General features: G+C 38.9%; 2 protein-coding genes and 2 non-coding genes across 4 annotated transcripts; 3 read left to right on the plus strand and 1 right to left on the minus strand.

Moving 5' to 3' along the window:
• The first annotated feature begins 6,831 nt into the window (after window positions 1-6,831).
• Window positions 6,832-7,937, plus strand: LOC107607576 (uncharacterized). Its single transcript, XM_016309511.1, has 2 exons — window positions 6,832-6,953; window positions 7,055-7,937. Exons 1-2 carry the CDS (start codon window positions 6,832-6,834, stop codon window positions 7,935-7,937), a joined length of 1,005 nt encoding a protein of 334 aa, XP_016164997.1.
• A 9,655-nt stretch (window positions 7,938-17,592) lies between these two features.
• Window positions 17,593-21,785, plus strand: LOC107610091 (uncharacterized). Its single transcript, XM_088492696.1, has 4 exons — window positions 17,593-18,226; window positions 20,513-20,549; window positions 21,243-21,410; window positions 21,508-21,785. Exon 1 carries the CDS (start codon window positions 17,734-17,736, stop codon window positions 17,965-17,967), a length of 234 nt encoding a protein of 77 aa, XP_088348822.1. The 5' UTR covers window positions 17,593-17,733; the 3' UTR covers window positions 17,968-18,226; window positions 20,513-20,549; window positions 21,243-21,410; window positions 21,508-21,785.
• A 16,900-nt stretch (window positions 21,786-38,685) lies between these two features.
• LOC148553957 (small nucleolar RNA R71) lies at window positions 38,686-38,792 on the minus strand. The gene has a single exon (XR_015893361.1). It is a non-coding gene; the product is annotated as a small nucleolar RNA R71 (small nucleolar RNA).
• Window positions 38,793-58,354: 19,562 nt separating this feature from the next.
• LOC148553958 (small nucleolar RNA R71) lies at window positions 58,355-58,458 on the plus strand. Its single transcript, XR_015893871.1, has one exon. It is a non-coding gene; the product is annotated as a small nucleolar RNA R71 (small nucleolar RNA).
• The last annotated feature ends 13,631 nt before the right edge of the window (window positions 58,459-72,089 follow it).

Raw genomic sequence — 72,089 nt, forward strand, 5'->3', positions numbered from 1 at the left:
CGATCTTCACATGCATCGAATTTTACCATGAAGTACCCAAACCCCACATCAAGCAGATCAAAGCCACCTTTGATGCGCCAAACCATCCGAAGCTTGTGTGAAAGAGCTGTGTAACTATAATTTTTATCAAGAACCTTAATCACTAAAGCTTCTCGATAAGGCTCTGCCAAACAAAGGTTGGCTTCTTCAGTGAAGTTTACACATGGAGGTTGGAAATCGCCCTGCTTGCCCACCACCGTGGCTATACTATCCCCAGATAGAGATCCTGCAAGTGCAAACGCCTTCGATTTCTCTGGCCCAATGACTTTATCTCTAAAGGAGATCTTTGTAGGATTTGAAAAACCCCCTCGTGAAAAACCCTCCTTGGCACCGAATGCACCCCCACCCACACTCTCCCCCTTATCTCTTCTGACGGCATGGCCACCATTTCGCCCTCAAACACTCGTTCCCGCTCTCTCCTTCTCTCATTCTCTCTGAGTACGGAGTTATTGCCTTTGATATTTAATTGCCTTTGATATTTAGTTATTGTTTATTCTTGTTATTTAAATTCTTGTTTATTATAATCAAATTTTCGATCTCTTATAATCAATAATTGAACACCCAATTATAATTCCTAGAAAAAATGACCTAGGATTATAACTTCCAATATTTATTTTGAATTTGTGATATCTTTTACCAAATTTTGAAGAACATTAAATTCTAGTTTAAAGCTATGAGCCTATAACAGACTTGAGCTTTTAAACTTGTGGATTTGCTAAACTGAAGTTTAGCGCTCATCAAGGAGATATGATGGTATATAATTTTGGGATTTGGATTCTCTAAAGTTTGAATTTCACTTTAGAGAGTAAAGTGTGATCTCTCACCATTGATTTCATAGGTAGGACCAATAATAAATATGAAAGAGAAATTATTCAAGAGTAGAAGATCACACTTTACTCTCTAAAGTGAAATTCAAACTTTAGAGGATCCAAATCCATAATTTTGGACTTTAAATCTTGCATGCATATTTTATTTTATTTTTTTATATATTTTTATTTGTATTTTCATGTTATTTAATAAATTTAGAAATATTAAAAAGTTGCCGTTACTTCATCCTTATTTAACTCGTTGGCAATCAAAGGAAATGGACGACTTAGGTCATTCTTAAGAAGAAATCAAGGAGGAAAATAATCAAATAAAGAAATAAATAGAAAAAATTTTAGAATCACTGTAAGCACTAAGTACAAGTGATATCCCTACAGCAATGAAAGAAGAACGAACAAATGTGTTGTCGTATCCACCCAATTTTGTATCCCAATGGCTTATTACTCCTATTATTATCAACCAAGATTATCTAACTTCAATGCCAATTTACAATCTCCCTTTAGGGTACACATCCTTTGTAGTTACTACATATTCCGTAAGACTGCGAGAATTGGATTGGTCAATAAGTCAGTAAAGTGATTAGTTCATTAGTTCAATAGTTTGATTGGAGTTTTATCGAAATTCAACCGATTTAATTAAATATTAAATAAAATTATTAAATATATAATTTCAAATATTTAAGAAACATCATCAATCATCAATATAATTATTTCAAAAAATTTAACAAAATATTATCAACTATCATCCATCAAAATTTATCAAAATTCAAGAGATCAGTAAAACACCATGACAAAATTATCCCAGATTCATTAAAATCAACAATCAATAATTATTCCAATATCATAACAATTATAGAAACCAAAAACTTAATACAGTTAACACAGAGGTAGCAACAACACTATTCTTCCCTAAGTTCTCCCAAGTAATCAGCAACTTTCATCAATCAACAACAAAAGTATAAAACATGAAAATCTTCAAAAATAATTTCTTATAATTCAAAAATAGAAAAAATTAGAGAAACCAAAAACAAAAAAAATTAAATAATTAATCCAAACTCAGCAATCATATCACCACCAACTCTAACTCAGAAATCAGAACACAACAAACAGTAACTCACCCCAACTCAGAACGCAACAAATAGAAAAAGAAATAACAACTCAAGAATTAGATTTTAGATTTCAGTAACTCAGTAAAATTAACAAAATAAGCAACCATAAATTAAAACAAACATAGAGTTGAATCATTAAAAAATAGAAACTCAAAATCATTGAAATTAACAAAGAAAAAAACTGAAGCAGAGCTACCGACGACAGAAAAACCAAACTGACGCCGATGGAGGAATGAAACAGGCGGCAAGGAAGGAACGAAACTCAACTACCGGCAAGAGAGAAACGGCGAGACAAAGATGAGGATTGAGCAAACTGACCAGCGATGGAGGAATCCAACTGACCATGCTTCGATCTGCAAGTCCACGATGATGAAGACGAAGACGATATAGAAAAGATGGCCACGAGCTTCGATCTGTAAGTCCAAAGGCGACGACGTGGAGGAGAAGATGATGGATGGCCAAGAACTTCGAGCTGACCCTCTGTCTGTCACTACCGGCGGCGAGCCACCCTCTGGCTGACGAGAAGAGTTCGACGATGGCAGAGGCGGTGGCTGTTGTTGCTGCTAGTTGAGAGAGAGAGGGGATGCTGGGTGAGAGATAGGGGTAGTGCCATAGTGGGTTAGGGTTTTTTGTGGGTTAAGGCTACAAGTACTATTTATATGATCCATTTTCTTTTTTTTTTAATTATAATTATGAAAACTATTAAAAAAATTGGCCCATTCTACCACTTTTTCGGTTTACTACCGGTTTGACCGAGTTTTTTGTTGATTTTTTTATGAGGAAGTATAGGGAGCCAATGGAATATCTGTACAATGTGTACAATGGATGTTTAGGGATGTCCGATTCAGTATTAGAGATATAACCATTAGTGTTACCTTTTCCTATTAGCTTAAACTTTTGGGATGAGTGGTTTCATGACATGGTGTCAGAGCTCTAGATTCGAAAGGTCAAGAGTTTGATCCTTGGTGAACCCCAAAATCAGCTTTAAGTTTTTGGGATGAGTGGTTTCATTCATGACATGAGATGTTTATTATCCCTGGTACTCGGATGGTTATTCTGGATAGTATGAATGATGTTCATTTTTTAACTCATAACCCATTGTACACATTGTACAAATATTCTATTGGCTCCTTAACAGAATTTTTTTATAGAAAATTTTTTACGTTAACTAGACCGACTAGATGACCGATTTCTAGTTAACTCGGTCAAACCAGCCAGTCCAGTTTGATTTTCAGAATACTGATATTCTAGTAATATTACAATGACTCACAATATTGTTCAACCCAATGTTTAACATTTCTCAGACTTTCCCAAATTATCCTATTGAAGGAGGCATGATAATAGGGATTCATCTTTCAGTACTCAATTCTAGCAATATGCTAACTTTTTCTACACAAATTTATTCTATCGTGGCATCATCTTTACAATCAGAATAGTTTGACCCAATTCCTATTACTTGGGATGCGATTTAGTGCTCCACAGTTGTTTGGAGTATTAAAACTCCTCTTAAAAAGTTAGGATTAAGTTACAATTTTGTAGTTTAAATAATATTTTTTTGGGTAACAGTTTAAATAATGTTTGGGCTAACGTTATTTTTTGGTTTTTACTTGGCCTGTTTTAGGCTTCTTTTATTTTTAAATTTCTATTGGATCTTTATAAAATTATAATAGAAACAAAAATTAAAAACTTCTTAACAAAAAAAATTAAAAACTTTAAAAAGTAAAAAAGACAAAAATACTTCTTTATAGTAAATTTTTAAAAAAAGTATAATATGTTTTAATTAATTGAAAAAAGATAAAATATTTTTTTAGGAATTAGAGTTGTTTCTTTTTTTTTCCAAAGATAGGGAGATTCGAACTCGCAACCTCTTGTATGAGTATAGGGAGACTATACTATTTGAGCTATAACTCATTGACAAGATTATGGTTGTTTGATTTTTAAAAAATAAAATAAATTATGTATGAATGTAAAAAAGATAAAATTATTCCTGTTGAAGATTTAGTTTAAACTTTTAAAATATCAATTTAAAGTTTAATTAAAAAGACAAAAATATATTTTTAATATTAATGTTGTTTAAATATATTTAAATTTAAAAATTTGAATTTAATATTAAAAAAATTAAAATATCATATTTAACATAAATTTTAAAAAGACCAAATTTTTTTTAGTATTAATGTTATTTAATAAAAATTAAAATGTTAAATTTTTTTTTGTCAAGGCCAGTCACCCAATCCAACACAAACAGAGAGACCCGAAAACCCCACTCCACTCAACGCCTAATACCATCTTCTTCGTCACTGCAGTTCGTGCACCCTTGAAGCAAGATTAGGATTGGTAGAAAAAGTTTTGATGTGGTTTGTTCCCCAACACTCTGGTTCCACAGTCATCTCTGCTCCTCCTTGGTCACATGTAATCTTTCCTCTGTACTGGATTCAACCCTTCCAGTGATGGCGATGCTTGCTCCACCTTGGTTTCAAGAGGTTCATTCAGGCGTATGGGTCTTGCCTTCGGCCGACGCCGCTGCTTGTCTTCTGTGGTTCCGTATTGATTCCCTGATGCTACTTGATCTCCATCTGCAACGGCTTTAAGTCCCTGACGTTTTAAAATTGCCTCAATGTTGTCTTGCCGTTAGGAATCTGTTAACAGAATTGACGACGAGACAAAATTGAAACGATTTTGAAACGTTAGGGACGTAAATAGGACGAAAACGTTGGGGACAAAAATAATACATAGAAATAAATTTTAATTTTGTCCTTCAATAATATCAATTTTTTACGGTACATAGTTATTCAATTATTTTTTAATCACATCTAAGTAAATTACACTTAATTACATTACTTTCATTCTAAATAAATTTATCTTTTTTTATAATTTTACTCTTAAAGATTTTTACTCTTAAACTTTAAAGAATTTTGACACGTTAGAGACAAAAGATACATATTAATTATTTAATTTTTTGTTCAACTAGATGGGACGCATAAATGATATTTACTTATCAAGAAAACAAAAAAAATGGAAACACCTACATTTTTGCATTCATCCGGTATACAACAAAGGGTGGAGCTATAAAGGCCATAGCGGAAATGAATAGAATAAGGCTACGAGGTAAAGTGGTCTCGGTAGGAGAAGCTCGGTATCGACGTACAAAGGAAGCGACGACTACTCAGAGACACCAGGTGGCGCCTGCCGTTCAAAATATGGCTAAGGTTCTAACGCAACAAGAGGTTAGCCAAAGGGATCTAGGGACTGAGGTGAAAGAGCTGAGGAAAGAGGGGAAACAAGGGGACCGTCACGGCAATGGGTGGACGAAGAAGATGGAAGTTCCTGTGGCAAAAGAGAACCTGGTCTGGTTGCAGAGGAGTCTAACAGGCGGTACGACTAAGGCTGTTGACTATAAGTCTCTGAGGGCCATGATAGGCAAGAATTTACCGTAAGTCATGGAGGTACGAGAACTCGGAGCTTACAAAGCTATCCTGACGTTTGATAGCATTTTAAGTGCGGAAGAAGCCCTTACATTTAAAATGAACAATATCCTGAAGTTCTTCCATAGCGTCTGGAGATGGGATGAGGAGGAGTGTAGTGAAACCCGAAGGGTATGGCTAGAGTGTTTTGGTGTCCCGCTACACACGTGGTCTGTGGAGACGTTTAAGATGATTGGTAGTCAATGGGGCGAAGTTGTTGGGTGCGACGAAGCCACAAAATCATGTCTGTCCTTCAGTGTGGGGCGGATACAAACTGACACTTGTATTATGGATATTATCAATGAGTGGATTCACATCACTGTTGGTACTAGTGGGTTTGACGTCCTAGTTAAGGAGGTTGGGCAGGAGAGTTATGGATCGAAGTGTCAGCTCGAGGATGTTAGCACTCCTGGTCTCCCCAAAGCATTCGAGATTTTGGGTACGAGTAGGTTAAATTCGATAACACTGGTAGCAAGCAGAGATCCGGTGGTCGAGGGGCTGATAGCGACGCCAAGAGAGGAAGAAGCTGAAAAGGCTAGTTTGGTAATTCCCATTAACATTTTGAATGAGTGGAGTTATTGTAATTTAATTGAAATTAATACGGGGAAGGTAACAGAGGATTCAGCTAAGGAGGGAATAGCAGATTTCAAGGGATGTCATGATTTACTCATTGATGCAGAATCTGAAAAAACGGTTAGTTGGGATTATGGGTTTGATGGGCTGAATTTTGGTGGATTTGGGAGAAAAAAACAAAATCATAACGGACTAAATGGCTGGCCCAATAATCCATCAGGTGGCACAAATGGTAAGGGAATGAGATTGGGCCGCTCTTCATCAACAGGAGGCCCAGCGACTGATGTGGAGGGCACGGAAGGATGAACTAGGCGCCTGGGTCGGGTCGGGCTGCCTCCAGACGGGTGCTCTCCATCTCCTAGATCGAGCGCCGCAGCACACGCCTGCCTTGGAGGAGAGAACCTGGAAGTTACGGACGAGACTGGGCCACGAGGGAAGAGAGGCGGACGAGCTGATGAGCAAGATTGCCGACGAGCTGAGCGTGAGGCGACTGACGTCGTGACGGGGAACTGTGAGACTGAGCTGGAATCAACGGACTGTCTCCCCAAGCCTTCAAAGAACTTTGCGATGGTGATGGTAGGAGTTGGCTTCTCCAGGGTAGATGGGGATGAGAGACAGACCCAGAAAACGATGCCAGCGCCAGGGAAGGATAATGCAGCCGACGGGGAAGAGATCCTAGAGGTCGGTAACGAAGCTTTAGCAGACGTTATGCCCCTGGCTACTGCCAGACTTGAGAAAGGCGGTGGCGATAATGGGCCTGGGATGGATGCCAGCAACGGGAACAAGGGACTCAGTGATATGAAAACTCTGGAAAGAGAAGAGTAGATGATTGAAAACAAAAGGGCATGGGATCTAGCAGTAGAGTCCGGAGCAGTGCAGTGCGATGAAGATGACGACATAATGGCGATTCTACAAGAACAGAATGAAGCACTTGCTCAAAAGAGGAGGTTGGCTAAGCAGAAAGAAAAGGCGTGAAGATGCAGACCGAGAAAGCTAAAAAAGGTGTGTACTAAAGATTTAAAATGATTTTTAGCTCTTTGATTGTTAGGGGGTTAGGGGGGATTGGTAAGCTGAGTATGGTTAAAGAGCTCAAAACAAAACAGAAGCTGAATATGTTAGGGTTGGTTGAGTCTAAAATGTTAGTTGTGACTAAGTTTAATGTAGTACGTATTTGGTGGAACGATGCTGTAGGGTGGGAGTATGTAGGCTCGGAAGGCACGTCAGGGGGGCTGGTGTTAATGTGGGATATTATGCTGTTTAGAATGAATAATTGCTATAAAGGAGAGAGATGGTTATGTATTGAAGGAGTCCTATTGAAAAATGATTTTCCTTGTGCTTTCTGTTTGGTATATGGTGCTCATAATAGAGCAGAAAAACTTGTTGTGTGGGAGGAATTGAGCTTCATAGCTGGTGTATGTCAAGTACCGATATGCTACATGGATGACTTCAATGAGGTTATACAGGTTGAAGAGAGGAAAGGACAGGATAGGTTAATAGTGTCTGCAGAAGATTTCAAGTGTTGGGTACAAGATATGCAGCTAGTGGACCTACCGTTGCATGATCGTAAGTTTACCTGGTTTAGAGGTTGCTCCTGCAGTCGCATTAATAGAGTCCTAGTGAGTGTAGAATGGACGGAGGAGTTTCCAAAGATTCTACTAAAAGGGGGACCAAGAGGCATGTCAGATCACTGCCCAATTATAGTGGAAGATACCATATCTAGAGGTGGATCACGACCCTTTTGTAGCTTAGATTCCTGGTTTACACATGATGGTTTCCTAAGGATGGTCAGGGAAGAATGGAGGAATCTTGGTGAGGCACGATTCACAGATAAGTTAAAGACTTTAACAGTACCTCTGGAAAGATGGCATAAGGACAATTTTGGAAACATGGATAAGAAAATTCAGCGTTTTAAGGATGAAATCAGGAAGTAAGACGAGTTGGCAGGAAATGGAGTTTATGATGATACAGTGGAGGCTAGAAGGAAGGCACTAGTGAGCTGTTGCAAGCAGTGGTATGTCAGAAAAGAAGTACACTGGAAGCAGATGTCGCGATCTAGGCATGCAAAAGATATGGATAAGAATGCTAGGTACTCCCATAATTTGGCATCGGCAAGAAGGAAGAACAATAGACTTGATGCTCTGGTAATTCATGGTAGGCTAATAAGAAATCAAGCTCGGATCAAAATTGCTATCAGAGATTTCTATAAAGATCTATATCACCAGGAGAGATCACCGGTAGTGGATTTTAGGGACAGTCTGGTAAATCGGATTGATGAAGAAGACTCGATAGCTCTGGAGAGAATACCAACAATGGAGGAGATTAGAGAAGCCGTCTGGGATTGTGAATCTTCCAAGGCTCCAGGGAGTGATGGGTATAACATGAATTTCATTAAGAAGTGCTGGGATGAGATTGGTGTGGAATTCATGACAACTGTTTTGGACTTCTTTCGATCGTCACGGTTACCTTCTGAGGCCAATATTACTTGGGTGGCCCTAGCACCTAAGTTTACCGGAGCTAAGGAGATCAAGGACCTTCGGCCGATCAGCATGGTTGGTTGTGTATACAAAGTAATTTCCAAAGTGCTGGTTAAGAGGATGAGATCAGTCATGCCAGGTCTAGTAGGGGAGACCCAAAGCACATTTGTGAAAGGGCAGAAAATTCATGATGGAGCTCTTATTGCATGCGAAACAGTGCACTGGCTAAAGAGTAGAAAGAAGAAAGCGGTAATTATCAAATCAGATTTCCAAAAGGCTTATGATCGGGTAAAATAGAGTTTTGTGGATATTGTGCTACAAAAGATGGGCTTTGGTTGGAAATGGAGGACATGGGTGAAGGAGTGTATTAGCACAGCTTCTATGTCGATCTTGGTAAATGGCTCACCATCTAAACCTTTTAAGATAGAGAGAGGTTTGAGACAAGGTGATCCACTATCTCCATTCCTATTTGTTCTGGTTGTTGATGTGCTGCATAGGATGGTAGGGGAGGCAGTCAAAAACAAACGTATTTTGCCGCTGCTGATTTGAAAGGACAATATAGAGTTATCACATTTACAATTCGCAGATGACATTATATTATTCTGTCCACCAGAGGAGGAGACCATCAGAAACTATGCCAGGCTGCTAAGGTGCTTTGAGATGATGTCAGGGTTGACTATTAACTTTGATAAATCAAGTCTAATTCCAATCAATTGTGAACAACAGTGTACCTCCAACATGTGCAGCTACTTGGGATGTAAGGAGGCCAGTCTTCCAGTAAGATATCTTGGCATTTCTCTAGGAGCAAATCCAAGACTAGTCAGGACTTGAAAACCGATTATTGACAAGGTTGAGGAGAAGCTCAGCTTGTGGAAGGCAAAACTACTCAATAAGGCGGGTAAGCTTGTCCTTATTAAATCTGTGCTAAACAGCTTGCCGGTGTACTACTTGAGTCTGTATAAGATGCCGAAGGCAGTGTCAGACAAGTTGATCTCGTTGCAGAGGAGATTCCTGTGGAGCAAGGAGGAAGGTAGGAATGGTTTGGCGTTAGTTAAGTGGGAGTTAGTTCAAGCCCCTGAAAAGGTGGGTGGGTTGGGGGTGGGTGATGCAGTAATTAGAAACACTGCACTTCTTTTCAAGTGGTGGTGGCGATTCTCAAAAGAGGAGTGCCCATTATGGAAGAAGGTCGTGTGTTTTTGCTATGACTTGAACCCCAATGTGATGTTAACGGCTCAGACATTACCGGGTAGAGGGGGTCCATGGAAGGATATCTGTCAGCTGCAGATTAGGGATACTGATGTGAGAGATAAGATGATTGCGGGATTATCTATGGAGGTGGGTGACGGAAGGAGGACTCGATTCTGGGAGGATGTCTGGCTACAAAGTGGTTCGCTAAAGATGAGTTTTCCGAGGCTTTTCTCTATTTCAAACCAAAAAGGATCTGTTATAGGGGATTGTGGATTTTGGGATGGGTTAGAGTGGATCTGGAACTTCCAGTGGAGGCAAGAGTTATACCAATGAAAGTTAAAACTAGTGGATCAATTATATGAAACTTTACGGCCTATTAAGCTAGCATATGATAAGCAAGATAGAGTTGTGTGGAAATTTGACAAGGAAGGTATTTTTTCAACTAACTCATTTGTGCAGGTAATGCAGTTGGAGTCCCTCCCGGAGAAAATTACCAGCTACAGTTTTACCAGAAACATTTGGAAAGGTTTGGTTTCACCACGAGTGGAGTTATTTATTTGGTTTACTTTGATAGGGAGAGTGAACACCAAAGAAAGATTGCATAGACTGGGAATTGTTGAACATGGTGATAATATATGTGTTCTATGTAAAAAAGACGTTGAATATATACATCACTTGTTTCTGGGCTGTGAGTTTACTTGGCATGTGTGGTGTCTATTGCTATCTGACTTTGGGAGATTGTGATCTATTCCGGGCTCACTAAAGGAACACTTTGAGAGCTGGACAGGTGTTGCTAGAAGGAAAGGAGACCACAACAAGTAGCTCATATGTTTCTTTTTGGTTATTTGGAACATTTGGCTAGAGAGGAACAGGCGAATTTTCAAGAACATGGAAGGAGGTGCAGAGGAGGTGTTCCATAAATCTGTACTCTGTTATAGAGAATGGTGTAGTTTGGATCCCTTTTGTTGTTGATGACAATGCCGGAGATAACATTAGGGACAGATTTCTATTCTTTTTTTTACAGGTTCCTTGTTTGTTAGTTTTTTCTCGCTCCACTGAGTGTGTTGAGCTTCCTTGTTAAAAAAATAGAATACCTTTTAGAATACTGTGCTAATGAACATTACAATATTGATAATGTCTAAACATTAGGGGAGTATTGTATCATCCACCCTATTACTTATACTAAATTACTCCCACATCTCATTCAAAATTCCTTGGTAGTTTCGGTCCCAATAAAACTAGTTGAACTAACTTATCTCAATAGATTTTATACCCCCAAAATATGACAACCATGTAGGAGCTATGGGACACTCCACAAAAAATTGTGGAGCCTTAAAATATAAATTGCAAGAGATAATTAATGCTAAATAGTTAAATTTTAAAGAAAATAACCCTAATATGAATCAAAATCCTCTACCTAATCATGGAGGTCAAACAATGCCATTGAAGATTCAAGAGAAGAGTTGGTTATTACAGCAACTGAAGTCAAAACCCCGATGAAGTTCACTCTCCAAAAATTTTGTGAATTTGAGTTAATGCCAATTTCCACTACATCTACTTCAATAGAGGTGGAGGGAACAACTTGATTCATTTATGAAAAACTTCAACATTCATTGAAGAAAACAATAAATTTAGACAAATCTACCAACTTTAATTGACAGAAAGTTGATACAAGTCAGTTATATTGAAAATGATGTAAACACGATTAATGGGTCAACTAATGATGGAATAATTCAAAGTACCCTCGTGAGGAAAATTGCTTTTCCACCAAAACCTCTAGGCTATGTTTGGTTGGAAGGAAAGAAATAAAGAGGAAAAAAATAGAAAAGAAAGAAAGGAAAGGAAAGAAATTGAGCGGATTTTTATTTTCCTTAGATGTATTTGGATGAAAGGAAAATAAGAAGGAAAAAATGTTATAAAAAGATAATTTTACCCTTATATTATAAAATATATTGAAAAAAGTAAAGGGATAATATTGGAAGTAGAGAGAGAGAATTAGTTTTCTCTCCATTTTCTTTCCATTGTTGGAGGAAAAAAAATTGGTGGATCCCACCAATATTTTTCCATCTATTTTCCTTCTTCTCCTATTTATCTCCTCAACCAAACAAGGAAAAATAACTATTTTCCTTCCAATTTCTTTCCTTCCCTTTTCTTTCCTCCCATTTTCACATCAAACAAACACACCCCTAGTGATCTACGATACCAAGGGTGATCCCCACCTGCCCGAAAATATTCCAAAGGCTATCACAATACAAGTGCCAAATCCTTTCCCATACAAGGACTCTAGAGAAATTTTATAGAAATACAATGTCAAAGTAATTAAGATGATTCTCTTAATGCCACACAGAGTGATAATGGAACTCATACAATTATCAACATTGGTGGGGTAGGTGAAATAACTTATAGTGGTTATATATATATGCTAGAGAAATTACTGAAAGGTCAAGAGAATGAGGTGAAAAATATTCACAAGGAAAAAGATTAATTGGGGAAAATTCCTACTAAAAATGATGAAATAGAGATCTCAGAAAAAGATGCTTGTGAGTTGTAAATTCTTTAAATTTATTAAACAAAGCAAGTATCAAATGGTTGATTAGCTAAATCGCACTCTAACAAAGATTTCACCATTATCTCTTCTGATGAATTTGGCACTCCATATAATGGCTTTCATGAAAGTGTTGAACCAAGCACACATGTCTCATGACATACCTATTGAAAAATTTGATGGTATAGTTAACAATATTATTGGTGATAATTTTATCCAATTTTTGGACGATAAAATTTCCTTTGAAGGAAGAGGACACGTCAATGCCCCTCATATATTTGTGAAGTGTCGAAATCACGTTATGTCAAGAGTATTAATAGATAATGGCTCCTCTTTCAATGTGATACCAAAATTCACACTTGACAAACTACTATTTGATAACTCATACATAAGGCCAAATGCAATGGTAGTAAAGGCTTTTGATGGTATGAGAAGATGTGTCATTGGAGAGATTGAAAACCCATTCCAAATTGGTCCATGTACTTTTAACGTATTATTCTAAGTAATGGATATCACACCTACTTACAACTACCTCTTAGGGTGTCATGGATTCACTCTGCTAGGGTAGTACTGATGCGTGAGCATCTTATACCCTTTTTCTAGTCATTTTTATATTGTTTTTAGTTAGAATTTTATTACTTGTACTTGATTTTACTGTAAAAATCACCTTTGGATGCTACTTTGAGTTTTTCTTGTGTTTTTATGGTTTTAGGTGAAATTTGGAGCAGTTTGAATAAACCTAGAGCAAGAAAAAAAATGCTGGCAGCTCCCCCCTGGGTGCTGAACGCGCACCTGGCGTTCAACGCCAGCAGGGGGCATGAGATCAGAAGCGCTTCCCCCTCTCTAGCATTCAACGCCCAATCCTGGCGTTGAATGCCAGCAAGCAGCTCGTTTCACACATCATTGGGCCTCCAAGTAGATTTAGCACTTATTAGTTTTATCTTATTTTATATTTGTAATATTTTATTTTAAAATAATATCTTTTAGGTTTAGCATTTATTATTAGGTTACTATTTAAAGGAGAAGATCAATTAGGTTAGAATCATCTTCCTCCTGCACTTTTCATAATCTTGTTTTCTCTATAAGTTACGAGCAGCTAAACCTCCTGGTTAAGGTTAGGAGTTTTGTTGATTTCTATGGATTAATATTATTGCTCTTCTATTTTAATATATGTTTGTTTCAATTCTAAGGTATGATTTCGTTCTTAAACTAATGAAACTGGGTAGAACAGAAGTATGACCTTTTTTCTACATGGGTTTTTGTGATGCTCGAGAGAGATCGCTTGAACCACAGCTTGATACACGCCTCCTAGACGGCTAATCCACAACCTGTTGGGGACAAGGAACATCTGTTCAGCCCGAATTTAGGGTGATTAGGGCCTTTGTGGTATAAACTAGTTTTCTGAACTTCACCCTCCAATTCGAATTAAATGACCACATGAGTGGCATTTGATGAGGATTAGAGGAGATTAATCACTAAGGGATTAGGGTTAATCACTTATAGTTTTCCATAGAATGAATCATTCATTGTTAAAATAGTTAGTAAGAAGTTTTAATCTGGAAAGATAAACATCTCTGAGACCTTAACTGTTTTCTTATCATTGTTTTACATCAAACCTTTTATTGCTTTCTTTATTATTTCGTCTTATGCGCTTTCAACACAACCATCTTTTACTGTTTGCCTGACAAAGTCCAACAGGATAACTATTGCTTGCTCAGTCCGACAATCCTCGTGGGATCGACCTTCACTCACCTGAGGTATTACTTGGATGACCCAGTGCACTTGGCGGTTAAGTTGCGCGAGTTCTAATTTTGCGCACCAAATTTTTGGCGCCATTGTCGGGGAATTGTTCGTGATTGATAACTACCGGTTGTCTTGTTGCTTAGATTATGTATTTTTACTAGTTTTTGTATAAATTGATTTTCTTTTTTATTTTCGATTCCTATCTTGTTTATTTTTCTTGATTTTTGATTTTTATCTTAGTTATCTTTTCCTTGATTTTCGAATATTTGTTCTAGTTATCTTATTTTTATTTAATTTCAAATTTTAAGTTTGGTGTCCCGTTAGTATTTTTCCTTTCTTTTTAAATTTCGAAAATTTTTTTAAAAAATAAATCCTTTTCTTTTTAAATTTTGAAAGTTTTAGGTTAATTCTTGCATTCTTATTTTTGAATTTTTTTTAGTTAATTGCTTACTTTATCTTACTTTATTTCTTTTTAGGATATCTCACTGGGAGCTTTCTATACTCAGACATAGAGACTCCCACTTTTTCTTTGTTTCTTGTTGTTTATGAGCAGGAACAGGGACAAAGAACCCCTTCTTGATCTTGATCCTAAACCTGGGAGGACCTTAAGGTGACATTTATAACAAGCTAAAGTATGCAAAGCCGAAGAAAATCTCACGAAAACTTTTGAGAAGGAAGCTGAAGAGACCACTATGGCTGGAGGGAATCCGAACGCTGAGGAGCAAGCAAGGAAGATGCTTGGCTCATACACTGCACTCACTACTGACTTTTATGGGCGCAATATATCTATACCTACCATTGGTGCCAATAATTTCGAGCTCAAGCCTCAACTGGTCACTCTGGTACAATAGAACTATCAGTTTCATGGATTCCCGCAGGAGGATCCCAACAAGTTGGTATCTGATTTCTTGCAGATCTATGATACGATCAAGACGAATGGAATGAACCCTGAGGTCTACAAGCTCATGGTCTTCCCTTTTACTGTAAGGGATAGAGCAAGGTTGTGGCTGGATTCTCAATCCAAGGAGAGCCTGGACACATGAGACAAGGTGGTCACTGCATTTTTGACCAAGTTCTTTCCACCTTAGATGTTGAGTAAGCTGAGAGTGGAAGTCTAGACCTTCAGACAGAAAGAGGGAGAGTCCCTCTATGAAGCCTGGGAGAGATACAAGCAGCTGATCAGGAGATGCACTCCTGACATGATTTTCGAATGGACCAGGCTGGAGATCTTTTATGATGGCCTCTCTGAGATGGCCAAGATGTCACTGGATCACTCTGCTGGTGGTTCACTACACATGAAGAAGACGCCTGAAGAGGCGATTGAGCTTATTGAGATGGTTGTCAACAACCAATACATGTACACTTCTGAGAGAAACCCTATGAACACTGGGACTACTCAGAAGAGAGGAGTCATGGAAGTGGACACACTGGATGGCATTCTGGCACAGAATAAACTTATGTCCCAAAAAATTAGCATGATCTCTCAACACTTAAGTGAGATGCGGGTTTCAGCTGTTATCCCTCAAGATGCACCCTATGAAGGAGATGTTGGTGACATTGGTCAGCCCACCATGGAAGAAGTGAACTACATGAAAAATTCCTCTCGAAATACCAATAATGATCCCTTTGCAAATGCTTTCAATCAGGGATGGAGAAATCACCTTAACTTTGGGTGGAGAGGACAGCAAAGGCCTCAACAAGGCTTTAACAATAGTCAGGGTGGAACCAATCAAAGTAGGTTCAATAACAGACAGTTCCAACCCTCTTAGCAGTAGATGGAAATGTCCAAGCATAGCCTCTCTGACTTAGGCACACTGGTTTTCAACCTCTCCAATACCACTCATAGTTTTATGCAAGAAACCCGGTCTTCAATTAGGAACTTGGAGATACAATTGGGTCAGTTGAGCAGCAGGATACTTGAGAGACCTCCCAACACTCTTTCTAGCAACACAGAGGTAAATTCAAGGGAAGAGTACAAGGTCTTCACTGTGGACAAGGAGGAGCAGGTTGCTGAAGATTTGAAAGAGAACAAGGCTAAAAAAGAGACTAGGAGTGCACTTGTACACACGCCCTAGTAAAAATGAAGGAGCCTTGATGGGTTGAAAAATGCCGATTAAGAAATTTTAATAAAAGCGGCGTTGTCAGTATAGTCTTAACCGACGAAATTTCCACTACCAACACTACAACATTTTGGGTCTATGGCCACGGTTTTTTTGGTCACGGTAAAAAATCGTGACCATAGACCATAGAAGGTCTATGGTCATGGTTTTTTACCGTGACTAAAAAAAAGCTATGGTCACAGTTTTTGGAAAAAGGGTGACCTAAAAGGGTCTATGGTCACGATTTTTTGGGGTGACCTAAAGGGGTCTATGGTCACGGTTTTCTGGGATGACCTAAAGAGGTCTATAGTCACGGTTTTTTAAAAAAGGGTGACCTAAAAGGATCTATGGTCACGGTTTTGGTGGTCTATGTTTGCGGTTTTGGGGGTGGCCTAAAATGGTCTATGGTCACGGGTTTTCACCGTCACCAAAAGACATCTATGGTCACGGTTTTGAGGGGTGACCTAAAAGAGTCTATGGTCACGGTTTTTAGGGTGACCTAAAAAGGTCTATGGTCACGGTTTTGGGGGGTGACCTTAAATGGTCTATGGTCACGGTTTTTTAAAAAAGGGTGACCTAAAATGGTCTATGGTCACGGTTATGGAGGGTGACCTAAAGGGGTCTATGGTCACGATTTTGGGGGTGGCTTAAAATGGTCTATGGTCACAGTTTTTCACCGTGACCAAAAGACATCTATGGTCACGGTTTTGAGGGGTGACCTAAAAGAGTCTATGGTCACGGTTTTATGAAAGGGTGACTTAAAGGGGTCTATGGTCACTGTTTTTTTTTGGGTGACCTAAAGGGGTCTATGGTCACGGTTCTTCAAAAAAGGGTGACCTAAAAGGGTCTATGGTCACGATTTTAGAGGGTGGTCTAAAGAGGTTTATGGTCACGGTTTTGGAAGGTAACCATAAAGTACGGTTTTTCAATCTTTTTTTTAAAACCCCTCCCCAATTCTTGGCCGGTTCAAATGAAACGATGCCGTATCGCTTAGAGAACATTCAGAAAGCATGCGTCTGCCCCCAGTCCCTAGAGCTTCCTTTCTCCCTATGGTCCAGTTGTCTCTCCACTGTCCAACCGGTCGCTTCCAACCCCTCTATACACTTGCGAATCACAAGTTTCTCTGCATCGATCGTTGCACGTTGTAACAACCCGATTTAGTAATAGAAGAACTATATGTAATTTAATTTATGTAATTTTTATTATGAATAATTTATGATTTAATTCAAGTTTTTATTTTCAAAAAATAATTTATTAAAAATGACTAAATTAATTTTATAAGTACTTCAAATTTAAATTAATTAATATTTTTGGCTAATTAATATATTTATTTTATAATATAAATTAAAAATAATTATTTTTATTCAACAATATATTAATAAATAATATTTTTAAAATATTTTTAGTAAAATATATTTAATTTAAAATTATTATTCTATTCATTAATTTTTTCAAAATATCTATTTTATCCAAAAAAAATTTATAAAATTCTTAATTTTTAATCTTAATTTTCAAATTGAAAATTACAAACCCTAAGGCTAATGTCCTGAATCCCTATTCCAAAATACAAACCCTCAAACCCCCCGCCTCCCTCTTCAACGTAACACACGCATACACCCACGGAAACGCAGAGAGAGAAAGGGAAAACGGAGAAGGGAAGAGAGGGGAGAGGAAGGAGATGGCGCTGGCGGGACAGGCAGCCGCCGTCACCGTCGATGCTCGCAAGGAAGAGAGGGAGAATGAGGGCGATCGAGCTGAGGAGAAGCTGAGAGTGAGAAGACGCAAAGAGGAGGAGCCGTCCCGCACCGCCATTGCGTCGCCGGCACTGTCACGCGATAGCGGAGAAAGCCGTCGCCGTCACCGCTGGTATGGTCGGAGTCGCATTCGTCGATTGAAGGTGCCGCCGTCGTAGTGGAAGAAGCCCAGAGAGAGAGATGAAGAAGGCCCGAAGAGAGTGAGCGTCGCTGCCACCGCCATTGGAGATGAACCCAGTTGTTCTCTTGCTGCCGGAGGTATTGTTGTCACTGCTCTGGCTCAATTTTGTATCGTTACCGTAGCTGTTTGGCTGTTGCTGAGGTTTCCTACCATCACTGGAGCTGCCGGAGAACCACCGTGGTTGTTGCCTAGGAAACGGAACGAGTGTGGGGTTTCCTTCCCTGTTCTTCAAACAGGTTTCAATTCAACTTCTCCTTTGGAATTTCATCTATGTTTCAGTTATAACTAGTATTTTGCTTGAGTTCATTTGGTTAATTGTCAGACTCTATGACATGCTTGTTAATGGCTGATTTTGCTGAGAATTGACTGCTAAAATTATTTGCAATTTCTTTTTGTTTATGGATATCACTCTTGGAGCTGTTTGGAATTATTTGATTTGAATTATTGACTGTATTTATGATTCGCTGCTTTACTGCACGTTTTTATGAATATGTTGCTGGAGATATTGGGTTAATCGTGTGATTGTGTTGAGAAATTGGAAATACTCTAAGTTGCTGACTGTTTTGTTGGAAAATTGCTGCTGTTAGTTGAGTTTAGGTTAGAATGAGGAATTTCTGGTTAGAATTGGATATGTTGGATTGTCTGCTTGTGATTTACTGCACTTTAGACTAATTTTTGCTGATAAAATACTGTTGACATTGCGGGATTATACGTGGTTACGCTGGTTTTGGTGACTTTTGATGTTGAAATTATTTTGGTGATGTTGATTGCATTAATTAACTGCATTAAGGTTGTTTGTGCTATAAACTTGTTGCTGTTAGTTGGATTAGAGTAGAATTAGGATTTTCTGATGTTAGTTCATACATAGATAAACATGTTATGCTTCTTGAGTTGAATTTTAATTTGTTTGGACTGGCTTGACTGAACTGCTGTTGAATTACTGAGGTATGTTGCTGATTTGTGCACAATTGATGCTGATTTTGTGAATGGAGGTTGAATGAATACCTGGTTGTGATATTTGATTTGTTTAATGCCTTTGCACACTAAGTGTTCGAGAAAAAAAAATGTCTCAAAAAGTTTTCAATGAAATTTTTGGTTTAATGCTTGAAATCAATGTTTGTTTGCATGTGATTGGTATGCATTGATGTGAGTGTAAATGTTTATTCTTGATTATTTGATGGATATTGATGCTGAATTTATGTTGTTCTTGCTGATATTACTGAATTCATGTGAAAAGGCTACTGATTTTAACATTATTCTTCTTTATCTCATGTACCAATTGTTTGATTATATGCCTCTATGCCTATTTTGCATTTTGAATTGTATGTTGTAGCTACCATATGATTTAGAATGTTTGATTTTCTTTGGCATGATTCATTGTTGAGATGAATATTTGTAGCTACCAATTCTTTAGCAAGTTGTAAATCTTACTTTATACTGTTGCTTATAATTATTCTCATTTTCTTTCCTTGGCATTATTACACTATTACTAGGGGTGGCAAAACGGGTCGAGCCCGTCGGGTCAATCCGCTAAACCCGCTAAAAAAGGCGGGTCGGGCTAGGATTTGGAGCCCGCCAAATTAAAAAAATCCGCCAAATTGGAGGGTTTTGGCGGAGCGGGGCGGGCCGGTCTGCCGGGCCGAAGATTTTATTTTTCTTTTTTTTATTAAATAAAAGAGTGATTACTATTATAAAATTAATAATTATAGAATTTTTAAACACTTTTTTTTTCATTTTTTGTTTTTATTCTTCTTTTAGTTATTAACTTTATTTATTTTATTTTACAATTTCGTATATATGCTCAAATTATGTGACTTATTTTTTAAAATAAAAATGATTCTATTGACAAATATTATTTTGAACAGTTTTATTGAAGTTAAAAATTAAAAAAAAATAGTAAAAAAATTGTATTATAATTTGACTATTTTTTATTTGTATTTGATTTTTTAATTATTATTTTTGGTTAATTTTAATGAATTTTATTTTTCAAAAAAAAAAAAAGAGTCAAGCGGGCTAGCCCGCCAACCCGCCAATCCGCCATAAAGCGGGGCGGGCTAGCATTTTGAACCCATTTTAGTTGGTGGGGCGGGGCGGTTCGCCCCGTTTATGGGGCAGGCCTAGGCGGGGTGGGGAGGGTTGGGGCGGGCCGGCCCGCTTTGCCACCCCTAACTATTACTAGTACTAGGGTGAAATCTTACTTTGAGCAAATTTCTAACAGAAAATATAGACTGAAAGTTGAAACTAATAATTTCATAATTTGCCATCATCCATTTTAAGTGTGGATGACTTGTTCAAATCACAAGATCCTCTAAGGTATGGGTTATGCAATGATGAGCCTTTATGTTTGGGAGAAAAACAATAAGGCTATATAACTAAAGTGGAGTGGATCTTGCTCTTCATAATTATAGTGATAGTAGTACCGTCCTACAAGCCAGGCTAATAAGTAATAATTGAGTTGCTACAAAAGTTACTGTTTTTCTTTCTTCTATTAATAACTCAGACTAATCCTTGATGCACTACAGAATGTGCTGAGGAGATGTAGTAGCCTGCTGCTGTCAGGTAATGTATGGCATATTTGACATAACTTAGTAAAATATATTATTTAGATTTACTTTATCTGATATAATAATTGCTATAAACTTGTTGGTTGTGATTATATATGAGACAGTAACTAATTCTATTAAATGGCGGAGTCATTTAGAGCTTTAAATGAGAAAATTCTAAGTCTACATGCTTTAGCGATTGGTAACTGCTTTTTTCTCAAAATAATGCAACCAATTTTTACTTTGGATACAACTTTTAATGTATACATATTCATAGTTAAACCCTTCTTGGATTGTATACTTAATTATCATACAAAAACCATGACTTAATCAAAATTGAAATTGAAAAGAGATAATTTATTAAGGGGAGCAGATTCAACTCAGCCAAACATTTATTGAGTTTAAGGCATGTATACTATTTCTGAAAAATGTACCCAGGTAGTTGTTTCATTTTAAGTATATTCAAAATGAATAAGCCTTTTGAAAATAATCTGAAGTAATTACATGTTGCACTATGTTTATTTGCAAGTTATTCTTTCTATTAGGCCAAATGCACATAAAATGCAAAATAAAGAATGCATTGCAGAGGCTAAAAGTGTTTTCCTATAGTGATATTTAGTTAACCTATAATTGATTTATAAAGTCAGCTGCATTAGCGTGTGTAGAGGCTGATGTGTTTTCCTATTATCCATCGATGTCTTATTTGTAGAAAGGTGAGAACCCTGTAGAGGAAGCCAAGAAAAGCAACCATGTGCAGAGAAAAATCAAGAAACGCCAGAAAGATCGTAAGCTTGATCCTCATGTTGAAGAGCAGTTGTGGTGGGAGATTGCTGGCTTGCATTGCTTCTCGACCTGATCAATGTGGCAGGGATAACGGGTAATGCATATAACTATTGCTTGTCTGGGTTGTCCTGAATTTTGTCTAATTTGATTCTTGATTTGTTACTTATTTCATTCCTTCTTGAATGCTGCAGCTATATTTTGGAAGGTAAAGAGCTTGAATTTTATATGTAGAAAATCCAGAAGAATGGAAAGGGTGCTGCCTCTATTCTCATACTTGTATTTTGGATGGGATGGAATAGGTCTTATAATGACTTTAGTTATCTACATGTAATATTTTGATGTGTTGTGTACTTTTTGAAAAGAGATTTTATCTGGTATTACATGTAATGGACAAATTACACTCTATTTTGATTTGTGTTGTTTAGATTAAAAATATATCTAGCTTATAATGAAACTCTTATGATTTAAATTTCTTGAATTTCTTATTTTTAGATTTATTTGGTGATTATCATCGTTTTGGGATGTGATTATGCTTTAAAAAAATTAAATCTCATAAAACAAAATAGGCTATGGTCACGGTTTTGTGGGGTGACTATAGATAAGCTATAGTCACGGCCAAAACCGTGACCATAAATAAGGCTATGGTCACGGTTTTGAGGAGGGGTGACCATAGAAGCTATGGTCATGGCCAAAACCGTGACCATAGATAAGGCTATGGTCACGCTTTTAAGGAAGGGTGACCATAGATATGGTTATGGTCACGGTTAAAAACCGTGGCCTAAAGTGTCAGAATTTGAAAATTGTAACCGTGATCATAGAAACCGTGACCATAGGTAAAAAAAACCGTGACCATAGACCTATGGCCATGGCAAAATAGGCTACGGTAAAAAACTGTGACCATAGGTCCAAAACCGTGACCATAGATCTATGGTCACCCTTTTTACTAGTTATGGTCACGGTTTTTTACTGTGATTATATGCCCTTTTTTTTAGTGCAATTTAATTTGTGTCACAATTAAGATTAAATAATTGGGAGTAGAATTCCCAAGTTGTTTCCCAAAGAGTTGATACAAGGTGTAATTTTTTTGTCAGAAATTTTCTGAGAAATTTTAGAATTGGAAACGGAAAAATAAATGGCGATCAATTAAAGCAACAAATAATGACAAGAGGTTTTAGATATTTGAAATAAAAGGCCTAGGCTAAGAGAAGATTAATTGGAGTTTCTATCCTTGTTGACCTTCCTAGGTATAATAGTAAAAGGTTGTTGCTTCCACTTAGTGATCCTCTAACTAGTAAAGGAAAGTTAAGAAGGTAACACTAACTCTGATTCACAAGTCCTAATCACTTCACAGGGAAGGATTAGAGTTAGTGAAAATTGAGTTAGCCAACAATTTTCAATTACAAATTAATACTTGAGTATTCCAACTCAAGGGTTTCCAATTAATCAACTCCAAAGCCAAGTTGGGAGCTCTACTCCATTAACATGAATGCTATTTTTACAAACATGTAAAGGGAGTAGATAGAAGACATGGTAATTAAAATTAAATTAATAAAAGTAAATTTGGAGCTGATAATTAATTGAAAGAAATCAAACAAGTAATGGAATTAAATATAAAAATAGTTCATTGCATCAATAAATTCAAAATTAACAAAATCCAAATATGACCACAAGCAATTAAATGGAAAACAAAGAGTAGAGTGATAGGAAGGCAAACTATAACGATGAAGACTTCAATTGAAGGTAGTAGCAGCTCTCTCAATATCCAATCAAAAGCCAAAAACTAAGAACGCTAAGAACCCTAGAAGAAGTAGTATTTTCTCTCTAAAATTCAAAACTAAACTAAAACTAAGTGAAAGTGAATGTATGTTCTGTCTCAGCTTGCCTCCTACCTCTAGAATGTGTTTTTGGGCTGAAAACTGGGTCCAAAATAGCCTAGAAACTGCCCCCAGCGAGTTCTGATAAGTGCAGCACGTGACGCTCTGTCACGCGTACGCGTCCCTGGTTTTCTGCGCTTGTCACGCGTACGCGTCGATGTATGATATGCCAATTCACGCGAATGCGTCAGCCATGCGTGTGCGTCGATCCTCACTGCTCAGCTCCTTAGATTTTTGTGTTCCTTCCACTTTGACATGCCTCCTCTTCATCCTTTAAGCCATTCATGCGCTGTAAACCTGAAAACACTTTACAAACACATCACAGCATCGAATGGTAAAAAAAAAAAAATTAAAAATTAATAATTTTAAGGCTTAGAAAACATATTTTCAACTATATCACAAAATTAGGAAGGAAATGAAAAAATGCAATTTACATGGATAAGTGTGAGAGAAGTTGACACAAACCCACTCAATTCAGTCTAAAATATATCATAAAATAGTGGTGCATCAAGCCTGAATCACAACTCCCTCTAAACATTCAAAAGGAGACCGAGAATGAGCAAATTGCTCAATTCTTGGCAGTCTTCAAGAAGTTACAAGTCAAGATTCCTTTTGCTGAGGTGTTAGAGAAGAAACCTCCCTATATGGCTTGTTTGAAAAATGCAGTTTCTGAGAAGAAAGCCCTGAGGGGAGATGAGTTTGTGGTGCTGACCAAGGACTGCAGTGCACTAGTGCAAAAGATACCTCAGAAAATGTCAGATCTTGGAAGCTTCCTGATTCCCTGCACTATATGGACCATTACATTTGAAAAGGCATTATGCGACCTCGGATCAAGCATAAATCTGATGCCCCTCTCTGTGATAAAGAAGTTAGGGATTTAAGAGGTGCAGCCCACAAGGATCTCACTGAAGATGGTAGACAAGTCCCTGATGCAAGCATTTGGAATGGTGGAGAACTTCCTTGTAAAGGTTGAAGACCTTTACATCCTTGCAAAATTCGTGATACTTGACACTAGAGAGGACAAGAATGACTCCATCATCCTAGGAAGGCCCTTGCTAGCTATCAGGAAGGCCTTGATTGATGTCGAGAGAGGAGAGTTGGTTCTGAGGTTATGGGAGGACCATATAATGTTTACCGTGCCCAAACTTCAATCTCTCTCGGATAAAGGAGGTACTACCATACAACACTTAGTGTTTCAACCTTCTCTCTCAGTGGAAAGCCACACAGATCCCCTTGACATCAAACCTAAGTTTAGTGTTGGGTATTCACCACCCACAATTGAAGGAGGAGGTATCAAGAAGAAAGTACCCAAGGGCTGGAGGAACAAGAAAATTCCTACTGAAGACTTTTCACCTGGAATGGGAGTTGTCTTTACAAGAAATCCAGTCATACCACACACTGTAAACAAAATCCTATCTCTGGAGCATGTTGAATTAATTCATGAGAGTACAGGAAGAAAGTTCACTATGAAGGGTGAAGATCTGAGCCCCTGATGACTTGCATCATCTACCCTTTTTCTTGCATAAAAAGAACCATAAAAGAGCATAATCTCATTTGATCATTGCAATTCATGCATTATTTGATGAATATTATGGTACATTGCTTTGAAATGGGTTTGTGCTGAATTTCAGGTGAAAAAGACATCAAAAAGGGGAAGAAAACAACAAAACAAGCTGGGCGTCTGAAACTGGCGTACCACTTGGAGCAAACGCCACAAAAAGATATGGGCGTGGAACGCCAGGAACTGGGCATGGCACGCCAGTACTAAATTCCAGAAAGGATCCTCAAGCTATCTATATGGGCGTGGAACGCCATGAACTGGGCGTGGCACGCCAGCTATGATTGCTAGAGGAGCATGATTGAAGGAATTGCATGGGCGTGGCACGCCAGAAGCTAGGCATGGCACGCCAGTGTAATTTTCCAGAGAGTAATAATGAAGACTACTAAAGGGGCATGGCATGCCTAACCCATCACATACTATGGGCGTGTCACTTGAACCATGGGGCGTGGCACGCCAGTTCATCCATGCAGAAGGGATCATCTCTTGGGCGTGCCACTTGAAGAGCCAGGCGTGGCATGCCATGCTGAAAAGTATCACACTGAAAGGGCGTGCCACTTGAGCATCAACGCGTGGCACGCCAGTACAAGATTCCAGAGAGCAACATTGAAGACCCAAAAGGCTGGGTGTGCCACTTGGTATCGAAGGCGTGGCACGCCAGCTTCAAATTGTCACTTTGGCGTGCCACTTGAAGAGCCAGGCGTGGCACGCCAGCCACTGGACCAAGGCAAAATACTGGGCGTGGCACGCAAGTTATATTTTCCAGAGGAGGAGTTAGGAGGCCAACCATATGGGCGTGCCACTTGGTATCGAAGGCGTGGCACGCCAGCTACCATTTCTCACTTCAGCGTGCCACTTGAGCCTCAAGCATGGCACGCCAACATCACCCATCAACAAGAAGAAGACCTGGGCGTGCCACTTGAGTTCTGGGCGTCGCACGCCAACGAAGGAGCCAAGCACACAAATGCGCGTGGCACGCAAGACCCTGGGGCGTGCCACGCTAGTTCAACTTTCCAAAAGCAAGAAGAAGAGGGAGAAGGACTGGGTGTACCACTTGAGGTCGAAGGCATGGCACGCTAGGCTACAAAAGTGCTTAAAGAACCCTGGGCGTGCCACTTGGGCTCGAAGGCGCGGCACTGATGAGCAGATAATTTATACCCTTTTTGGCATTATTTTTACATAGTTTTTAGTATCTTTTAATTAATTTTTATTATATTTTTATTAGTTTTTATTCAAAAATCACATTTCTAGACTTAAATATGAGTTTGTGTATTTTTCTATGATTTCAAGTATTTTTTGGCTGAAATTGAGGGACCTGAGCAAAAATCTGATTCAGAGGCTGAAAAAGGACTGCAGATGCTGTTGGATTCTGACCCTCCTGCACTAGAAGTAGCTTTTCTGGATCTACAGATACCCAATTGGCGCACTCTCAATTGCGTTGGAAAGTAGACATCCTGAGCTTTCCAGAAATATATAATAGTCCATACTTTGCCCGAGATTTGATGGCCCAAACTGGCGTTCAATGTCAGCCTAAAACATCTTAGCGTAAAACGCCCAAACTGGCACCAGAATTGGAGTTAAACGCCCAAACTGGCACCAAAGCTGGCATTTAACTCCAGGAACAGCCTATGCACGAAAAAGCTTCAATTCTCAGCCCAAACACACACTAAGTGGGCCCCAGAAGTAGATTTCTACACTATCTGCACTTAGTTACTCATTTTCTGTAACCATAGGTTACTAGTCTAGTATATAAACTACTTTTAGAGATTTATTTTACGTCTTTTGACCAATTTTGGAACTTGTATGTTCATGTTTGGAGGCTGGCCATTCGACCATGCCTAGACCTTTTTCACTTATGTATTTTCAACGGTGGAGTTTCTACACCCCATAGATTAAGGTGTGGAGCTCTGCTGTTCTTCATGAATTAATGCAATTACTACTGTTTTCTATTCAATTCACGCCTACTTCTTCTCCAAGATATACTCTCGTACTTAATTCAGTTAAGTCAGAATGAAGGAGTGACCCGTGACAATCACCCAATCTTCGTTACTCGCTTAGCCAAGATCGCGTGCCTGACAACCACAAAGTGGTCTACATGATGTTCAACGTAGTCATTGGACGACAACCGGAGTATATTCTCTTGGATATGTAATACACGGACCGAGTCCATGATATTAGTATCTTCGTGGTATAGGCTAGAACAATTGGCAGCATTGCTGGGATCCGGAAAGTCTAAACCTTGTTTGTGGTATTCCGAGTAGGATCCGGGAAGGGATGACTGTAAAGAGCATCAAACCTGCGAATGTTGGGCGCAAATGACAGTGTGCAAAAGGATCAATGGATCCTATTCCGACGCTAGTGGGAACCGATAGATGATTAGCCATGCGGTAGCTGTACCTAGTATTTTTCATCCGAGACGAGAAATTCGACAGTTGATTCGCCGTGCAGAAACCGTAGAGGACCATTTTCACTGAGAGGATCTTACAACTTGCCATGGAAGGAGGTAACGCATGGTTGGAAGAAGGCAATAGGAAAGCAGAGGTTCAGAAGCAACAAAGCGTCTCCAGACGCTTATCTGAAATTCCCACCAATGAATTACATAAGTACCTTTATCTTATTTTATGTTTTATTTTTCTTTTAATTATTCAAACCTCATAACCATTTGAATCCGCCTGACTGAGATTTACAACGATGACCATAGCTTGCTTCAAACTAACAATCTCCGTGGGATCGACCCTTACTCACGTAAGGTTTATTACTTGGACAACCTAGTACACTTCCAGGTCAGCTGCACAGAGTTGTGAGAAAAGTGTGAGATCACGATTCCGTGTACCAAGTTTTTAGCGCCGTTGCCGGGGATTGTTCGAGTTTGGACAACTGACGGTTCATCTTGTTGCTTAGATTAGGTAATTTTATTTTATGTTTAAGCATTTTATTTTTATTTTTATTTTCGAAAAAATTTTTACAAAAAAAAATTATATAATTTTCGAAAAATTCAAAAAAAAAATTGTTCTTCAGAATTTTTAAGAATGAATTCTAGAGTTTCATAAGATATGTTGAAGCCTGGCTGGCTGTTAAGCCATGTCTAATCTTTTGGACTGAGATTTCCACTTATCTTTGCAGAGCCTTCTTGGTTCCCATCAATTTGGCTGTTTTATGCAATGCTCTGCTAAAGCTTGGCTGGCCATTGGCCATGTCTAATTCTTTTGGACTGGAGCTTTAGACTAACATTGCATGATTCTTGGAATTCTTATTAAAAATTTTGTATCTTTTTATTTTCTTTTTCCAACATAATTTTCGAAAAATCCAAAACATTTTAATAAAATCATAAAAACCAAAAATATTTTGTGTTTCTTGTTTGAGTCTAGCGTCAAATTTTAAGTTTGGTGTCAATTGCATGCCTTTAATTTTCTTTAAATTTTCGAAATTTCATGCATGTGTTCTTCATGATCTTCAAGTTGTTCTTGATGATTTTCTTTGATTGATCTTTACATTTTCTTGTTTTTTGTCTTTTCTTGTTTTTCATATGCATTTTCGAATTATTAGTGTCTACACATTAAAAATTTTTAAGTTTGGTGTCTTGCATGTCTTTCTTTTCTTAAAAATTTTCAAAAATATGTTCTTGGTATTCATCATGATCTTCAAAGTGTTCTTGGTGTTCATCTTGACATTCAAAATATTCTTGCATACATTTTTTGTTTTGATCTTAAATTTTTATGTTTTGTGTCATTCTTATGTTTTTCTCTCTCCTCATTAAAAATTCAAAAATAAAAAAAAATATATATTTTTCTTATTTTGCTCAAAATTTTCGAAATTTTGGATTGATTTAGTCATAAAATTTTAAAATTTAGTTGTTTCTTATTAGTCAAGTCAAAATTTCAAATTAAAAATTCTATCTTTTAAAATATTTTTCAAATTTCTTTCAATATTTTCGAATTCTTTCTTAAATAAATTTTCAAAATATTTTTCTTATTTTATTTCATAATTAATGCTAATAATTTAATGTTCAGATTCAAAAAATTTTCAAGTTGTTACTTGCCTATTAAGAAAGGATCAATCTTTAAATTCTAGAATCATATCTTTTAGTTTTTTGTTAGTCAAGTAATCAACTTTAATTTCAAAAATCAAATCTTTTTAATTTTCTTTTCAATTTTTTTTTCAAAATAAGGTTTCAATCATATCTTTTTCAAAACTTAATTTCAAAATCTTTTTCTAACTTCTTATCTTTTCAAAATTGATTTTCAAATCTTTTTCAATTAACTACTTGACTTTTTGTTTGATTTTAAAAGTTTTTTTATATTTCAATCATATCTTTTTTCAAAACTACCTAACTATTTTTCTCTCTCTCTAATTTTCGAAAACCAACTAACAACTTTTTTTCAAAAATCTTTTTAATTAATTAATTTATTTAGTTTTCAAATTACTTTTATTTCTCTTCTTAAATTTCGAATTCTAACTTCTAATTAAAATAAAAACAAAAATATTTTTTCTATTTTAAACTAATATTCGAATACACACACTCTCTCTCATCTCTTTCTATTTATTTTATTTATTTACTAACACTTCTCTTCTTAAAAATTCGAACCCTCTCCCTCTCTTTGTGTTCGAATTCTTCTTCTACTCCCTTCTTCATTCTATTCTTCTATTCTGCTACTCACATAAAAGAATCTCTATACTGTGACATAGAGGATTCCTATTCTTTTCTGTTCTCTTCTTTTTCATATGAGCAGGAGCAAGGATAAGAATATTCTTGTTGAATCTGATCCGAAACCTGAAAGGACTCTAAAGAGGAAGCTAAGAGAAGCTAAAGCACAACACTCTGGAGAGGACCTGACAGAATTTTTCGAAAAAGAAGAAGAGATGGCCGAACCCAATAACAATGGTGGAGATGCAAGGAAGATGCTTGGTGACTTTACTGCACCAACTTCTGACTTCTATGGAAAAAGCATCTCAATTCCTACAATTAGAGCAAACAACTTTGAGCTTAAGCCTCAATTAGTTTCTCTAATGGAGCATAATTGCAAGTTTCATGGACTTCCATTGGAAGATCCTCATCAGTTCTTAGCTGAATTCTTGCAAATCTGTGACACTGTTAAGACCAATGTGGTTGATCCTGAGGTCTACAAACTTATGCTTTTCCCCTTTGCTGTAAGAGACAGAGCTAGGATATGGTTGGACTCACAACCTAAAGAAAGCCTGAACTCTTGGGAAAAGTTGGTCAATGCTTTCTTGGCCAAATTCTTTCCACCTCAAAAATTGAGCAAGCTTAGAGTGGAAGTCCAAACCTTCAGACAGAAGGAAGGTAAATCCCTCTATGAAGCTTGGAAAAGATACAAGCAACTGATCAGAAGGTGTCCTTCTGACATGCTTTCAGAATGGAGCATCTTATGTATATTCTACGATGGTCTATCTGAATTGTCCAAGATGTCATTGGATAACTCTACTGGAGGATCTTTTCATCTGAAGAAGACGCCTGCATAAGCCCAAGAACTCATTGAAAATGTTGCAAATAACCAGTTCATGTATACTTCTGAAAGAAATCCTGTGAATAATGGGACAACTCAGAAGAAATTAGTTCTTGAGATTGATACTCTGAATGCAATATTGGCTCAGAATAAAATATTGACTCAGAAAGTCAATATGATTTCTCAGAGTCTGACTGGAATGCAAGCTGCATCCAGCAGTACTAAAGAAGCCTCCCCTGAAGGAGAAGCTTATGACCCTGAGAATCCTGCAATGGAAGAGGTGAATTACATGGGAGAATCCTATGGAAACACCTATAATTCTTCATGGAGGAATCATCCTAATTTCTCATGGAAGGATTAACAGAAGCCTAATCAAGGCTTTAATAATAATGGTGGGAGAAATAGGTTTGGCAATAGCAAGCCTTTTCCATCATCTTCTGAGCAACAGACAGAGAATTCTAAGCAGAGCCACTCTTACTTAACAACCATAGTCTTTGATCTATCTAAGACCACTCTCAGTTTCATGACTGAAACAAGGCCCTCCATAAGAAATTTGGAGACACAAGTGGGTCAACTGAGTAAAAGAGTGACTGAAACTCCTCCCAATACTCTCCCAAGCAATACAGAAGAGAATCCAAAGAGAGAGTGCAAGGCCATCAATATACCCCACACGGCCGAACCTGGAGAGAGTCAAGAGGCAGTGATTTCCAGTGAGGAAGACCTCCATGGACGTCCACTGGCCACTAAAGAGTTTTCCAATGAGGAACCAAAGGAATCTGAGGCTCACATAGAGACCATAGAGATTCCACTGAACTTACTGTTGCCATTCATGAGCTCTGATGAGTATTCCTCCTCTGAAGAGGATGAAGATATTATTGAAGAGCAAGTTGCTCAGTATCTAGGAGTAATCATGAAGCTAAATGCCAAGTTATTTGGTAATGAGACTTGGGAGGATGAACCTCCATTGCTCATCAATGAACTGAATGCTTTGGGGCAACTAAAGTTACCTCAGAAGAAACCGAATCCCGGAAAGTTCTTAATACCATGTACTATAGGCACCATGACCTTTGACAAGGCTCTGTGTGACCTGGGGTCAGGAATAAACCTCATGCCACTCTCTGTAATGGAGAAACTAGGGATCTTTGAGGTACAAGCTGCTAAATTCTCACTAGAATTGGCAGACAAATCAAGGAAACAGGCTTATGGAGTGTAGAGGATGTCTTAGTGAAGGTTGAAGGCTTTTACATCCCTGATGACTTCATAATCCTAGACACTGAGAAGGATGAAAAGGACTCCATCATCCTTAGAAGACCCTTCCTAGCCACAGCAAGAGCTGTGATTGATGTGGACAGAGGAGAGTTAGTCCTTCAATTAAATGAGGACTACCTTGTGTTTAAGGCTCAAGGATCTTCTTCTGTAACCATGGAGAGGAAGCATGAAAAGCTTCTCTCAACACAGAGTCAAACAGAGCCCCCACACTCAACTTCTAAGTTTGGTGTTGGGAGGCCACCATTAAGCTCTGAGTCTCTGTGAAGCTCTCTAAGAGCTTCATTGTCAAGCTATTGACATTAAAGAAGTGCTTGTTAGGAGGCAACCCAATGTTATTTAATTATATTTATTTATTTTTCATTGTTATTTTATGTTTTCTTTAGGTTGATGATCATGTGAAGTCACAAAAACAAATGAAAAATCAAAAACAGAATGAAAAACAACATCAAAAATAGCACACCCTAGAAGACAGGCTTACTGGCAATTAAACGCTAGTAAGGATAGCAGAATGGGCATTTAACGCCCAGCCTGGCAGCATTCTGGGCGTTAAATGCCAGAATGGGCAGCACTCTGGAGTTTAACACCAGAAAGGGTTGTCTGGCATTTGGCTGGCGTTAAACGCCAGAAATGGGCATCTGGCTGGCGTTTAACGCCAGAAATAGGCAGCAGAGTGGCGTATAACGCCAGGAAAGGTAGCAGAGTTGGCGTTAAACACCAAGATTGCCACAGAATGGGCTTTTGAACGCCAGATTGGTGCAGGGAGCAGAATTCCTTGACACTTCAGGATCTGTGGACCCCACAGGATCCCCACCTACCCCACCTCTTCTTCTCTCCTCTTCACACCTTTCCATAACACTCTTCCCCAAATACCCTTGACCAATCCCATCAATAACTCTTCTCCAAATACCCTTCACTATCAAATCCTACCCTATTCCCCATATCCTCTTCACCACTCACATCCATCCATCATAAACCCCACCTACCTCACCATTCAAATTCAAACCCTCTTCCTCCTACCCTATAAATACTGCTCCTCACTCCCTCAACTTTCACATATCACAAACACTTCTTTCCCCCTTGGCCGAATCACTCACCTCCCTCCATCTCCTCCATTTCTTCTTCTTCTACTCTTTTCTTTCTTGTTTTGCTCGAGGACGAGTAAACCTTTTAAGTTTGGTGTGGAAAAAAGCCTTGCTTTTTGTTTTTCCATAGCCATTAATGGCACCTAAGGCTGGAGAAACCTCTAGAAAGAGGAAAGAGAAGGCAATTGCTTCCACCTCCGAGTCATGGGAGATGGAGAGATTCATCTCAAAGGTCTATCAAGACCACTTCTATGAAGTTGTAGCAAAAAAAAGGTGAACCCCGAGGTCCCCTTCAAGCTCAAAAAGAGTGAATATCTGGAGATCCGACATGAGATTCAAAGAAGAGGTTGGAAAACTCTCACCAACCCAATCCAACAAGTCGAAATCTTAATGGTTCAAGAGTTCTATGCTAATGCATGGATCACTAAGAACCATGATCAAAGTATGAACCCGAACCCAAAGAATTGGCTTACAATGGTTCGGGGGAATTACTTGGATTTCAGTCTGGAAAATGTGAGGTTGGCATTTAACTTGCCAATGATGCAAGGAGATCCTCACCCTTTCACTAGAAGGGTCAACTTTGATCAAAGGTTGGACCAAGTCCTTAGGGACATTTGTGTGGAAGGAGCTCAATGGAAGAGAGACTCAAGAGGCAAGCCGGTTCAACTAAGAAGGCTTGACCTTAAACCCGTGGCTAGGGGATGGTTGGAGTTCATCCAACGCTCTATCATTCCTACTAGCAACTGGTCTAAAGTTACAATAGACCGGGCTTTCATGATCTATAGCATCATGAACAGAGAGGAAGTAGAAGTTCATGAGATCATGTCCCTAGAACTCTTCAAGGTGGCGGACAAGCCCTCCACTTTGGCAAGGTTAGCCTTCCCTCATCTCATTTGTACCCTATACAATTCAGTTGGAATGGCCATAGAGGGAGACATCCTCATTGAAGGAGACAAGCCCATCACTAAGAAAATGATGGAGCAAACAAGAGAGCCCACTCATGGACCTCAACAAGAGCATGAGAAAGTTCCTCATCAAGAAATCCCTGAGATACCTCAAGGGATGCACTTTCCTCCACACAATTATTGGGAACAAATCAATACCTCCTTATGAGAATTGAGTTCTAACATAGGGCAACTAAGGATGGAGCACCAAGAGCATCCCATCATCCTCCATGAAATAAGAGAGGACTAAAGAGCCATGAGAGAGGAGCAACAAAGGCAAGGAAGAGACATAGAGGAGCTCAAGTACTCCATAAGATCTTCAAGAGGAAGAACTAGCCGCCATCACTAAGGTGGACCCGTTCTTTAATTTCATTGTTCTTATTTTTCTGTTTTTCGAAAATTATGCTTTATGTTTTGTCTATGTTTGTGTCTTTATTACATGATCATTAGTGTTTAGTGTCTATGTCTTAAAGTTATGAATGTCCTATGAATCCTTCACCTTTCTTAAATGAAAAAATGTTTTTTGAAAACAAAAAAGAAGTACATCAATTTCCAATTACATCTTGAAAATAATCTAATTATTTTGATGTAGTGGTAATACTTATTGTTTTCTGAATGAATGCTTGAACAGTGCATATTTTTTGATATTGTTGTTTATGAATGTTAAAATTGTTGGCTCTTGAAAGAATAATGAAAAAGGAGAAATGTTATTTGATAATATGAAAAATCATATAATTGATTCTTGAAGCAAGAAAAAGCAGTGAAAAGCTTGCAGAAAAAAAAAAAGAAAAAATGGCGAAAAAAATAAAGAAAAAGAAAAAACAAGCAGAAAAAGCCAATAGCCCTTTAAACCAAAAGGCAAGGGTAAAAAGGATCCAAGGCTTTGAGCATTAATGGATAGGAGGGCCTATAGGAATAAAATCCTGGCCTAAGCGGCTAAACCAAGCTGTCCCTAACCATGTGCTTGTGGCATGAAGGTCCAAGTGAAAAGCTTGAGACTGAGTGGTTAAAGTCGTGGTCCAAAGCAAAAAGAGTGTGCTTAAGAGCTCTGGGCACCTCTAACTGGGGACTCTAGCAAAGCTGAGTCACAATCTGAAAAGGTTCACCCAGTTATGTGTCTGTGGTATTTATGTATCCGGTGGTAATACTGGAAAACAAAATGCTTAGGGTCACGGCCAAGACTCATAAAGTAGTTGTGTTCAAGAATCAACATACTGAAATAGGAGAATCAATAACACTATCTGAATTCTAAGTTCCTATGGATGCCAATCATTCTGAACTTCAAAGGATAAAGTGAGATGCCAAAATTGTTCAGAAGCAAAAAGGCTACTAGCCCCGCTCATCTAATTGGAAATGAGCTTCATTGATATTTGGAATTTATTATATTTTCTCTTCTTTTTATCCTATTTTTTTTTTAGTTGCTTGGGGATAAGCAACAATTTAAGTTTGGTGTTGTGATGAGTGGATAATTTATACCCTTTTTGGCATTGTTTTTATATAGTTTTTAGTATATTTTAATTATTTTCATTATATTTTTATTTTTTATTCATAAATCACATTTCTAGACTTTAATATGAGTTTGTGTATTTTTCTATGATTTCAGGTATTTTCTGGCTGAAATTGAGGGACCTGAGCAAAAATCTGATTCAAAGGCTGAAAAAGGACTGCAGATGCTGTTGGATTCTGACCCTCCTGCACTCAAAGTGGATTTTCTGGAGCTACAGAAGTCCAATTGGCGCGCTCTTAATTGCGTTGGAAAGTAGACATCCTGGACTTTTCAGAAATATATAATAGTCTATACTTTGCTCGAGATTTGATGGCCCAAACTGGCGTTCAAAGTCAACCTAAAACATCTTTGCGTAAAACGCCCAAACTGGCACCAGAATTGGAGTTAAACGCCCAAACTGGCTCCAAAGCTGGTGTTTAACTCCAGGAACAGCCTATGCACGAAAAAGCTTCAATGCTCAGCCCAAGCACACACCAAGTGGGCCCCAAAAGTGGATTTCTGCACTATTTGCACTTAGTTACTCATTTTCTGTAACCCTAGGTTACTAGTCTAGTATATAAACTACTTTTAGAGATTTATTTTACGTCTTTTGACCAATTTTGGAACTTGTATCTTCATGTTTGGAGGCTGGCCATTCGGCCATGCCTAGACATTTTTCACTTATGTATTTTCAACGGTGGAGTTTTTATACCCCATAGATTAAGGTGTGGAGCTCTGCTGTTCTTCATGAATTAATGCAATTACTACTGTTTTCTATTCAATTCACGCCTACTTCTTCTCCAAGATATACTCACGTACTTAATTCAGTTAAGTCAGAAAGAAGGGGTGACCCGGGACAATCATCCAATCTTCGTTACTCGCTTAGACAAGATCGCGTGCCTGACAACCACAAAGCGGTCTACATGATGTTCAACATAGTCATTGGACGACAGCCGGAGTATATTCTCTTAGATATCTAATACACAGACCGAGTCCGTGAGATTAGTATCTTCGTGGTATAGGCTACAACAATTGGCAGCATTCCTGGGATCCGGAAAGTCTAAACCTTGTCTGTGGTATTCCGAGTAGGATCCGGGAAGGGATGACTGTAAAGAGCTTCAAACCTGCGAATGTTGGGCGCAAGTGACAGTGTGCAAAAGGATCAATGGATCCTATTCCGACGCTAGTGGGAACCGACAGATGATTAGCCATGCGGTAGCTGTACCTGGTATTTTTCATCCGAGACGAGAAATCCGACAGTTGATTAGCCGTGCAGAAACCGTAGAGGACCATTTTCACTGAGAGGATCTTACAGCTTGCCATGGAAAGAGGTAACACGTGGTTGGAAGAAGGCAATAGAAAAGCAGAGGTTCAGAAGCAACAAAGCATCTCCAGACGCTTATCTGAAATTCCTACCAATGAATTACATGAGTACCTTTATCTTATTTTATGTTTTATTTATCTTTTAATTATTCAAACCTCATAACCATTTGAATCCGCCTAACTGAGATTTACAAGGATGACCATAACTTGCTTCAAGCCAACAATCTCCATGGGATTGACCCTTACTCACGTAAGGTTTATTACTTGGACGACCCAGTGTACTTGCTGGTCAGCTGCACGGAGGTCTGAGAAAAGTGTGAGATCACGATTCCGTGTACCAGGCACGCCAGGGATGCCTATGAAGTAGGGAGTGCCACTTGAGGAGTTGAGCGTGGCACGCCAAGCCAAATTTAGAGCAGGGCGTTGCATGCCACTGAAGCGCCAGTCACACGCCAGCTGGAAGATCATGCCTATTGAGTTTCTTTTCCCTCCAAATTGTATTTTTCTTTTCACTTTTGTATTTTCTTTATTTTCTAGTGATAGGAGTAGTATAAATAACCCCTGAAAGTACTGAGACAGGGGTTAAGCAGTTGAGCTATTAGTTATAGCTAGATTTACTTTTCACTTTATCATCTCTTCCATCTCTTGTACTTTTCTCTGAGCTATGAGTAGCTAAATTCTCTCTCATTGAGAGAGGAAGCTCTGTTGTACTTGATGGATTAATGATAGTGAATTTCTTCTTCTTTTCATCTTCTCTTTGATTTGCTAGAAGGAATTTCGTTTTAATGATAGTGTTCAATCACCCTGGAAAAGGAGTTGAATGCAAAATGGGTTTCATGGGAACCTTGGAAAAGGAAACATGAAACCATGCTAGAAATCCCTTCTCACACTTGAGTAGGATCTGGGTTTTGGTGTTTGGATATGGTGACATATAATCCTCCCTCTACTTGGACCTATGATGATGTGTGGTATAATCAGGGACCAAGCATATCTCTCTTCATGAGCAATTAGACCAAGGATTTGGCTATTGATCAAGATTTGAGAGATTGAGTCACCAAGGGATTGGGGCTCAATCAATCATGATTGCCAAGAGGTCAATGAGTTGCATGATTAAGGAGGATATGAGCTGGATTTAATCCAAAGAGACAACATCTCCTGATCTCAATGAATTCCCTTATTCTTATCTTCCACTTTCTTTATAGCTTCATTTACATTCTGTAAATCCTCATTCCCATTTACAATTAAGTCATTTACATTTCTGCACTTTACATTATTGCCATTTTCTTTTCTGCACTTTACTGCTTATATTTACTTTTGAGCCATTTATGTTTCTGCCCATTTACAATTCTGCAATCACAATTTATTTTGCTTAGCTTGACTAATTCATCAATCAATTAAAGTTGCTCAAATCTACCAATCTCTGTGGATACGATCCCACTCCACTGTGGGTTATTACTTGACGATAATTTTTGGTGCGCTTGCCAAAAGAACGGATTCATCATTTTTATATGGGGTGTGAATTCTGGTCATCAAGTTTTATGGCGCCGTTGCGGGGATTGGTTTGAATTTGACAATGATTAAATTGATTGGAGAGCTAGATTAAGCATTTTAATTACCTTGTCATTTTTTTAGTTCTTTAATTCTTCATCTGTTCTATTTTATTTTGATTTTATTTTGGATTTTAGTTATTCATTGTTCATATTTCCATTCTTCTAACTGTTTGATTAATTGCATCAACCAAGCTAACCATTAATCTTAACAAGAGTGATTCCTTCACTTGCCCTCTGCTTGCTGTTTGTTGAATGTATGACAGGTAGAAGGGGAGAAACTTCATCCACCTTCGATAGTGAACCTGAGAGGACCCTCCTTAGATTAAGGAGGGAAGCAAAAGGTAAAGGCATAGTTGGAGAGAAAGTAGTAGAGGAAGATCTAGGAGCAACTATGGAAGGAGAGGTACAAGACCATGTTGGAGTGGATGCTGGCAATCATATTGGGCAAGAGAGGAGAGTCTTAGGCTCTTACATCAACCTAAATCCAGGAAAATGTGGCAACAGCATTCTCAAACCAACAATTCGTGCTAACAACTTTGAGTTGAAACCTCAACTCATCACACTTGTTCAGAATAATTGTTCATATGGAGGGGGCTCAGAAGGACCCAAACCAACATCTCACTACACTCTTGAAGATTTGTGACACTGTAAAGTCCAATGGTGTACATCCTGACACCTACAAGCTACTCTTGTTCCCTTTTTCACTCAGAGACAAGGTAGCAAAGTGGTTGGAAGCATTCCCCAAGGAGAGCCTAACAACTTGGGATGAGGTTGTAAACCAATTTCTAGCAAGATTCTACCTTCCACAGAGAGTCAACAGACTGAGAGCTGAGGTGCAAACTTTCAGACATCAAGATGGTGAAATACTTTATGAAGCTTGGGAGAGGTTCAAAGACTTGACAAGAAAGTGCCCTCCAGATATGTTCAACGAATGGGTTCAACTTCACATTTTCTATGAAGGGCTATCATATGAAGCAAAGAAGGCTGTGGACCATTCTTCAGGGGGTTCACTCAACAAGAAGAAAACCATTGAAGAAGCCATAGATGTCATAGAGACTGTAGCTGAAAATGAATATTTCTATACTTCAGAAAGATCTCAAAAGAAAGGAGTGTTAGAGCTAAATCCTATGGATGCCTTGTTAGAACAAAACAAGATGATTGCAGCACAACTAGCAGCCCTAACAAAGAGGATGGAGATTGGCCAAGTTTCAGCTGTCCAAGCTTAAGCACCATCACAGGAAGAAGATACCCCAGAAGTTGAAAGTGAATGGGAGCAGGCGAATTACTTGAACAACTCTTCTAGACCACCATATGACCCAAACTCCAAGACATATAACCCAGGTTGGAAGAACCACCCAAACTTTGGGTGGAGAAACCAACAAAGCCATAACCAAGACCATAACAAACCATACCAATCCAACCAATACAACAACCATAACTCCAACCATCAAGCAAGCAACAACAGACCCTACAAAAATGCACAAAATACATCATACCAATCCACCCAACAACCACACAACAACCACCACCAAGAAACATCAACCTTGACCATGCAGCCATGTGAGATCAAAAGCAATTTTGAAAGAATGGAGGCTGCAATAGCACAGATGTCATCACAGCTGACAGGAGCTATTTCCAATGTTTTGGAAAGACAAATACAGGCTGAAAGAAAGATGGATGCCAACCAAGAAGAGTGCAGATCAAACATAAAGAATCAAGGCGCAGCAATTTCAAAATTGGAAGCACACTAGCGAACTTATCTAAGCAAATTCTAATGCCCACACATATATTTTCCAGTGATACCATGGTCAACCCAAGAGGGGAATGCAAAGCCATCACACTTAGAAGAGGAAAAGTTGTAGAAGAGGCATCCCAAAATCAAAGCAATCAAGAAAAAGAAGCTGCGAAGGAGCCTGAAAACAAGAAAGAAGAAGAGACCCCTGCACCATCCTCATCAATGCCAGTCCTAAAGCCATATGTGCCACAAGCACCCTATCCACAAAGGCTAAGGAAAGATAGAAGAGAGAACCAGTTCTCAAGGTTCCTAGAAATCTTCAAGAAGCTCCAAATCAACATACCCTTTGCTGAGGCATTAGAGCAAATGCCTCTCTATGCCAAATTTTTAAAAGAACTGATGGCAAGAAAGAGGAATTGGGAAGAGAAGGAAACCATAGTGCAAACTGAGGAATGCAGTACTATCATACAAAAGAAACTCCCCCAGAAAATGAAAGACCTTGGGAGTTTTCAAATTCCATGCATCATAGGTGATATCACCATTGAAAAAGCATTGTGTGACCTGGGAGCAAGTATCAATCTCATGTCCCTGGCTATGATGAGGAGGATGAAGATTGAGGAAGCCAAACCAACAAGGATGGCACTCAAATTGGCTGACAGAACATTCAAATTCCCTCATGGGGTGGTGGAGGACTTGTTGGTGAAAGTGGGAGAGTTTATTTTTCCAGCTGACTTCATTGTTCTAGATATGGAAGAAGAAGCCAACACATCAATCATCCTAGGAAGGCCATTCCTAGCTATTGCTGGAGCCATTATTGATATCCAAAAAGGGGAACCAGTCTTGAGGTTGCATGAAGAGAAGATGGTCTTCAATGTGTTCAAGGCAATGAGTTACCCCAAAGAATCCATAGGAGAGTTCATGATGGTAGATACCATAGAGAAGATAGTCCAAGGAGTATTGGAGGAAGAACAATGTGAAGAGATTATGGAGCTGGAACAACAAGTATTAGGTGAAAAAATGCCACAAGAAATCACAGAGAAATCGATCATGCTGAACCACAAAGACAACAAGGAAGTGGAAGCACCAAAACTAGAGCTGAAGACCCTGCCTCGAAGCTTGAAGTATGCATACTTAGGTGACAACAACACTTACCCAGTGATCATCAATTCAAGCTTGAGTAAGGAACAAGAAGAGGAGCTTCTCCAAGTGCTGAGATAACATAAAGATGCTATAGGATGGACACTTGCAGACTTGAAGAGAATTAGTCCTTCAATGTGCATGCACAAAATCCTACTTGAAGAAGGAGCCAAGCCCTCAAGATAGCAACAAAGAAGGCTGAACCCAACCATGAATGAAGTGGTTCAAAAAGAGGTGCTGAAACTGTGGCAAGCTAGGGTGATTTATCCTATCTCAGACAGCCCTTGGGTAAGCCCAGTGCAAGTAGTCCCAAAGAAAGGAGGGATCACTGTTGTACCAAATAAGAAGAATGAACTGATACCTACAAGAACAGTGATCGGTTGGCGCATGTGCATCGATTATAGGAAGCTTAATGAGGCCACCAAGAAGGATCACTTCTCCCTACCTTTCATGGATTAGATGCTTGAAAGATTGGCAGGACATGAGTATTATTGCTTCTTGGACGGTTATTCTGGTTACAACCAAATTGTTGTAGACCCCAAGGACCAGGAAAAAATCTCATTTACTTGTCCATATGGTGTTTTTGCTTATAGGAGAATGCCCTTTGGATTGTGCAATGCACCTGTAACATTCCAAAGGTGCATGCTCTCCATATTTTCAGACATGATTAAGAAATTCATTGAGGTGTTTATGGATGACTTTTCTATATTTGGTGATTGATATTCTAACTGCTTGCACCACTTAGCCTTGGTGCTAAAGAGATGCCAAGAGACCAACCTTGTTTTGAACTGGAAAAAATGTCACTTTATGGTTACAGAGGGGGTGGTTCTTGGCCACAAAATCTCAAAAAGAGGCATAGAGGTGGACAAGGCTATTAAAAAGTTACCTCTACCTTGCAATGTCAAGGCAGTTAGAAGTTTTCTAGGACATGCTGGCTTCTATAGGAGGTTCATTAGAGATTTCTCAAAGGTTGCCAAACCTTTAAGTAACCTACTTGTCTCTAATGTACCTTTTGCTTTTGATAAAGATTGCATGCTAGCCTTTGAAGAGCTTAAGAACAAACTCTCCTCTGCACCTATCATAGCACCACCTTGCTGGGATCTTCCCTTTGAACTAATGTGTGATGCATCTAACTTTGCTATTGGTGCTGTTTTAGGACAGAGGATGGACAAATTGGTGCATGTTATTTACTATGCTAGCAAATTCCTCAATGAGAATCAAAGAAACTATACCACTACAGAAAAGGAATTACTTGCCATTGTCTTTACTTTTGATAAGTTTAGATCATATCTTATTGGCTCCAAAGTAATTGTATTCACTGATCATGCAGCACTCAAATACTTGCTTACCAAACAAGAGTCCAAGCCTAGACTAATAAGGTGGATCCTGCTTCTCCAAGAGTTTGATATTGAAATTAAAGATATGAGTAGAGCAGAGAACAAAGTGACTGACCACCTCTCAAGGATCCCACAGGAAGAAGATGATGCACCCCAAATTGCAGTTAATTCAATCTCTTCTTCATTTCTCACCAAGGGCATGGGAGGTTGTGCCTCTTTTTCTAGAATCTCCATCTCTTGATCAACCTCTTCCAAGTTTTCAACCAGGGTATGCCTTGGAGGTTGTACACCCTCCTCAACATCAAATGCAACCGTCTTGGAAGGAGGCTCTATGTCTTGACTTTCCCATGGAGGTTCAGCATCTCGCAAGTCTTCAACCACTTTTTCCTCTTCAATAATTACTGCTTTGTCCAGTAGTTTTAATATAAAATCGTACTCATCCTTGATGATTTTCTTTCCATGACAACTCCTTTCAACTGTTCTTTCATCTTCAAGGGTCTTTACTACCTTCACCTTTAGGGCCTCCTCTAGCTCCTTATGAAGTATGGATTCGCGAAGATGATCCCTTCTCTCTTGTTCCATGTTAATAGCATCATTGGGATCATGTTGCTCTTGGATTGATGGATGTGAGTGCTCTTCCATGGATGGTGGTGATGGGATAGAGAGATCATTCTGTGGCTGAAAAGAAAGTGCACTATAGCTTGAGGGTTAATTATTGAAGGTATTTGGTGGTCCGATTTGGCGACGAGAGCTTGTATAGTAGAGTTTAGATCGGTAAGTTCTTTCTCCATGGAGGTTTGGGATGGATAGGAGGGTTCATTTGGCTCATAAGGTGGTTTATATGGTGGATACGGGTTAGGGTCATATGGAGGTGAATGGTGAAAAGGGGCTTGTGAGTATGGTGGTCCAAAGTCCTGTTGAGGAGAGGGTTTATAAGCATATTGTGGTGGTTGTTGATAGTCCATTGGAGGTGGTTGTTGCCATGAGGGTTGATCAAATCCTTGTGGCTCTTCCCATCTTTGATTGTTCCAACCTTGATGCCTGTTCTTATTGTAATTTCCTCTTCCTGCAATATAATTGTAACCAGACTCATAGCCAAAGGGGTGAGAGTTCATAGTAGCAAATAAAATTAAAAACAAAAATAAAAATAATTTTAAATTAAAAGATTATTTGAAATTTAAATTTTTGAATTTGAAAATTAAATTTTGAATTTTAAATTTTGAAATTTGATTTTTGAAATAAGATAAGATAAGATAAAAATTTTAAAATAAAAATCTGAATTTTTTTTTAATAAAAATAAATAAACAAGCAAAAAGCAAATATTTACAATAACCAATAATAAGGCACACGTTTGCAATTCCCCGGCAACGGCACCATTTTGAAGAGATAACTTTTGCGTGGTCTAGAAATTCGCAAATAAATCCTCGTTGCAGGTATAGCTTCTAAACCAACAAAAGTCCTTTCCTACAGACGTTTTGGTTGTCACAAGTAACAAAACCCTTTAAAATTGATAACCGAAGTATTCAAACCTCGGGTCATCTTCTCAAGGAACTGCAGGGAGGTATGTTCTTATTATTGGTTATGAGTCTTGTAAATTGGGGGGTTTTGGAGTTTGGGCAATGGGCACAAATATAATTATAAATTAAAGCAATAAAAATAAATAAGAGATTTTATGTAATTAAATTAAAAGCCTTGATTAGGAGAGATTAATCGGAAGTTCTATCCTTGTTAGATTTTTCTCATGATCAATTGATAATTGATGGTTGTTTCTACTTAGTCATCCTTTACCAAGTGAAGTAAAGGAAAGTCAAGTAAGTTGGGAGTCTACTTTTATTCACAAGTTCTAATCCTCTCCCTTGGGAAGGATTAGCGTTAGTGACTAGAGAGCCAGCCAACAATAAACCCAATTACAATTTAACTCTTGAGTAATTCAACTCAAGGGTCTCCAAATATCAATCAACTCCAAAATTAAGTTGGGATCTAACTTAGAACATTAATTAAAAACAAACAATAGAAGAAGTGATAAATCTGAAGTACCTCAAATTGCATTAAATAAAAGAAATCAAGTCAAACATGAAAATTCATAAACCAAATTGGAAAAATAAATAAAAGAAACATTGAACCTGTGATGAAGAAGAAATCCTAAATCCTTTAAGAGGAATCCTAATCCTAAATCCTAAAAGAGAGGAGAGAACCTCTCTCTCTAATAACTACATCTAAATTATGAAAAGTGAATGTATGAGCTGATCCTTATAAATGAATGGATTTTCCCACTTTATAGCCTCTAATCTGTGTTTTTTGGGCCAAAAACTGGGTCGAAAATAGCCCAAAAATCGCTGGAGAAGAAATCTGCCACGCTGATTTTCGGAACTGTGACGCGTCCGCGTGGAGCACGCGTTCGCGTTGCCTAGCGTCAGGGCAACTATGGCATATTATATATCAAATCGAAGCCCCGAATGTTAGCTTTTCAACGCAACTAGAACCGCGTCATTTGGACCTCTTTAGCTAAATTTATAGCCGTTTGAGTGCGAAGAGGTCAGGCTGGACAGCTTAGCAATTTCTCCAACTTCTTGTATTCCTTCCACTTTTGCATGCTTCCTTTCTATCCTCTGAGCCATTCCTATCCTGTAATCTCTGAAATCACTTAACACACATATCAAGGCATCTAATAGTAATAAGAGAGGATTAAACATAGGGAACTTAAGGCCAAAGAAGCATGTTTTCAATCAAAGCACAAAATCAGGAAGGAAAACGTAAAACATGCGAATAGTATGAATAAGTGGGTAAAGAGTTGATAAAAACCACTCAATTGAGCACAAGATAAACCATGAAATAGTGGTTTATCAGATAGCATAGAAGTTCCCACCTTCTTTCCCTAGTGATTTGGCTCAAGATGGGGTACTCCCCATCCCTCAGCTCAAAACCCATCTCATAAATGATATGATTTGTTTTCATGAGCCTATGATATCTTCCTTCATGAAACTGAGATCTAAATTTCCTTGCATCATAGGATGGGGGGTCGGTCACCATTGGTTCCTTTCCCGGTCTTCTCCTTGAACTTGATGAGGCCATAGATTCAAATAGAGGGAAGAAGCAAGGGTGAATTTGTGACACGGTTTTGTAGTGAGAGGAAGGGAAAATGATGTGTTATTTGGGGAAGGGGGTTGTTGAATGTGTTTTTGGCCAAGTGAAAAGTGAAGCAATGGTTTAGAAGTGTGAGGGAGGCTTGTATGAGTGTGTTTCTTATGAAGTACCTCAACCTATTTATAAGCAAGACATTAAAGCTTTGGTCAAAAACACACTTGAAGAGGAATCTCGATTGAGAGCATGAAGGGTGAAGATTGAGCTAAGTATGGTGGGAGGCTCATGATATAGACGGTCTGCATGCCTTGTTGAAGAATGACAAGGATTCTCTCCTCATTGGTTGCATGTATTTCGGTGTCCAAGAGTGCATGCATGCAGATTTTGTTTTCCAAGGGGCACGCTTCTCTAAGCACATGTGATCACTTCCCACTTGACTTGTCCTAGCCGTGACTCTCCCTTTTCTTGTCCTTTCCTCAATCTTCTTTTTCCTATTCAACCAAATCAACAAAATGGTGAGTCTTAGGATAGAAAATATAGCACGGTGGTGTAGTAATGGTCATTTAAATGATTTGTCATGTTCTTTATTTATAAAGAACCAATTGTGTTCCTTAGATAATGAACCAAGATTTGGTGAACACCAAATTTGTCCATTGCTAAGGAATCAATATAAAATGCACACAGTCCATCACAATTGGTATATAATTCATAAAGCACATTTTATTTCCTATCATGAATTCTTAAAATGAAAACTATGTATGATCCATTCATGCATGACTTTGATTTTATGAACAGAAATTAATTCTTCTGAAAATTAATGTATATGTAGACACCAAACTTAATGTTTGGTCGTATACTTTATCACAATGATTAAGCATATAGTCTAAGAAAGCTTGAAAAGCCAATTTGGAGTGCCTTGAGGCACACCAAACTTAGAAATCTAACATATGCTCCAAAATAGTGCATGCAGCTATCAGGTAAGTTCATAAGAATTCAAATTCATGCTAGAATGATCATAGATTATTGAATTCAAAAGCAAGGCAAAATTCTTAGATCATGGGTTGTCTCCCATGGAGCGCTCTTTTATTGTCACTAGCTTGAAATTGGCCCCTCATTAGGGTGGTTGCTGACTGTAGTGTCTCAGTTTGTCTCCCTTCACTGTGATCTTTCTTTTGGTGCCTTGATGCTCAACTTCAGCATCTCTAGTGAGAGTATTTTGTTGATAGTGTAGTAGTCATCAGCTTGTTGGCTTGCCCCCAGTTGTTGATAGATTAACTACACTTTATCCCCTTTTTGGAACCCCTCAGTTGGAATCTTTTTGTTCTTCCATCCCTTTTTAACCCTTTTCTTACTTTTCTTCTTTCTGTATGTAGATCCTTCCCCCTTTTTGGTACTGGACTGCATCTTTGGGCTTTCCTTCTCAGTAGCTAATACTTTAATTTCATCTTGTTTTCCTTCATCACTCTGCACAATTTCATTCTCTTTTTGCCATGCTGTGTTATTTGTTTCTTGCTCCGGAAGGTAATCAATGATTGTCTTGTTTGTTTTCTTCTTCCATTGCAAGTCTCCTTTATCAGTCTCCATGCAGATTCTCGTTTCATCAATGTGTTGTGTTTCTGGAAAGACATTTAAGGTGATGCTTTCATCGTGCATTCTGAGGGTCAACTCTCCTTGCTCCACATCTATAATGGCCCTTGTTGTGGCCAAGAATGGCCTTTCCAGTATAATGGAATCACCTCCCTCTTCATCTGAGTCTAAGACCACAAAATCTGCAGGAAATATGAATTTGTCCACCTTAACTAGAAGGTTTTCAATCACACCCCTGGGACATATCACTGACTTGTCCACCAATTCTAGAGACATTTGTATTGCCTTCACTTCTTCTATGCACAGCTTTTTCACCAAAGAGGGCATTAGATTGATACTCACCCCTAAATCACACATTGTTTTATTGATATTTAGGTTGCCAATGGTGCACGGTAGGAAAAAGCTTCCAGGGTCCTCAAGTTTTGGGGGAAGCCCCTTCTGGATTAATGCACTGCATTCTTCAGTGAGCAATATAGTTTCATTCCTATGCTAACTCCTCTTTTTGTTGATAAGCTCTGACGTTAGGATTTTTACCAGTAAAGAGATTCATAGAAATATTTGCGTTGTAGATATAGTCTCTAAACCGACAAAAATCCCTTCGTACAAATGTTTTGAGTGTCACAAGTAACAAATCCCTTTAGAAATTGTTAACCGAGTATTCAAACCTCGGATCGTCTTCTCAAGGAACTGCGAGGAAGTATGTTCTTATTATTGGCTATAAAGGTTGTAATCGGGGTTTAGAAGATGAGAAGTAAGTAATTTAAATGACAAGTAAAGTAAATGGCAATTAAAATAAATAAATACTGTAAAGCAGACTTTTGGCAAGGTAAGAGAAGTTGGAGGTCCAACGTAGTTATCTCTCTCAACTATAATGAAGGTTGAATCTAAACTCCACTTGGTCAACCTTTACTAGGGCAAAGGAAAGTCAGGGGACTAATTAAATTAACCTTTGAATCCTATTTATTTCCTAAGAAAAGGTTGGGATTACTTAAGTTCAGCTCAATTAGCAAGATAATGATTATCAGTTGTGTTGAGTTTAATAACTGTTGAGTTACTGAATTCTTAACCAGGGCCAAAAGGGGAAAAAATAAAATTGCTGGAATAATAAAAATGTCCTTAGATGGGAGGCAATGGTAACTTAAATCAAAGAGAACAATCATAAACTGAAAATACCTCAATTATCATTAATTCAAATAACAGTCTGTAACATGGAAGAAATTCATAAATTCACTGATCAATTCAAGTGCTAGAATAAATAAAGGTAAAAGGAAGCTAAAACAAAGAAACGTAAAACCTGGATTGAGAGTCACTCTTAAAACAAGAAGAAATCCTAAATCCTAAGAGAGAGAGAAGAGAAGATCTCCCTCTCAACTAAATCTAAATTATTGAAAAATAAAATATGCGAGCTCGCTTTGAATGGATGCATTCCCACACTTTATAACCTCTGGTCTATGCTGTCTGTACTTGGATCTGGGCCAAAAAGGGCTTCAGAATTTGCTGGGGGTGTATTCTGTAAATTCTAATACGTGGCCTCTGTCACGCGTCCGCGTGGGTCACGCGGTCGCGTCATTTGGAGCTTTTCCTTGCCACGCAGTCGCGTCAGTCATGCGACCGCGTCATGTGCGTTCTGCTTAAGGTGCGCGGTCGCATCAGTCATGCGGCCGCGTCGCTGCTGATTCGTGCTTGGCACGCGATCGCGTCATCCATGCGATCGCGTGGATACCAGTTTCCTTAAAGCTCCATTTTGCCCTCTCCGTCCTATTTTGTATGTTTCCTTTTCCATCCTTTAAATCATTCTGCCTTAGAAAATCTGAAACTACTCAACACACTAATCACGGCATCGAATGGAAATAAAGGTAATTAAAATAATTAATTTTTAAAGCTTAGGAAACATGTTTTTCACAATATGACATAATAAGGAAGGAAAAGTAAAACCATGCGATTAATGTGAATAAGTAGGTGAAGGATTGTATAAATCACTCAAATTAAGTACAAAAGAACTCATGAAATATGGGTTTATCAACCTCCCCACACTTAAACACTAGCATGTCCTCATGCTAAATCCAAGGTAAATAATTAAGGTTAAAGTACTGGAATGTCATGCAATGCAACCTAATTTAAATGCAACTACCTAAATGAATGATGCATCATGCAACTCTAAATTATTTACTTATATATAAAGCTTACATGTAGTCAAGTTAATTCACATTCTCAAGGAGTCATGTATATATATATATATATATATATATATATATATATATATATATATATATATATATATATATATAGCCAACCCTTAAATAATAAAGCATTTTAGCAAATGAGATGGGAAAGAAAACATTGTACAAACTTGCAAAACAATTAGTAAATTAAGTACAGATATATGTTGATAAGTTATTGAACCCTCACTGGATTTTGTGTTTACTCTCTAGTCACTCAGTGTTTATTAGGTTTATTCACTCTATTTTTATTTTTATTCTTAATTTCTATAGCTTTGTTCTTCATCTAACCAATCAACAATTATAGAATATAGTCATACCAAAAAGTCATGAGGTCTTTAATTGAGGTTGTAATGGGGTCAAGGTAAAGGTAAGGATTTATGTATAGGGTCAAGTGAGCTAATAAGTGAATCCTTAATTAGACTAAGATCTCACCTAACATACATATTTAGTAAAATAAAATCTTTTTACCTATTTTCCCATATTATCACACTTATTGTTACATACTCATGTTTCACTTTTTATTTTTTTTTTATTCCATGTGCATTGCTTATATTTTGCATTGGGGAAATCTTTTTGTATCCCCCTTTAATTTAAATGCTGAAAAATAACTCTTTTTTTTTTCAAGGCATATGGCAATTAAATCACTTTGATTTTCTCATGAGCATGCTTCCCAAATTTATTTTATTTCTTTTAACTTCTCTACCTTTTTGTTTCTATCATCCATGTTCCCAAAAGGTTTCCCACATTTAACTCTATTCATGATTTTCTATCTTAAGCTAACCAAGGATTCACTTGGGATTTTCTTTTGTTTTTCTGTTTAAGGCTAGTAATTTGGCTAAATAGAATAAAGGGGTTTTTAAAAGGCTCAAGGGGGCTAACAAAGGTGATGTAAAGGTAGGCTAATTTGGGGTAAGTGAGCTAAAATCAAATGATGGCCTCAATCATTCTCTTGGTATGTATCTACATTCTATATTCTATAATTGGACATATAGATTAAAGCAAAGTAAAGAACATCAGAATAAAAAGAAATGAAACACACAGAAATGAAATTATGGTTTGAATGCAACCATACAATTAAGCTCAAGACTCACAGGCTGTGTGTTCTCTAACTCAAGCATCATATATCATTTATATATTGTATGCAGGTTTAGTTAAAAATTCCCATTATTCTCATAAAAAAATATTTAGGGTAGCTTTTAAAGTTTTAATGTTCCTCCTTGATGAAATGTTGTCAGCTTAACTACATCATGTAATGCTATATATAAGGTTTGTGGATTTAAATCTGATATGTTCAATTTCCTAGCTTACTTCCTTTTTATATTTTTCAATTTTAAACTATATTATCTTATGCTAAAAAGGGTAAACTATACTAATTAATCCACTAATAAATCAGAATTGCAAACTAAACTAAATAACTAAAATAAACTAAATGGCTAAAATATGAACTAAAGATGCAAAATGCAGAAAATAGAGTAAAAATACATAAAAGCAATGTATAAGTACTCAGAAAATAACAGTAAAAAGAAAAATACAGAAAAATATCCAAAATAAAAGAAAAAAGATGTAGTGGTTCACCAAAATAAACGCCAGAGATGGCGACCTTCCCACACTTAAAAGGAAGCATCGTCCCCGATGCTCAATCAAGTCGGGTGTGAAGGAGTGTCATCACTGGAAGGGATGGTAGCTGGAGTCTCAGTGGTGGTAGGCTGGGAGTTTGGCTACTGTGGAGGAGGTGCTGACTGGATCGGGATCTCAAGATCCGCAGCCTCAATCTGATGTGGGACTGCTGCCTGTGGTGCGGCTGGTGCTGCCTCCTGGGGATGGGTCTCTGCCTCGGGCGCATCCGCCTCCTCCTCAGATGCCTCGGACGGTGTGTCGGGCTCAGAGGGGATGTCACCGGATCGTATCATCAGCTTTAGGTGCTCATAGCGCCGCTTGTTGCGACGCTCCATCTGGTCAAGTCGTCGAAACAAGCGGTGCACCAGATGATAGACGGGCTCTGTGGCAGGTGGAGGTGCAGTGGTGGTAGCAGGGGTAGGTGGTGCAGCAGTGGAGGAAGAGGGTCCAGCAGACGGTGGGGCTGACTCATCAGTAGCAGTGAATGGTGGTGGTCTGTGGCCCAAGGCTAAGAAGTTCCGGCTGTGCGGAATGATCTTCCTGCAATCCGCCGCTGATGGTCTCTCATCGGCAGCCTCCCATGGCACGTCAGCTCGACGGCCAAGCTGTGTAACTAGATATGGAAAAGGGAGGGTGCCTCAGACGTGGACCCTGGCCATATAGTGCCGAATGAAACGTAGCAGATAAAGGTCCTTACCCTCCAGCACACACCAAAGGAGGGTGATCATAGCAGCCGGGATCTCCGTCTCGTGAGTACTCGGCATCACATAATTACTCAAGATCTGATGCCATAACCGAGCCTCATCGTTTAAGTATGCTCTCTTGATCCCTCTAGGCATGGTAGTATCCTGACCCATCTCCCAAGGAACTGTCGGGTCGAGAGCTATCCGTGCCTTCACGGCATCCCAATCAAACTGCATCTGACGCATGTCCTCCTCAGCCTTTGAATAACCATCAGGCTGATCGGACTTGGCTGGGAGCCAGAGAATGTCCTCTAAGGCCTCCTCAGTGACTAGAATATGTTTTCCTCTCAGGTTCACTGCATCTAGGGTAGTGAGATAGTAGTTGCAGTAGAATTTCCGTACCCAAGATGAATTGACCTCTGTCAGTGTTCTTTCCAGAAAGAACCAGCCCTTTTGCTTGATTTGCTCAGTGGTGTACTGCTGGAGTGCTTCTGGAATCTTCAGAGTTCGCTCCAGGTATAGATTTCTGGAGTTTGCAAAAGCCGAGTACTTCAGCTCACAGTACCGGTTTGCAAATTTTATAGGATCATTCGCAGGGAGCAGCTGGTCAGCTTTTTCCTGCTGTGTGAAGTTCTTCTCCCGCCATGAAGAATCGTGCATTAGAGCAATGATGGACTGGGAGGAATCTCCTCTCTTGCGCTTGCCAGTAGCCTTGCCTTTTCCTTTCCTTTGTGAGGCAGACATCCTGAAAAACAGAAAATCAGGATATGGATAAAATAGGAAAGCAAATAGGCAATTTAAACAAAGGAAACTCAAAGCAGCAAGGGAGAAATAGAATAAGGAAAATGAGTAAATGAAATGTGATTAAATTTATGTTAAATAGAAAAATAAACAATATGCCATGGTTAGAAAGTTAGAGGAAAGTGAAAATAAACAGAAAAGAGATCAAAAGGGTTAGTATGGTTAGAATATTAAAATTAGTGAGTTAGTAAAGTGCGGGTTAAAGTAAGTGGCATAGAAAAATTCCATATAACAAGGATTCACAGGTAAGAATAGAAGTACTCATAATCGAACAAGGAAAACAGGGTGATGCTGATTCGAATAGAAATAAAGAAAGCAAAAATTGAAATCAGTGAATCACAAATGCAGTTTATGAACCAGGAAATCAAAGAGGATAAGAAAGTCTGCCATAGCATTCATGAAATGGTTTGGGTAAAGCAGAGTAAAACAGAGTTCAGAAATGCCAAACCAAAACAAGAATGAAAACAATTTACAAAAAATTTGGGCAGCATTCCGGCTAAAATTGGATAGTCCCGGAAAATAAACAGCAATCATAGCAGTTCATATGAATTAAAAACTTGCTGCAGTTACCAGTAATGAATAGAAACAGGAAAATTTAGATTAACAAGCAGCAATTGCAAGAAATCACAGCATATGAACGAGGTCACAGGAACAGCAGAATTGCAGTTATGATAAAACAGAAACAGGAACAGTGCAAGTAAACAGACCTAGATCCACTAACCAGAGCCTAAGCTACCTAACAACCTAAAAATCCACTACAGCATGCATAGCTATCTATCCTAATGATGAACAGAAACGGAAAAAAGTACAGAAAAATGATGAACGGATAAAAGGGAATGCGTGTTGCGGAACCTGGAAGGCGGGAGGGGTGGAACGGGGAAGAAGGTGGCTGCGGCGGCGTCCGGCGCGGTGGCGGGGAACGGTGTCGCGGTGGCGGCTGAGGGGGGCAGTGGCGGAGAGAGGGGGCGCGACTGGATGGCTGGCAGTGGTGGGCGGTGGTCGCGGAGGGCAGTGGTGGAGAGGGGAGGAAAGAGGAAGAAGGGAGAAGAAGAGAGGGGAGGGGGTTGCGGCAGCGGTGTCTGGACGGCGGTGGCGGCTGGGTGGTGGCGCGGTGGCGGCTGGGTGGTGCTGGGTGGTGGTTGGAGGAAGAAGAAGCAGAGAGGGAGAAGAGGGTTGGGGGTGGGGGCTGCGCGACTGATAGGGTTCGCGTGGCTGGGGGGTTATACTTTCAAATCCACGCGGCCGCGTGGGGCACGCGGTCGCGTGGTTGGGGCGAAAATGGAGGTGACGCGATCGCGTCACTGGAATTCGTGCTAAACGCACAACTCCAGCACTGTTTTAGCGCAACTCTCTGTCTCCTTTTGGGGTGATGTGCAATCCATGCGACGCGATCGCGTCGCTCACGCGGTCGCGTGGGATTGGCATTGTGCAAGGGACGCGATCGCATGGGGCATGCGATCGCGTGGGCCAATTTGTGCGAAACGCACAAGGGCCGCACGATTCCAGCCTAACTTTCTATTCATTGGATCCTTACGCCGATATATATATCACGCGGCCGCGCGGGTGGTGTTTTTTGCAATAAGACGCGATCGCATGGGGCATGCGGTCGCATCGTGCACCCCTTTTTTTTTTATGCATGAAAAATGCAGAATGCAACGGTTAACATGAATGCGATGCATGATTCCAGGTTTAATAAATTAAAATTGAAAAAGGAAAAATGAAAGCAATTAACAAGAAATAAATTGAAAAAGAAGCGACCATACCATGGTGGGTTGTCTCCCACCTAGCACTTTTAGTTAAAGTCCTTAAGTTGGACATTGGAGGAGTATCCTGTTATGGTGGTTTATGTTTAAATTCGTCTAAAAATCTCCACCAGTGTTTGGAATGCCAATAGCCTCCGGGGTCTCAAACTAGGCACACAAAGCTTCTGAACAGCTTCAAATATATTGTTAGGCTCCCGGGGTGACAAATGTCAGAATAAACTCCAGGATTCCAAGCCTTGCTTTTAAATCCGCCTCCATCTTGATCTACATGTCTCCATCTGGGCGGGTTAAAAAGTAGAATCTCACCTTGGTGACCAAATGTTTTCCGTGATCCATGCAATTGAGCATGATACCAATCCGTGTACTTCGAGGTGAAGCGTGGAACCTTATTGAACCTTGTGCACCAGCTCTGAGTACGAGCCATTTCCCTCTTACTCTTAAAGCCGCAGAGAGCTTTAAGTTGGCCATCTGTTTCAAGCAAACCATATTCAAGTGAATAAGTAAAGTTATAAGTTAAGGATTGTACCCACTTGAAGCTTGTATTAGGTGGTAATGGCCTTGGGATAGGTGTTTTTGGTGGTTCTGCAAGTTCCATTTCTTTGTGCTCTTCTGTGAATTCCTCCACTTCTTTGCAAAGATCTTCAATTGTATCTGTGTCCTGGTCAAAGTCTTCTATGTCTTCCTCATCACTTGAGTCATAGATTGGAGGTTGAGAGAAATCTACCTCCGCATCATCTTCATATTCACTTGGGGAAGATTCTTCGATCTCAGAGAATTCACTTGCGGATGCAAGTTCATCACTAAGAGAGCTAGACTTGTGACTATCATCATCAAGGGAATTTGCTTCTTGGATTATTCCGTCTGATTCCTCATAAACGACTTGCCTTGGAGATTGTACAGTAGCCTCCTTAGCATCAACTGTAGCATCTTGGACAGAGTTTTCCTCAATTCTGGATTCCCATGGAGGTTCAGCATCTCCTAGGTAACTCTTCTTCTTGAACAAAGACAGCTTCTTCTAATTGTTCTAGTACAAATTCATTCTCTGTCTTGTCCGCTGGAGTTTCTGGTAGCTCCTTCATGCTACACTCTTCATTGGGCTGTCCACATGGAGCTGTGATTGATCCTTGTGTATTTGAGCGCCTAGAAGCCCATTGAATTATCGCTTGCTCCAGTTGTTGAATGGTTGTTTGAAATTTAATTACTGTTTCCCTTAGGCGATCCTCTGCTTCTCGGGTTGCTGGACTTGGACATGATACAAAGGAAAGTGGTGGTGATTGGGGGTGATTGGATTGGTATTGGGGTAAGGAAGGATCATATGGTGGCGAATGGTGAAGAAAAGCTTGTGAATGTGGTGGTTCGAGGTTATGTTGAAAGGATGGTTTATATGCACGGGGTGGGGCTTGTTGGTAGTTACAAGGTTGTCCACCATGTCTTTCAGCTGGGTATGCATTGTAGAATGGTCTTTGTCCAGGATATCTCGGAGGGTGTTGCTGCCAAAAGGGTTGATTAGATCCTCTTGGTTTCATCCATCCTTGATTGGTCTGACCTTGGTGCACATTCCTGCTGTAACTTCTATTTCCTTTAACAGTATTAGAACCAAACTCAAAGCGAGAGGGGTGAGAGTTCATAGCAGCAAATAAAGATAAAGAGGAAAAACAAAAACAAATAAACAAGCAAAAGAAAAATATTTACAATAACCAATAATAAGGCACACGTTAGCAGTTCCCTGGCAACGGCGCCATTTTGACGTTAGGATTTTTACCAGTAAAGAGATTCATAGAAATAGTTGCGTTGTAGATATAGTCTCTAAACCGAAAAAAATCCCTTCATACAAACGTTTTGGGTGTCACAAGTAACAAACCCCTTTAGAAATTGTTAACCGAGTATTCAAACCTCGGGTCGTCTTCTCAAGGAACTGCGAGGAAGTATGTTCTTATTATTGGCTATAAAGGTTGTAATCGGGGTTTAGAAGATGAGAAGCAAGTAATTTAAATAACAAGTAAAGTAAATGGCAATTAAAATAAATAAATACTGTAAAGCAGACTTTTGGCAAGGTAAGAGAAGTTGGAGGTCCAACGTAGTTATCTCTCTCAACTATAATGAAGGTTGAATCTAAACTCCACTTGGTCAACCTTTACTAGGGCAAAGGAAAGTCAGGGGACTAATTAAATTGACCTTTGAATCCTATTTATTTCCTAAGAAAAGGTTGGGATTACTTAAGTTCAGCTCAATTAGCAAGATAACGATTATCAGTTGTGTTGAGTTTAATAACTGTTGAGTTACTGAATTCTTAACCAGGGCCAAAAGGGGAAAAAGTAAAATTGCTGGAATAATAAAAATGTCCTTAGATGGGAGGCAATGGTAACTTAAATCAAAGAGAACAATAATAAACTGAAAATACCTCAATTATCATTAATTCAAATAACAGTCTGTAACATGGAAGAAATTCATAAATTCACTGATCAATTCAAGTGCTAGAATAAATAAAGGTAAAAAGAAGCTAAAACAAAGAAACGTAAAACCTGGATTGAGAGTCACTCTTAAAACAAGAAGAAATCCTAAATCCTAAAAGAGAGAGAGGAGAAGATCTCCCTCTCAACTAAATCTAAATCATTGAAAAATAAAATATGCGAGCTCGCTTTGAATGGATGCATTCCCACACTTTATAACCTCTGGTCTATGCTGTCTGTACTTGGATCTGGGCCAAAAAAGGCTTCAGAATTCACTGGGGGCGTATTCTGTAAATTCTGATACGTGGCCTCTGTCACGCGGTCGCGTCATTTGGAGCTTTTCCTTGCCACGCGGTCGCGTCAGTCATGCGACCGCGTCATGTGCGTTCTGCTTAAGGCGCGCGGTCGTGTCAGTCATGCGGCCGCATCGCTGCTGATTCGTGCTTGGCACGCGATCGTGTCATCCATGCGATCGCGTGGATACCAATTTCCTTAAAGCTCCGTTTTGCCTTCTCTGTCCTATTTTGTATGTTTTCTTTTCCATCCTTTAAGTCATTCTGCCTTAGAAAATCTGAAACTACTCAACACACTAATCACGGCATCGAATGGAAATAAAGGTAATTAAAATAATTAATTTTTAAAGCTTAGGAAACATGTTTTTCACAATATGACATAATAAGGAAGGGAAAGTAAAACCATGCGATTAATGTGAATAAGTAGGTGAAGGATTGTATAAATCACTCAAATTAAGCACAAAAGAACTCATGAAATATGGGTTTATCAAGCTCCTTCAAAAACTTTACATATAGGGGCATTTGCTCTAAGCCTCAGCTAGGGGATGTTGATCTCCAATTTCTTGAAGACTTCAAGGAATTTAGGGAAGTGTTGGTCCTTAGTCTCCTTGTTGAACCTTTGGGGATATGGCAATGGAGGTGTGAAGTTCACTCCCTGCCTTTGTTCCTTGGTTGGTTCTTCCATTGCTTCCTTCCCTTTTCTTGAGATTTGTGGCTGATCTTCCTTTTCTTTGAGCTTCCATGAAGTTTGCTTGCTTGCTATCACTTCTTTGTTGCTGGCTTCCTCTTTTTCAGCTTGCTTCTTGTCATTTTCCTTTGGCATCTTGGTTGCTCCTTCATCTTTCACCAAGATCTTTCCACTCCTTAGCTGTATAGCTTTACATTCTTTCTTCGGATTTGGAACTGTATCACTTGGAAGTGAGCTTGATGGTCTTTTATTTACAACTTGCTTAGAAAGTTGTCCAATCTGCCTTTCTATGTTTCTTATGGAAGCTTCATTGTTCTTAGTTATAAGTTCTTGCTGCTTCATCATTTTCTCCATCATCATCTCCAACTGAGAGATTCTCTGAGAGTCTTGTGGAATTTGTGGTTGGTTGTGAGCTGGTGAGGGTGGATGATGGTTGTTTAGATTGGTGGTTTGGTTATTGGATGGATAATGATTGGAGTTGGGGTAAGTGTTTTGGGGTTTTCTATATGGATTTTGGTTATTATTCTGCTGGTTGTTGTGGTTTGTGTTTTTCCAACTGTTTTGGTTTAAATTTCTTTGCCATGGCTGCTGATTCTGAGTGTGATTGTCTCCCCATCTGAGATTAGGGTGGTTCTTCCATGATGGATTGTAGGTGTCACCATAGACTTCACTTGATCCAGAACCTTGGTTGTGCATGTACTGGACTTGTTTCTGCTGCTGATCCTATTGATTCTCTTCATTTGTCCCCCATGTGAGTGATGGTTGGCTTGTGTTTACTGCTGCAACTTGGAGGCTATCAATCCTTTTGGCCATTTGCTCAAATTGTTGCTGAATTTGCTGCTGCATCATTTTGTTTTGAGCTAGGATTGAGTCAACTCCTTCCAACTCCATCACTCCTTTCCTTTGTGATGGTTGGCGTTGCCTTTGGTGAGCAAAGAAATATTGGTTGTTAGCCACTATATCAATGAGATTTTGGGCCTCCTCTACAGTTTTCATCAATTGTAAAGAGCCCCCTGCTGAGTGATCTAGTGCCTCCTGAGCTTTTAATGTCAAGCCTTCATAAAAATTCTGCAATATGTCCCATTCATTGAACATTTCAAGAGGGCACTTCCTAATTAGAGCCTTGTATCTCTCCCATGCCTCATAGAGAGGTTCAGCATCCATCTGTGTGAATGTTTATACTTCAGTCTTCAATCTAATAATCCTCTGAGGCGGGTAAAATTTGGCAAGGAACTTGCTCACTAGATCCTCCCAATTGTTGATGCTATCTCTTGGAAATGACTCCAACCATTGAGTGGCTTTGTCTCTGAGGGAAAATGGAAATAACAACAGCTTGTAGATATCTGGATGCACACCATTGGTTTTGACCGTATCACAAATCCTCAAAAAAATGGATAAATGTTGGTTTGGATCTTCAAGTGGTCCTCCTCCATAGGAGCAGTTATTTTGAACCAAGGTGATGAGCTGTAGCTTCAGTTCAAAGTTGTTTGCATTAACATTTGGGGTAAGAATGCTACTCCCACAATGTCTAGGATTTGCAAATGTATAGGAAGCCAAAAGCCTTCTCTGTGGTGGATTGTTGTTGTTGTTGGCCGCTCCTGCTAGTGGGTTTATTGGATTTGTTGAGTGTTCCTCCATTTCCTGGAACTCTTCCTCTGATTCTTCCTCTCCAACAACATTTTTCCCTCTTGTTTCTCTTCTTAATCTCCTGAGGATTCTTTCGTCTTGTTCACAAAAGGTGGGTATAGCTCCCCTTGTCCCTGACATACAAACAAAACATAAAAATCACACAAAACCAGAAAAACCAGGAAAGCTTCACTCTATTGCTAAAGTGAGGTTTTAGTTAGCTTAAGCAAAAATTCAAACAGTTAGTGTGTTAGTCAAAAATTAAAGAAACAGAAAAGAAAAAGTGCTTGATCTAGACCTCCACCTTCCTTAATCATTGTCAATCTAATCAATCCCCGGCAACGGCGCCAAAAACTTGATGTGTGGAAAATGATCCAACACAAAACTCACCGGCAAGTGTACCGGATCGCATCAAGTAATAATAACTCACGTGAGTCAGGTCGATCCCACAGGGATTGAAGGATTGAGCAATTTTAGTTAGGTGGTTGATTTAGTCAAGCGAACAAGTGTTGATTTGAGTGATTTGTATCCAACTAAAGCTAAATTGCATGAAATTTAAAGGGAGAGGGATAATTGACAAGAATTTAAAGTGCAGAAGAATTAAAAGAGCTAAATCTTAAAGTGCAAGTAATGTAAATTACAAAAACTTAGATTGCAAGAAACGTAAATAAATGAAACTTAAGGTGCAAGAAATGTAAATGGCTTGAATCATAAAAGGATTTGGGAACTGGGATTGCAGAAATTAAACAAGCAAAAGTAAATGACAATTACAAAGAAGTAGAAGATCAATTTAGATGCAGCAGATCTAAACAAGAGAAGAAAAATTACTTGAGAAACCAAACAGAAAGCAAAATGTAGCTTAATTGCAATAGCTAAAGGGAAGTTGAGGATCTCAGGGGTGGAGGAGACTAGAAAACAAGTCTAGATCTCAAGTCCTTCCTTGATCCAACAAGAGAATAATTGCAGAGAATTAAAAGACAGATTGCAGAAGAAGTAGAGAAGAAAGCAGTAAAGAGAATTCAAATCCAAAATCACAATTCCTTGAATTATGCAGACAAATAAACAGAGAGAGATCCCAAGGTGAGATTGAAACAGAATTTTTTCAATTCTCCACCCAAGATCCAAAACAAAGAGTAAAAAGTGCAGAAGCAAGAACAAGGAAGAAGAGAGATCAATTCTTCTTCCAAATTCCCCAAAACAGAACTCAGAGATCCAAAGCGAAAATTCAAAAGAAAGTAAAAGTGAAAAATTCTAAAATGAAGGCCCAAGTTTTTCTCTAAATCAAACTAGCTTCTATTTATACACTTCCTATTTTTGGATTTTAGAATTTGGGTGGGCTTCTAAATTTGGTGAAGGAATGAATTAATTTGGCAATTTAATTTAATTTTCAGCCCATGTGTTCTCCCAGGGTCAAGCTCGGTTCATGGGGAGAGTTGAGCTTTGGTGCTTTGGCCTCAAATTTTTGTGGTGCGCACAGCCCCCTCCTGGTCCGTGTCAAGTCGCGCATCAAGCTCCCTGGGCGTGTCAAACATTGCCAGCGCTCGGTTCTTGCAACAAGCTGAGCTTTGATTCCTTGGTCTTGTGCCCATTTGTGCGTGACATGCTTCATGTGACAAGGGAGGTAGCGCTCAGCTCTTGGCAAGAGCTGAGCTTGCTCCTTGTCCTTAGTGAGGTCCCAAGCTCGAACCATTGGGAGAGCATTTGCTGGCTCCTTTTTCTTGGTAACAAAGTAGCGCTTCCTCCTTGCTTTCTTGAGGTACTTGGTTCGATCCTTGGTGAGTTCAAACAAGCCAATTTTGGCTTATTTTTCTTGCAAAGTAGCGCTACACCCTTCCCCCTTGACATTGGGTTCGAATCTCATGGCCTCCATTTGCAAGCTTTTCTCCATGAATTTATTTTGGAAGATGCCCGATAAAGCTCTTGGCAAGAGCTGAGCTTTGAAGTTTTGCCTTGTTTCCTTTGCTATTGAGTAGAACTCGGTTCTTGGCAAGAGCTAAGCTTTCCCTTTGCTTTGCATTTGGCCTTGGAGTAGCGCTCCTTGTGAGAGCTTTGGGCTCTTGCTCCTTGTGTTGTGCCACGCTTCTTCCTTCCTTGGGCTACGCTTCTTAGGCCACTAACGTTAGGGATTTTTGCCAGTAGAGAATTTCATAAAAACAGTCGTGTTATAGATATAGTCTCTAAACTGACAGAAATTTCTTCGTACAAACGTTTTAGTTGTCACAAGTAACAAACCCTTTTAAATTGATAACCGAGTATTTAAACCTCGGGTCGTCTTCTCAAGGAATTGCAGGGAGGTATGTTCTTATTATTGGTTATGAGTTTGTAAATTGGAGTTTTGGAAGTAAGGTGGGAATATGTTATATGACAAGTAAAATAAAATAATAATAATAAAATCTCTTGGCAAGGTATAAGAACTGGAAGTCCTATCCTGGTTATCCTTATCAATTGTGATGAGAATGGATTTTTTTCTCCCACTTTGTTAACCTCTAACTATGAAGGTAAGTTAAGTGGACGAATTAATTCGAATCCTCAAGTCCCAGTCTTTCCTTGGGAAAAGTTAGAGTTATTGGATCTCGAAGTAATTCTTGAAGAATTCCAATTTTCAATCAACAATGAGTTTGATAACTCAAGAGTTACCAATGACTCAACCAAAGCCAAAAGGAAAAAATCCAAATTATTTATATAAATAAAAGAAAGCAATCATAAGTCTGAAATACCTCAAAATTATTAAATAGAAAATCAATCTAAACATAGAGAGTCATAAACAAAATTGAGAAAAGAAATAAAAGAACATTGAACTTGGGATTGAGAGTCACTCTAAAAACTACATTTACTCCTAAAATTGTGAATGTGAAAGCCTCCCTGTGAATGGATGCAATCCCCCACTTTATAGCCTCTAATCTGTGTTTTCTGGGCCGCGAACTAGGTCGAAAACAGCCCGAAAATCGCTGGAGAAGAATTCAAACACGCTGATTTCCGTCACTGCGACGTGGCCGCATAGAGCACGCGGTCGCATCGCCTAGCGTCAGAGCAACTATGGCATATTATATATCAAATCGAAGCCCCGAACGTTAGCTTTCCAACGTAATTGGAACCGCGTCGTTTGGACCTCTGTAGCTAAAGTTATAGCCATTTGAGTGCGAAGAGGTCAGGCTGGACAGCTTAGCAATTTCTCCAACTTCTTGTATTCCTTCCACTTTTGTATGCTTCCTTTCCATCCTCTGAGCCATTCCTGCCCTGTAATCTCTGAAATCACTTAACACACATATCAAGGCATCTAATAGTAATAAGTGAGGATTATTATTTGGTAATTTAAAGCCAAAGAAGCATGTTTTCAATCAAAGCACATAATTAGGAAGACAAATGTAAAACCATGCAAATAGTATGAATAAGTGGGTAAAGAGTTGATAAAATCCACTCAATTAAGCACAAGATAAACCATAAAATAGTGGTTTATCAACCTCCCCACACTTAAACATTAGCATGTCCTCATGCTAAGCCCAAGAGAAACTATAGAGGGATGAAGAGGAATGGTGGAATGCATGAAATGCAACCTATGAATGCAACTACATGCTAAATGATTTTACTTACTTGGTTTAAAAATAAATAAGTTCTCCAAGACAAACATAAATCAGATTTCACTATTTCAAATTATACAGTAAAAGACAAGTAAACTTGTAAGAACATAGCTCATGAAAGCAGGGAACATAGAATTGAGCACTGAACCTTTACTGGTAGTGTATATCACTCTAACTCTCAAGTGTCTAGGGTCAATCACTCTACTCTTCTCTAGTCATGCTTTCTAAAATTTGTTTTTCACCTAACCAATCAACAATATTTAATATACCAATACAAACATCATGAGGTCTTTTCAAGGTTGTAATGGGGCTAAGGTAAGGGTAAGGGTATATGTATATGGCTAAGTGAGCTTTATAAATTGAATCTTTAATTAACCTAAGCTTTCACCTAACATAACATATACTCTATATAACTCTAGAATCATGTCTAGCTACCCATAGTCTTCACTTTTGCATTACATACTCATGTATCAATTTTTCTTTAATTTTATCACATATGCATTGATCTTTTATTAATTTAACATTGGGGTAATTTTGTCCCCTTATTTATTTATTTATTTATATTATATATATTTTTTCTTTTTCTTTTTCTTTTTCTTTTTTTTAAGAGAGACATAAAAACTAGAATAACATATCAATGCATATGAAATTTTTAATTTTCTGCTTTACATGAGTAGGTACCCAAATTTTCCAATATTCAAAATTAGAAACATGATACATTCCCTTATTAACCCAAGTTCCCACAGTTTTCCATACTTAAATAACACACACAATTCTATCTTAAGCTAACCAAAGATTCAATTTGGGATATATAATTGTTTTTCCGCTTAAGGCTAGTAATGTGGTAAAATATAGAATAAATGGGGTTTAAAGGCTCAAAGTGGCTAACAAAGGTAATTGAAAGGGTCGGCTTAATTTGGATAAGTGAGCTAAACAAATAATGGCCTCAATCATATGCAAGCATGTAAATATATTAAATAATGGACATATAGGTTGGAACAAAATATAGATTACAATCATAGAGAAGGAAACACACAGGAATAAAATATTTATGGTTAAATAATGTAACCATATAAATAAGCTCAAATCTCACAGGTTGTGTGTTCTTTAGCTATAATTCATGTTCCAAATACAACTTCCAAACAAATTTAACAAAAATTTTTCAATTTAAATTAGTGAAATACTATAAAAATTTCTTGAAAAAGAAAATATTACTTCAACCAAGTAGTAACTAAATGCATAAAATCAAACAAACAAATATGCAATCAAACATGCAAATGCAACAACTAACAAGGAAAATAAAACATTGGTGTTTGAGAAGGAAATACTAACCCATGGAGATCGGTATTGACCTCCCCACACTTAAAGATTGTACCGTCATCGGTGCATGCTGAGATTTGCAAGTGGACGGGGGTTGTGGTTCCTCAGCTGGGGCTCTTTTTGTTCCTTTCCTTGCCGGTAGTTTGGGAGTAGCTTTCTCTTTACCCTTCTTGGTGACCATCCTGAAAAGGGAAAAAGAAAGTGTCTTTTAAAGCTAAAGGTTAGAGCAAGGAAGAGAGCGGGAAAGGTGGTAATCAATGCACAATAAAGAAGAATGACGTTAACACACGCTCATGAGTACATGTGAAAAGTCATCAATGGAAAATAGCTAGTGCATATGATAACAATTGAATGCAAGGTGTTTATTGGCATGCACGCAAAGGCATGGGTAGCATAGATCAAGCATTCAATGTTTAAGTTAGATTACCAAGTCTTTCAAACTAGCAACATGTTTGTAATGACAATTATATTGAATGAATATGATATGAAAAAGGGTTTTGTGAAAAGCAGGCATTCAGAGTAGTAGGATAAAAGATACTGAAAAGCAGTGCACAATGCCATACGGGCGTTTTCACAAACACATAGCATGCATGGTAAATAATCTAATGAAAATAATAAATTGAACATGCAAGCAACCCTTTAAAAATAAATATATATAATTGTCAAATAATTCCTCTAATAATCCACAAGTAAAATATAGAAATAATGACCCACATAAATTTCTAACACCAATGAAAATAATGCAATGAATGAAAGTATGCAAATAAATTAAAATAAAATAAAAAGAAAAATAAGAAGAATGAGAAGGGAGAGAAGGGAAGAAGAAGTAAGGAAGAAATAAGGAGGGAAAAGAGAAAATAGGATTTGGGGAAGAGAAAGATAAGATATTTTAGCAATTTAAGTTGAGCTGTGCGGCGTAATCGACGCGGAAGCATCGGTCACGCGGTCGCGTGACACGTTTTGTGCTACTGGCGCGAGGGCAGCCTCGCGCTCGCACAACTCTCTGTTCAAAATCTTATTTTGCCAAATTTTGAGTGACGCGATCGCGTGGATGGCCATTTTTGGGAAACGACGCGGCCGCGTGGGGCACGCGTTCGCGTCGGAGGGCTTGGGCTTCCAGCACGAGTCCAGCCCAATTCCAGCTCAACTTTTGGCCAAACACACTTGTTACGTCGATTTTCATTGCACGCGGCCGCGTGGGTGACGCGGTCGCGTAGGAGGCCAAAGTTCCCACATGACGCGGTCACGTGAGTGACGCGGTCGCGTGGGGTCAAATTATGCTAAAGGCGCGCTTCCAGCCACGCTTTCGCATGACTCTCTGTTCAATTCTTTTCTCCCCAACGCACTAGTGATGCGGACGCGTCAGCGACGCTGTCGCGTTGCGTGCGTGTTTTTTTTTATGCAATATGCAGATGCAAATGCAGTGCTGATATGGATGTTATGAATAATTCCAGGTTCAATAAAAATAGGTTGAAATAAAATAAAGAACAACATGAAATAAAATTGAAAAAGAAACGATCATACCATGGTGGGTTGTCTCCCACCTAGCACTTTTAGTTAGAGTCCTTAAGTTGGACACTTGGTGAGCTTCCTGTTATGGTGGCTTATGCTTGTATTCATCCAGGAATCTCCACCAATGTTTGTGATTCCATTGGCCTCCGGGGTCCCAAACTAGGCGCAGAAAGCCTTCAAGTAAGTTAAAGCAAGTGACAAGGCCCCAAGAGTGTTGATTGTTGGAATGAATTCCGGGGTCCCAAATCTTGCTTTTGCACCCGTCTTCAAGTTGATTATCATGATTCCATCCGGGTGGTTCAGCTTTAGAATTCTCACTGAAGCGTCCAAACAACTTCCTAGACCCATTCAATTGAGCTTTACACCAACCTTTGCATTTAAAGCTTCCAACCATAATGAACCTTGCAGGATAATTCTTACCACTGACCATCTTCTTCTTACTCTCAATGCCACAAAGAGCTCTAAGTTGACCATCCGTCTCCAGTAACCCATATTTAAGTGGAATTAGAAAGCTAAGGGATATGAATTTTACCCACTTGAATGTTGTGAAGGATGATGGCAACTTAGGGGGAGGTATTTTTAATGAAATTGCAAGCTCCACTCCCTTGTGCTCTTCTCTGATAATTACCACCTCTTTGCAAGCTTCTTCAATTTCAACCTCTTCCTCTTGGTAGCTTTCTTCCAATTCAATCTTCTCTTCATTGTTTTCCAAGGGCATGGGAGGTTGTGCTTCTTCTTCTTGAATCTCCATCTCTTGATCAACCTCTTCCAAGTTTTCAACTGTGATATGCCTTGGAGGTTGTACACCCTCCTCAGCATCAATTTCAAACGTCTTGGAAGGGGGTTCTATGACTGGACTTTCCCATGGAGGTTCTGCATCTCCTAAGTCTTCAACCACTTCTTCTTCTTCAATAATTCCGGCTTCCTCCGCTTGTTCCAGTACAAAGTCATGCTTCGTACTGTTCAATGGAGTTTCTAGTATCTCCTTCATGCTACGTTCTTCATTAGATTGCCCACATGAAGCCATGAGGGTTCCTTGAGTGTCCGAACATCGGGAAGCTAATTGATTTATCGCTTGTTCCAATTGACGAATGGTTGCCTGAAATTGATCCACTGTTTCCTTGAAACGATCCTTTGTCTCTTGATGCACTCGGCTCTCATAAATAGGATCATAGTGCTCTTGGATTGATGGATATGGAGATAGTGAATATTGAAGTGGTGGTTCTTGTGAGTAATTGGGTTGGAATTGGGGTGGTTCTATATATGGTTCATATGGCTCATAAGGTGGTTGGTATGGTGGTTGAGGGTTAAGGTTATATGGAGGTGAATGGCGGAAAGGGGCTTGTGAGTATGGTGGTCCAAAGTCATGTTGAGGATAGGGTTTATAGGCATATGGTGGTGGTTGTTGATAGTCCATTGGAGGTGGTTGTTGCCATGAGGGTTGATCAAATCCTTGTGGCTCCTCCCATCTTTGATTGTTCCAACCTTGATGCCTGTTCTCATTGTAATTTCCTATTCCTGCAACATTATTGTAACCAGACTCATAGCCAAGTAGCAAATAAAAATTAAAAATAAAAATAAAAACAAATTTAAATTAAAAGGTTATTTAAATTTTGAATTTGAAAATTAAATTTTGAAATTTTGAATTTTAAATTTTTGAAATTTGAAATTTTGAATTTTGAAATTTAAAAATTTTGAAATTTGAATTTTAAAAATTTTTAAATTTGAATTTTGAAATTTGATTTTTTTTTTTGAAATAAGATAAGATAAAATAAAAATTTTAAAATAAAAACCAATAACCTCTTAACTTAAGAAAAATAAAAAATAAAAAACAAAAATAAAAATAAAAACAAATAAACAAGCAAAAATAAAATATTTACAATAACCAATAATAAGGCACACATTTGCAATTCCCCGGCAACAGCGCCATTTTGATGAGAGGAACTTTTGCGTGGTCTAGAAATTTGCGGATAAATCCTCGTTGCATGTACAGTTTCTAAACCTTCAAAAGTCCTTTCACACAAACGTTTTGGTTGTCACAAGTAACAAACCCCTTTTAAATTGATAACCGAGTATTTAAACCTCGGGTCGTCTTCTCAAGGAATTGCAGGGAGGTATGTTCTTATTATTGGTTATGAGTTTGTAAATTGGGGTTTTGGAAGTAAGGTGGGAATATGTTATATGACAAGTAAAATCAAATAATAATAATAAAATCTCTTGGCAAGGTATAAGAACTGGAAGTCCTATCCTGGTTATTCTTATTAATTGTGATGAGAATGGATTTTTTTCTCCTACTTTGTTAACCTCTAACTATGAAGGTAAGTTAAGTGGACGAATTAATTCGAATCCTCAAGTCCCAGTCTTTCCTTGGAAAAAGTTAGAGTTATTGGATCTCGAAGTAATTCTTGAAGAATTCCAATTTTCAATCAACAATGAGTTTGATAACTCAAGAGTTACCAATGACTCAACCAAAGCCAAAAGGGAAAAATCCAAATTATTTATATAAATAAAAGAAAGCAATCATAAATCTGAAATACCTCAAAATATATTAAATAGAAAATCAATCTAAACATAGAGAGTCATAAACAAAATTGAGAAAAGAAATAAAAGAACATTGAACCTGGGATTGAGAGTCACTCCTAAAACTAAGAGAAGTCCTAAATCATAATCCTAAGAGAGAGGAGAGAACCTCTCTCTCTAAAAACTACATCTACTCCTAAAATTGTGAATGTGAAAGCCTCCCTATGAATGGATGCAATCCCTCACTTTATAGCCTCTAATATGTGTTTTCTGGGCCGCGAACTGGGTCGAAAACAGCCCGGAAATCGCTGGAGAAGAATTCAAACACGCTGATTTCCGTCACTGCGATGCGGCCGCATGGAGCACGCGGTCGCGTCGCTTAGCGTCAGGGCAACTATGGCATATTATATATCAAATCGAAGCCCCGGATATTAGCTTTCCAACGCAACTAGAACCGTATCGTTTGGACCTCTGTAGCTAAAGTTATAGCCGTTTGGGTGCGAAGAGGTCAGGCTGGACAGCTTAGCAATTTCTCCAACTTCTTGTATTCCTTCCACTTTTGCATGCTTCCTTTCCATCCTCTGAGCCATTCCTGCCCTGTAATCTCTAAAATCACTTAACACACATATCAAGGCATCTAATGTTAATAAGGGAGGATTATTATTTGGTAATTTAAATCCAAAGAAGCATGTTTTCAATCAAAGCACATAATTAGGAAGGCAAATGTAAAACCATGCAAATAGTATGAATAAGTGGGTAAAGAGTTGATAAAATCCACTCAATTAAGCACAAGATAAATCATAAAATAGTGGTTTATCAGCCATGCTTTCTTGTTTTCCTTTTTCTTCACCTACAAATAATCAAAACAACCAATCAAAGTATCACCAAATTCACAAGGCTTAAAATTCATTCAAAAACCAATTAATTGTAGCTTAAACCTCATGATTTTGTGTCAATTAAAGGGTGGTTGATTGATTCAATAAAACCATACAATTCCACTTCAAATTACTTACTTACAATGCAAGAAAGTGCATAAAACCAAATGAAACAAGTGAAAAATGCTTGAAAAGCTAGCACAAGATGACTTGTCATCACATACACCAAATGAAGGGAGACATACACCATCTGAGAGAGGATGTCAACCAATTCAAGGATAATCAACAACAACAATGGAACCAAGTGAATCAGAACATACAACAACTCCAAGGAAGTATGGAACACCTAAAGGAGCAGCAAGACCAAATCAATTGGGGAGAGATGCAAGGCAGCTTAGGAATGATTCTGGAACAACAACTACATCAGATGGAGGGCCTTGCTGAGTTCAGGCACCTTTATGAAGCAAGAACTGTAGCAAGAGGGGAATATGACTGCTATGCACAAACAAAATTGAGCTACTTGTGCAATGCAGTAGCCAACATGAATCCCGATTATCCTACCTATATGCAGAAGTTGGAGGAACTCAGTACAAGGCAGGAAGAAATCACATACCAGCATAAAGAAAATGTGAAATCCTACATGAGAAGGCTGGGATTCTGGAAATCCAAGGACAAGAAGGCACAAGAAGGATCCTCCAAAAAGGATGATGATGACTCCTCCCCTTCCAAGAAGAAAGACAAAGGAAAAGGGCCAATAAACTGAAGCTGCTCAAGGTTGTTGAGTTCCATGGTTGACACTCTCAAATTTCCAGATTTCTGCTAGTTTCTTTATGTTTAAATTTCTGTTTGATAATAAATAGCAATGCTAGGATAGTTTATGTTTAATGTTTAGTTTTATTTTATGCCTGAAGTCTTTTATGAGTCCTTTTAAATTACAAGAAAGAAAATGCAATGTTAGTCAAGTTCATCAACATCAATACAAGATTAGTTTGTTTCCATAAGATTCATTGTGAGTGTTGTAAAAACAAGAGCAAAAGAGAATAAGACCAAGAGGGAATGTTCAAAAACTAAGGGATAATGAACTAAGTGTAGAACCTTGAATAAACTGGAAAGAAAATGAGTCATGAAGAATAACTAGGCTTAGAAGGTATAACAAGTAGAAGCAAAAGGGTGCTTCTTGACTATCTATAGAACCAAGAAGTAGTAAGAAATAAAGACCCAAGGCTCTGAGCATCAACTACTAGGATGGAAAGAAACACTAAATAGCTCACAAGAGTTGAAAAACCTAGTAGATGCTTGTGGTGAAGATGTGTCAAGAAGAGGCCTGGGCAAGTAAATTCTTAAGGGTGTTTCAACACCTAGTACCCTAAAGCCAACTGGTTTGGAAGTGCTAATTGAAAGCCTAATTTAAGGGTTGTCTTGAGACAAAATACTTAGAGTTGTGGTCAATGAAAAAGAACAAGTGAAAAAGGAAAGAACAACTAAAAAAAAAAAAGAAATAACTCTTGCTACTTCAAGGTGACAATCAATTAAAAGGGCCCCTGAAGCTTATACTTGGAATAACCTTCAAGAACCTAGGAGTTCTTTGTGACATTTAAATAGAAACGATCATGTGTTAAACACTTAGCCTCATCCTTAGTAATGTTGCATTCATTCAAGGTCAAAGTCTCAATTTATCTAAGAACTACTCACAGTGATTTGCTTGGGACAAGCAAAGCTTAAGTTTGGTGTTGTGATGACTTGCATCATCTACCCTTTTTTTTTTCATAAAAAGGACCATAAAAGAGCATAATCTCATTTGATCATTGTAATTCATGCATTATTTGATGAATATTATGGTACATTGCTTTCAAACTGGGCGTGTGAAACTGACGTGCCACTTGGAGTAAACGCCACAAAAAGATATGGACGTGGCACGCCAGGAGTTGGGCGTGGCACGCCAGTACTAAATTCCAGAAAGGATCCTCAAGCTATCTATATGGGCATGGCATGCCATGAACTGGGCGTGGCACGCCAGCTATGATTTCCAGAGGAGCATGATTGAAGGAATTGCATGGGTGTGGCATGCCAGTGTAATTTTCCAGAGAGTAATAATGAAGACCACTAAAGGCGTGTGGCATGCCATGCTGGGCGTGGCACGCCTAGCCCATCTCATACTATGCGCATCCCACTTGAACCATGGGGCATGGCACGCCAGTTCATCCATGCAGAAGGGATCATCACTTGGGCATGCCACTTGGTATCGAAGGCGTGGCATGCCAGCTTCAAAAGTCACTTGGGCGTGCCACTTGAAGAGCCAGGCGTGGCACGCCAAGCTGAAAAGTATCACACTAAAGGGGCGTGCCACTTGAGCATCAACACATGGCATGCCAGTACAAGATTCCAGATAGCAACATTGAAGACCCAAAAGGCTGGGCGTGCCACTTGGTATCGAAGGCGTGGCACGCCAAGCTGGAAAGAGCCACACTGAAGTGGGCGTGCCACTTGAGCATCAAGGCATGGCATGCCAGTACAAGTTTCCAGAGAAGAGGTTGAAAGCCAAAAAGGCTGGGCGTGCCACTTGGTGTCGAAAGCATGGCACGCCAGCTCTCAACTCTCACTTTGGCGTGCCACTTGAAGGACCAGGCATGGCACGCCAGCCACTGGACCAAGGCAAAATACTGGGTGTGGCACGCCAGACCCTAGGCGTGGCATGCCAGTTATATTTTCCAGAGGAGGAGTTAGGAGGCCAACCATATGGGCGTGCCACTTGGTATTGAAGGCGTGGCACGCCAGCTACCATTTCTCACTTCAGCGTGCCACTTCAGCCTCAGGCGTGGCATGCCAACATCACCCATCAACAAGAAGAAGACCTGTGCGTGCCACTTGAGTTCTGGGCGTGGCACGCCAGCGAAGGAGCCAAGCACACAAATGGGTGTGGCACGGCAGACCCTGGGGCGTGCCACGCTAGTTCAACTTCTTATAAGCAAGAAGAAGAGGGAGAAGGCCTGGGCGTGCCACTTGAGGTCAAAGGCGTGGCACGCCAGGCTACACAAGTGCTTAAAGAACCCTGGGCGTGACACTTGGGCTCAAAGGCGTGGCACGCTAGAGATGCCTATGAAGGAGGGAATGCCACTTGAGGAGTTGAGCGTGGCACGCCAAGCCAGATTTAGAGCAGGGCGTGGCATGCCACTGAAGCGCCAGTCACACGCCAGCTGGAAGATCATGCCTATTGAGTTTCTTTTCCCTCCAAATTGTATTTTTTTTTTTCACTTTTGTATTTTCTTTTCTTTCTAGTGCTAGGAGTAGTATAAATAACCCCTGAAAGTACTGAAAAAGGGGTTAAGCAGTTGAGCTATTAGTTATAGTTAGATTTACTTTTTACTTTATCATCTCTTCCATCTCTTGTACTTTTCTC

Source organism: Arachis ipaensis, chromosome B7 (assembly GCF_059453495.1).
Source record: "Arachis ipaensis isolate K30076 ecotype BB chromosome B7, ASM5945349v1, whole genome shotgun sequence".
NCBI lineage: Eukaryota > Viridiplantae > Streptophyta > Magnoliopsida > Fabales > Fabaceae > Arachis > Arachis ipaensis.

Excerpts from the sequence above, each read along its gene's own strand:
- LOC107607576 (XM_016309511.1), top strand. The coding sequence starts at position 6,832 with ATGATTGAAAACAAAAGGGCATGGGATCTAGCAGTAGAGTCCGGAGCA. Across the intron at positions 6,954-7,054 it reads GCACTTGCTCAAAAGAGGAG|GGGGTTAGGGGGGATTGGTA; the intron begins GTTGGCTAAGCA and ends TTTGATTGTTAG.
- LOC107610091 (XM_088492696.1), top strand. The coding sequence starts at position 17,734 with ATGGCGCTGGCGGGACAGGCAGCCGCCGTCACCGTCGATGCTCGCAAG.